We start from the raw sequence: 60948 nt of genomic DNA, 5'->3' as shown, positions 1-60948 counted from the left end.
GAAAGGATAGTGCCAAGTGCTCTTAAAAGTAACGAAAATGTCATCAGTTAGAGAGTGGGTGAACATTTGTCTGGGCTGATGAATGGAAGGTCCCTGCTTAGATATGGGCGCAAATGGATGCCCTTTGACATAATTTCCTACTCTGAGAGTCTGCCAGCCCATTTCTAGTCTCTCTCTCTCTCCAGTTAATCCCTATGATTATTCAGAGAGTTCAATAATTGTAGAATTGGGAGAACCTTGTAGATCAGCTAGTGCAATTTCTCATAGTACAGATGGATTTATCACTATGACTGATCTGCCTAGGCTAGGGGGGAAGAACTCCAGAGACAGAGGTCCTAGAGTATGTGGATCTCTCAGCTCCTTCTTGCCTCTTCCTAGACTCTAGGTTTGAAAACACAGATTCTTGGCTTCTATCTCATGCTCTTATCATGACTTTCTTGGCACAGAGACTCACAATGAATGCCAATATATTGGGTGTAGAAATGTATTTTATTTAGAAGAATAGCAATAAAGACAGGGATGATTGGGAGGGAAAGCAGCCATCAGGTTCTCATGGATGCCTAAGACCAAAGAAAATGCCCAGCCATCAATCCTGAGGGGCTTCTTGGAGGTGTGTCTAAGCACTGGAAGGATGCTGCAGTGGTTCCACCTTCAGCCACAGCCCACCCTCTGTTCTGAGGACCACATCTGCCTTCCTTTGTGGTGGAGTCTCATGAGGGAAGACACGGAATCGCAGCAGAGTGAGGGCCAGCACAACCTTCATCTCAGACATGGCGAAACTCTGGCCAATGCAGTTCCTGCTCAAAGTGGAGGGGCCCTGAAGTCAACCTGCTTCTGAGAACCCTCCTTCTCCTCCCACACCACACTGAATATGGGGCCTCCATAACCCAAAGAGGTGGGGTCTCTTTTGGAGATTTGGAGCTGCCCACACTAATCTAGAAGGGTGAGGATATCTCTCAGGGATTTAGATGGGCAAGCAGATGTTCTGGTCTCACCTGGGTCCAGCTGAGAAGGGTATAAATGCCAGGGGTGATATCTTCTGGTCATTTTGGGAGTCAAAGCGGTATGGATCAAAGACCTGGGGTACAGGGACATAGGTGGAGGTGATGTTGGGGGTTATCCCAGCGTCACCCCCACCCAAGGTCGACAGGCTTCTCTCAGAATGGGATCATACTCAGAAAAGATGGATCTTCATCAGGGTTAATAGCTATCATCTCCTGTTCACCCCAGCTCTGCCATGAAAGGTATACCTGGGGGGGTAACTTTTTGATCTTTCTGGGGCTCAGTTCCATCTCATACCATTATCCCTAACCCCTACCCTGGACCAGTCATGGGGTAAGGAGTTGGTATTGGTACCTCAGGGTTGGGCCACACAGTTGGATTGTGGTGGGTTCCAAAGATGCTGATGAAGCATATAGTCCCTAATAGATAAGAAGAGAGAAGGAATAATATGGCCCCCAAGTTCTATGCCTGAACTCATGGACACAATCATCTAACCTCTTCAATGTGATTATCCTGGCCCCTTCTCATGATAAAAACCACCATCTGCAATCTTCCATCCTCCCTTCCCCTAAACTTTTCCTTCCTTAGCCTATCACTCTCACTCCCTTTGCTATGTGGACTGGGTCAAGGCACCTTTGGGAATAATTCGACTATCAGGTAGCTTGATGTCCTTAGTGCATCGGCGGAACACAGAAGGAACTGGCGGGTGCAACCTCAGGCTCTCCTTGATACACATGGTCAGAAAGGGCATCTGGGCTAGATCATCCCTGAGGACAAAAGAGCTGTCAGTCCAGCCCCATAGCAGTAAAGAGGAGGACATACCACTCCAATTATTGTGGGAAAAGCAAGGGTGGAGGAAGGTGTTAACTTGAAGTCAGAGTTTGGGGACTTTTATGATCAGAAATTGGGGATATTACTAAAACCACGGATGAACAATCAAGGCTAGGATGTGTGTGTGTGGGGGGGGGTTGACAGAGAAAATCTCCCTGTTTTGGCCCTGGGTAGTAGCTGTGTTACTAAGTAATTAAGTAGCTAAGTTACACTGAAATCAGCTGGGTCGGGGAACTAACGTGCTTAGGGCTGCCTTCATGTCTCTCTTGCTATGGGGGAAACTGAGTAAATGGGAGCCATAAACTACTAAGGATCAGTTTCACTCAAGTTGGGGTGGGGACTGGTGGCAGTTAGACAATAGAGTGTGGACTTTAGAGTTAAGAAGTTGGGAATTTGAATCCTGCCTCTGCCTCCTGCTAGCTGTGTAATCCTGGGCAAATCACTTAATTGCTGTATCCCTCAGTTTCTTCATCTATAAAATAGAGATAAGAGTTAATGATAGCATCTACCTCCCAGGGTTGTTTTGAGGATCAAAGGAGACAAGACATGTAAAATATTTGGCCAACATTAAAGTACTATATTGTTGTTGTTTGCCCTTCATTCTTGAGTACAACCATGACAGATGTCATGATTTGTAATGAATTGGATTTAAATGAGGAAGGGTTATGCAAAGTCACTAGCCTCACTCTCTCCTCCTGGCCATCTGGGTCCAGTGATAAGGTATATATCAGGATGACTGGAGATGGCCCCAGATGTTTGAGGCAATTGGAATTAAGTAACTTGCTGGGTCACACTGCTAGTAAGTGTCTGAGACTGGATTTGAACTCACATCCTCCTGGCTCCAGGACCAGTGCTCTATCCACTGTGCCATCTACATATTATTGGGAATTGTTCGTTTGGGAATGTCCTTGATTGTGGATAGGGTAGAGAGAAGCTTAGTCCCTGACTGCATATACCTATGGGAATTCCTAGCCCTGACCCCATGGTTCCGACCACAGCCTCAGCCTGTACTGACCATTCGATCTCCTCTGATTGACGGCCTCTCAGAAGCTCTTGTATCTCCTGGCGGCAGCGTTCCTGGTGCTCCTGATGCTGGGCCAGGTGGTAGAGGATCCAAGAGAGGCCACTCGCAGTTGTATCATGCCCTGAGTGGGGAGGGAGTGGAAGAGGAAAAAGAATCCAGAGAGGTAGTGTGGTGGTTAGGGATGTCCGTTACTAGACTGTGGAGGGAGAGGAAACACATGTACCTCTTCATGATAAGTACGAGGTGGAAGAGCTAGCTACATAGATTTATTCCAGTGCTGGTCAATGAAGAGGTCAGAGGGTCTGACATTAGGGAGAAGAAATCCCATTCCAACCACAGTAACTCTAAGCCCTTGCCCCATTCTCTCCCTCTCCACCTGCCCCTTTACCTTCAAACATGAAGGTGTCAGCTTCTGCTCGGATGTCCTTATCTGACAGTGACTTCCCATCTTCATCCTGGAACAGGTCCACATTTCTGGGATTTTAGTTTCCTCTCTTCTCATGCATAACTCATACCCAAGTGGCATCTCTCCAAAACTCAGGCATTTCAAGTACACCTAGAGTCCCCTAATTTCCCTGGAACCTATTTAATTGACCCCTATAAGTTTGTCATCAACCCCAGAAACATTGGATACACCTAAAGCCATCCTCTGGACTCATGCTGCAATTATAAAACTTGGAGGTTATTATGCCTTGGAGGTCCCCTGAAGTTTGTAGAACTCTTGGAACCCACCTAGGTCCACCTAGAATCAGACTTCCAGAAGGTTCCTGAAGCACTCAGAACCATAGAGTCCTGGATCTGAAAAAAGACTTCACTGAATACATGAATATTGTAACGATTGGAATGACGCCACCTGCTGGATACTTACTGTAGAAGAGTTCTGCCCATGAAGCGAAGGTCTTTGAGGGCAAGACCAGGAGTCTTTTCTTTGGCGGGGAGGAAGTGACGCAGACTAGTGGGAGGAGGAAGGAAGAGACTGGTGCTGACTCTGGGGCTCTTTCCTGGGGACGCTGGCGGAGAAGGGAGCTAGAAATGTGCTCTCCCTTTAATAGATAGGAATCTAGGCCTTTCTCTCTCTTTACCAAATTCTTATTCTCCTTAATAAATGCTTAAAAGTCTAACTCTTGCTAAAGCTTATAATTTATTGGCGACCACTCATTAGATATTTTAGACAGTTTAGCTAGAATTTTAACCCTTAACAGATGGCTGACCACGAAGAGGAAAGCTAACCCTCAGTCTTCTTCTGATCTGCTGGTTGGGTAAGAAATTTCCCCTCCCTCTCCCTTTAACTGCTAAGTACTGGTGTACTGGCTGTATTTTCCTTTAAATTTTTTCAAATGGACCTTTTAAACTCCCTAATTATCCTATTTTTGATTTTAGTCTGTTTAACCAGACAAATGGGAGATAAGATCATGTTAATGCTTTGTTTTTGTGGATTTTCTATTTTTCTTTTTCTTTTTGTTAAAAGAGCCAGCAACTTACTCACACAAGGAAATATCTCCCCCTCTCCCAACCATGCTTTTTCAGAGAAACCTGAAGAGATTCCTACAGTTTTTCCCAGTTCTAACACTAATTGTTGCTTTAATTTTGCATGCCTGGAGGCAATGACCCACCCTCTAGAAGCTTTTAATCCCCTAGCACCTGGAGGCAAAGTGGGGGAAGAGGAATCCAGGCCTGAGTTCAAAATCAAGTCTGCTTCAAATTGCTCTGGTCCCTCCCCTCCTCTCCAGACCCCACCCTCTACTCCTCCCATGGCCAAGCCCATTGCTTCCCCGGCCTGGGAAGTCCAGAGAACTGATGCGCATGCTCGACTTTCTCTAACTACATTTGCAGCTTCAGGCTCAGCCCTTCCCCAGCCTGGCTGTGCTTCTGAGACAACCTTAGAAAACTCTTTAAATTCCAGATATGCTCGTTTTGTTCATAATTTTGCTAACCTGCTTTTGTCTTTAATTAGTAATCTTATAAAGCGTTTGTATGGTGAAAAGACTGACAGACAATATAGAGGGGTTAAAGAAGAAAAACTTAAGCTGAATAAGAATGACAATCAACATAGTTCAAGACTCTGCTTCTTTTGCCATGGAAGGGTATATATTGTACAGAAATGTAGAAGTAAGCAGCAAGGTATTGATATGAGTATTGGGGATTTTAGATACTGGAATCAAAAGTGTTCTGAATTCACTCAGATTATTAATGTCAGTTCAGAGGTTACATAGGATTTCTATGCTATTACATATACATTTTGGAATTAATGGTATAGGTTTATTTTCATAGAGATTTTAATGCTTTTGAGATTGTGTCTTATACTTAGTTTCTAAAACAAGGAGAATATTTGTAAAAGCTTTTTATAGTCATGCGATCAAGTTTATATTTTGTAATATTCTTATTAATATTAAGTTCATATTCATTTAGATTTCCCTAGTTTGAATTTCATTGTCTTTTATTATTCCACGTGTATTTTCTTCTATTCATTCATCTATCTAATTTTGAAACATGGTTTTGATTTCATAATACAATGTTAATTCTAGGAGTATTGTGCTCCCATATTCTGAGTTGTTTGTTTTTGTTATTTTTTCTCAACTGATTATTTGATCAAATTCTTTAAAGCATTTCCCTGGCAAATTGGTTGCCATGGCAAGTGTAAATTGATTCCAGAAGTATTATTTTTGATAAGCATATTCCAAAAAAAAAAAAAAAAGGGGGGAACATTTGTAAAAGTTGTCTTTGAGATTGTGTTGTGCTTTAACTTGTATTTAAATATGTTCAGATTTTTCAAAAAAGTAATTGTATACTAAGTTAAAAAAAGGGGTATTATTTGAAATTGTTGCATAATTATATATTGTGTTCTGAGTCAAGATGTATTCGCATTTTTTGCAATCATTTATTATCCTCAATTTTTAAATCCACATGAGATTTGGATTATGGGAATTTATCATTTAAGACATTAATTGCCTTTATTCTGAGTTATCAGATGCCAGTTGGCCAAGATGCCATCCAATCACAAGAGGAATACATGCAAGAGCAGACACTGAACTGTCACATGAGGGGAGACATGCATGAAGTCAAGGTATGGCCGAGGGAATGGCTTTTGACTAATGTTGAGGTTGGATTCTCTTGGTTTAATATTTTATTTTATTTTTCCCCACAATATTGTACAGATGGCTGGAAGTATTGATCCCACCCATCTCACTTCTACACCTGGCTTCTATGCTCCCTCCTATATGCCTGATGCCATGGACATCTCAATCCCATGTATCTGATTAAGTCTGACTCAGTTTCTTCAAATATGTTCGGTGGCATGGACATATATTCCATCCACCTATTTTAAGCCTGGCATACTGTATGGGCAGTACATATTGCTCAAGTGTGGGAATGCTCATATCCCATCATTTCTCTGTTCTTTTATGGTAACCCCCATAATTATCTCAGGTGTCATGATAAATAACAGTGTTGAATTTGGCCTTGACACCTGTTACCAATTATATTAGATTTTTTAATTTCTCATAATGGCATGAGGATAATTAGGCAGATGATGCAAAAAGTGATGAAACAAAGATAAAAATTATTTTTATTAATTAATATTGCAGCAATTGTCTTCTCAATTACCCTCCATAAGGGGGGACTATAGTAATATTATAATTTTAAAGAATGTTTCAATTTTTGTTTTATTATATGTTTCATGTGTAACAACTAAGATTATGAATTCCCTTAGACATGTTTTTGAGAACTTTCATTGTTTGATTTGATTATTGACAAAGCTATTTTAAAGTTGTGTTAAGCTCAATTTTGTAGGAAATTTTTCTGGCTGATTACCAGCATCCACACATCAACCCCTGAAAAGACTTCCATTCCACGACTACACCTAGAGGACATCTGAGAAAAGACTTTCAGAGACTTTAAATGAACAGTTTTGATTTGTTGTTTTTGTTGTGTTTTTTTTTCTCTTTCTGTTATAATATACACCTGTAACATGTATTCTCTGCAGAGGCCCTCCCTTTGCAAGACTAATGTCAAAGCGTCGGTTCATGAGGACAAAAAATCGCCCCTCTGGACAAAACTTTCCTCTCTTCCTTTTCTATATTGTTGTTCACATATTATTAGTTAGCAATAGTTATTATATTGTTTTTACTGTTCCGTCAAGGAAACATTTTGTTTCTTGAGGAACAACAGGGGGGACTGTAACGATTGGAATGACGCCACCTGCTGGATACTTACTGTAGAAGAGTTCTGCCCATGAAGCGAAGGTCTTTGAGGGCAAGACCAGGAGTCTTTTCTTTGGCGGGGAGGAAGTGACGCAGACTAGTGGGAGGAGGAAGGAAGAGACTGGTGCTGACTCTGGGGCTCTTTCCTGGGGACGCTGGCGGAGAAGGGAGCTAGAAATGTGCTCTCCCTTTAATAGATAGGAATCTAGGCCTTTCTCTCTCTTTACCAAATTCTTATTCTCCTTAATAAATGCTTAAAAGTCTAACTCTTGCTAAAGCTTATAATTTATTGGCGACCACTCATTAGATATTTTAGACAGTTTAGCTAGAATTTTAACCCTTAACAATATCATCTACTTTCAGAGATGTAAACCTAGGCTTGGAATGCTCCTATAGCAGAGGTTCTTAAGCTGGGGTATGTGAATTAGTTTGCTTTTTAAAAAAATCAAACTATTTTCCCAATATAATTGGTTTCCTTTGTAATTCAATGTATTTTATTTTATGCATTTAGAAACATTATTCATAGGAAGGGTCTGTAGGCTTTTATTGTTCAATCTTGCCTGACTCTTTTTAACCCTGTGGACCATAGAATCCCAGTACTCTTCTTGGGATTTGCTTGGAAAAGATACTGCTGTGGTTTGCCATTTCCTTCTCCAGTAGATTAAGGTAAACAGAAGTTAAGTGACTTGCCCAGGGTCACACAGCTAGTATGTGTCTGAGGCTGGATTTGAATTCAGATCTTCCTGACTCCAGGGACAGGGCTCTATCCACTGTGCCACCCAGCTGTCTCCAATGCTTCCATAGGCTCTGCAACACCACTAAAGTGATCTGCAATCCCCAAAGATTAAGAACTCCTGTAGAATGTCCTCTTACTCCCCTGTCTCCCTTTCCTTCACCACTTCATCAACCTTAATATATTCTTTTGTGTGCGTGTGTTTTTGTTGTTGTTGTTGTTGTTTTTTTTTTGCGGGGCAATGGGGCTCAAGTGACTTGCCCAGGGTCACACAGCTAGTAAGTGTCAAGTGTCTGAGGCCGGATTTGAACTCAGGTACTCCTGAATCCAGGGCTGGTGCTTTATCCACTGTGCCACCTAGCCACCCCTTATTCTTTATCAATCCTATCTCTCATATATGTAAACCAGAACCTTTGGTTTTTCCCAGCAGAGCTAGACTTCTTCAATATACTTAGAACTACCCACAGATACTGCTGGACATACCTAGGATCTAAGAGACTCCCCTAACAAATGTGGAATCAACCACAGAGATATTCTTAGATACCATTAGAATGCACAAGATTGTCCTGATATGCCCAGAACTGGAGCTGCTTCTAGAGACATTTAGAATCCTAGACACCCTGCTGATGTACTTGAACCACAGCAATGTTTCAAAATACACATAGACCCAGGAGACAAGAACATGCACATGGAACCGACCACAGAAACACGCCTAAATTATCTGGAACTTGATTGAGAACTGGATTTGGCAATAGGGGACCTGGGTTCAAATCACAAGTCTGCTTTTTACTATTTGTGAGATGCTGGGCAGATTGCTCATCCAATCAGGATTGCAGTTTCCTCATCTTCCGAATTAGAGCATTGGAAAAGAAAATGTTTAAAGTCCCTTCCAGCTCTATTTAAACCTACTATCCTATGTGAAAGTGCTTTGTTCACTATAAAGTGATTTGCATTAAAAAATATTAGCAAAGGAATTATTATCTATGAGAACTGTCAATAAGGATACTCCTAGAAACAAATAGAACTTGGGAAGAATTACCTTAATGAAAATACAACCAGATACAAAATACACCTATCTATTTTTAGAACCCCAAAGATACTTTTGATATACCCAGAACCAGTCATAAAGATACTCCTTGATGTATCAGGGCAGCTAGATGGCACAGTAGAGAGACCCTGGGCCTGGAGTCAGGGAGACCAGAGTTCAGATCCAGTTGTACACACGTAATAGCTTCGTGACCCTCGGCAAATTGAATAATCTCTTTTTGCCTCAGTTTATTCATAGGTAAATTTGGGTTAATAATAGCACTACCTCCCAGGGTTGTTGTGAGGATTAAATGACTTTATACTGGCAATGCACTTAGAACAGTGCCTGGGACTTAGCAAGTGGTATATAAATGTTAGCTGTTATTCTTTTTTTAAAAATTGAATAGAATTTTATTTTCCAAAATATATGTAAAAACAAATTTTGACATCAATTTTTTAAAACTCTGTGTTCCAACTTCTCTTCCTCCCTCTCTTCCCGCCCCCCACCCACAAGAACTCAAGCATGTTAGCTGTTGTTCTTTGTTTTTTTGTTTTGTTTTGTTTTTTGTGAGGCAATTGGGGTTAAGTGACTTGCCCAGGGTCACAGAGTTAGTAAGTAAGTGTTAAGTGTCTGAGGCTGGATTTGAACTTAGGTCCTCCTGAATCCTGGGCCGGTGCTCTATCCACTGTGCCACCTAGCTGCCCCGATGTTAGCTGTTATTCTTAACTATTATTGCAGACTCCTTTGTAATACCAGGAACCAACTTGGAGGACTATTCCACACCAGCAGAAGGAAAGAAACAGAATTAGTCCTTTCCCTTCTTCACACAAACCCTTTTCAATCTGATGCTGTAAATGCTACTCTGAGGAGGGGAAAAAAGCCTTTGAAGAAGATAGCAAAAGTCAAGAATGATTTTACTGGGGGCCCTCTACCCTGGTCTCCATGACTCTCTCCCCACAGACACTGAAGCCCTTTGTACACAACTAAACACTTCCCCTCCCTTCCCCAAGCCTGCCAGCCTTCACATTCTCCACTCACCTACCGCACATTTACCTTGGCCAGCAACAGCACATCTATGAAGTCCATGGTCTTGCTTTTACCCTTGTTCTTAAGGAAAGCTTCAGGACCCTGTTCAGCAAGGACCTGTTTCCGGGCCTGGATAACAGCATCTGTGAAGTCATGCACCAGGCGGCAGGCCTGGGAGAAGCGTCTCCCTTGTTTGGTGAGGAAGTACAGTCTATCCCAGTGTAGAATGACTTGTTTTAAACGAATCATTGAAAGGGCACTTAACTCCAGGATGGCAGAGATGTAGGTACTTGGCTTCCTGTTCAAAGAAGGGGGAGCAGGGTAAGGCTCTGGACCAGGTAGGAAGTTCAGACCAAGATCCTTAATGTTCTTCTGCCCCCAGAACTTCCTAGTCACTGTCACTACCTTCTTTCAGTGTCAAAACAACTCTTGGTTCTGTCCATTCTTCCTCCAAAATCTTAACAGAATGATAAAATCTCATAACTGCAAGGGACCACTGGGGCTTTTTAGAACAACCCTTAACTGGACAGGAATCAATGCTACAAGATCCCTCAAGAAGTGGTCCTTCAGCCTTTTCTTTTCTTTTCTTTTTTTTAATTTTTATTTAATTTTTTTTTTTTTTAGTGAGGCAATTGGGGTTAAGTGACCTGCCCAGGGTCACACAGCTAGTAAGTGTTAAGTGTCTGAGGCCGGACTTGAACTCAGGTCCTCCTGACTCCAGGGCCGGTGCTCTATCCACTGCACTACCTATGCTATTGGAGGAGCAGGTGCTCCTGAGTGTGTCGATCAACTCTGATCTGTTAATAATTAATGAGGGGCAGCTAGGTCTGTTAGGAAATATTTTCTTTTAACATCAACTCCAAATCTGCCTTCTGTAATTTCCATTCATCACTTCTGGTTATGCTCTCTTGTACCTCAAACAAGTCGAATCCCTCTTCATTTGTCAGCCCTTCCATCACTTGAAGACAACTACCATTAATTCCTCCATCTGCTTCTTCAGTTAATGTTCTTACAGAATTATCCGTAGTCCCTTCATCATCCTAGTTACCCTTTTCTGAACATATTATATTTCATCGGTATTTTTTCATAAAATGTGATATCCAGAACTGAACACTGTTTTGGATAGAGAAATAGTCTGCATAGAGATGTAGACCAGGGCAAGGATGGACCTCCCTTTCCATACACAGAGCCTTACAGATTTTAGATATCAAAGGACCATCTCTATTGTGCTAGAAAGTTTGTTGACTTGTTTGTACTCTTTGGACTTTGCTTGGGATTCTGGCTGAATTTTTTGGCAATTCTTGGGTAGAAGAAACCACTTCCTACCATTTTTCATTGGATTTCCTGATCATTATTCAGTTGTGTATGAGTTTTGGTGTTTATTAGAGTAAGTATGTGGGAGCTGGGTGTTCTTCTGTTTCTGTTTAGACCACAAATCTTTGCTTGTTTTCTTAGGCATGCCTATCAGGGAGGTCACAGGACTAGGAGAGGTCAGAGGTCACAGCCCATTGTAATAATAGTTTAGGCCAGTAACTGTTTGTATGGAAGCAAGAACACAGGGTTCTCATGAAAAAACCCATGGTGGTTGGAAAAACACAGCAGGCACCTTAGAAACCACCAAGAATAGCAGTGACCAATATGGTGCAACAATATTCAGGCCAGGACAGATTAGGCAACCTAATCTTAAAGAAGGAGTGGGTTAAAGAACAAATCATAGAAATAATCAATAATTTCATTAAAGAGAATGACAATATTGAGACATATCAAAACCTGTGGGATACAATAGAGAAAGAACAGACTAATGAATTGGTTATACAGTTAAAAAAACTAGAAAAAGAACGTATTAAAAATCCCCAATTAAACACTAAATTGGAAATCCTAGAAGTTGAAGGGGAGACTAATAAAATTGAGAGTAAAAAATTGAATTAATAAATAAAACTAATAAATAAATAAATAAATAAAACTAATAAAAACAAATAAAATAGATAAACAGTTGGTAAATTTGATTAAAAGAGAGAAAAAACCAAATCACTAGTATCAAAAATGAAAAGGGTTATATACCACAATCAAAGATGAAATTAAAAGAACTGTAAGGAGTTATTTTGCTCAATTATATGCCAAAAAGTTTAACAATTTAAATGAAATGGAAGAATATTTAGAAAAATATAAATTGCCTAGATTAGAAAAAAGAACATCTAAATAGACCTATTTTAGAAAAAGAAATTGAACAGGCCATAAATGAGCTTCATAAAAGAAAAGCATTAGGACCAGGTGGATATATAAGTGAATTCTATCAAACATTTAAAGATCAACTAATTCCAATATTAAATAAATTATTTGGGATAATAGGCAAAGAAGACATCCTATCAATCTCCTTTTATGAAACAAATATGATATTGATACCTAAAACAGGAAGAGTAAAAACATTTGTGTTGAATGGTAGCCATCTCAAGCTCCATTCTATTTTTTGGGGGGAGAGGGTAGGAAAAAAAGGAAAAAACCTCAAACCCCAAATACTCCCACATGTTCTCACCTACAGCTATACTCAGTTGAATGAAGCTATTACCTAGTAGCACAATGTCATTTTAAATAGACTAGTTAAGGCTATTAGGATGCTGGAAACAACTGAAGTGTTGGTCAATTTGATGATTCCTGGACTTGGAGAGGCACTATAATCAGACTTAGTAATTTTGGATAATAAGAATTCGACCATCACTATCATAGATGTTACCGTCTCCTTTTAGAATAGATATTTTGCTTTCCCATTGTCTGTATCAGGCAAAATTGACAAATAACAGGGTGGGTCAGCATGTGGCTTGGGAGGGCTATAGAGTGTATTGTAATGTTGTGATAGGTGGGAATTTTTGGCAGTTAGGTGCCACAGTGCATAGAGTACCAGGCCTAAAGTCAGGAAGATGAATCTTCCTGAGTTCAAATCTGGCCTCAGACACTTATTAGCTGTGTGACCCCGGGCAAGTCACTTAACTCTGTTTACCTCAATTCTTCATCTGTAAAATGAGCTTGAGAAAGGAATGGCAAGAAAACTTAAATGGAGTCATGAAGAGTCAGACACAACTGAAATGCATAAACAACAGAAATTGGGGATTTGGGAGGTTGGGATCTGGTCAATGACAAAGCGTCATCTAAGTATTAGCCCTAAATATACAGATATAAAGAAGAAATTAATAGGGTGGGACTACATTAGATGGAATAAGGATGCACACATTATTGTATATGAACATATATCTCTTTCTCTATTATCTATCAAACACATCAACAAGGTAAGAGTACAAAGAATAAATTTTAGAGGATAGTATTCTTTCCATTTTAGTAAGGCAGGAAATGATCTTGTTATGATCTAAATAGAAAAGTGATTGCATTTTTATTCTATATGAAACGTTACCATAAAATGCCTTATCTTGTTATACACGTGAACATATATATATGTATGTTGTTTTTGTTGTTCAATCATGTTGGAATCTTCATGACTCCGTTTGGATTTTTCTTGGCAAAGATCCTAGAGCAGTTTGCCATTTCCTTTTCTAGTTCATTTTACAGATGAGGAAACTGAGGCAAACAGGGTGAAGCGACTGACCCAGCATCACTAGTAAGTGTCTAAGGTCAGATTTGAACTAAAGAAGATGAGTCTTCTTGATTTCAGGCCCTCAGCACTCTATCTACTATACTACCTAGCTATGTGGCATATATATGTCCATGTATACATGTCTTTGTGTGTCTGTGTTTATGTATGTATGTATATGTATATATTTATTTATGTGTGTGTACACACACATACACACATACCTGCTGCCTGGTGTGCCTGTCTATCTAGCTATCTATCTAAATGTGCATATATACATATATGGATGTATATACATATCTACATGTGTGTATATATACACACAAATATATAATATAATATGTGTATACACACATATATATATGTAATATTATCACATTTTATTATCACCAGGTAATTATGTAGCATAAATTCTAAAAAGAACAGGAAATACTTATAAATCTGTATGCTTTAAACATTATTTAAACAAAAGTAAAATATCTGTTACTGAGTCCCCACTATGTGGTACTGAATGTATCCTTGGCTAAATCTGTGACTACCACACAAACCGTTGATAATGTGCCCTCCCTGCCTATTTGTTTGCACTTTTTCCTGTTTCCTCATATCAGATTACATGGTGACAACTGTCTTCCTACCTGTACTTCTTTTTGTTGCCCTTCCCCAGTCGACAGCTCTACTTCACACATCTGTCTTTTCTCTTGAGTAACCTGCCTCACCAACAAGATAGCCACTGTTAGGATAAGTAGAACTCAAAGAAAAGAACCATGAAAAGAATTGGAAAGGAATAAGAAGGTTAGTATTGAAAGGAGATGAAAAAGAGACCTGGAAGGTGGGAAACTTAGTGAAGAAGAAACAAAAAATATGACCCCCACTCGTGAACTTGAGACTTGTCACTGGGGACTTCAATAATACACAACAGTGCCACAGTTTAATACCTGTTTTGGGCTCAGCCTGTATTGGAAATTGCCTGATTTGCAAATAGTTGGTATTGAAAACTTCTCTGGTGCCTTCGCTTAAATAGACTGGTCTGGGGAAGTATAAAGAGCAGTATGTCTCCTACTAAGGAAGGGGTGTATGTGCAGGAATTGGGGCATTAAAGTCATGAGGAGTCAATCATCTATGGGAACTCTACAATTAGTCTTGAGCTGCCCCTCCTTCCTGATGGTTTCAGATCTTATCCTTGGTACTGTGTACTCCCTCCCTGGAGTTCTTCTTTCCCATGTTCACAAGGGGCTATATCATCTCCAGTTCCTGAGACCTTACAAACCAAGGCCAAAAAGGTACTCACTCTTGACAGTTGCTATCATGACTGAAGATGCATTTTTGCAGGCCATCCAGGGTCATGAGACTGACGTGTTCAAACATGTCCAGGTGGGTTTTACCCTCTGCACACAGACGCCTCCACTTCGCCTACCCAAGAGAGAGAGAGAGAGAGAGAAAATATGGGGTTGGCCTCCTCCCAGGATCTGACCTGATGATCCCAGTCTCTCCAAATACACAGGGAGGGCAAGAGAGAAACCTTTGCCATGGAGAGTACATTGTGGTTCTGGGCAGCCCTGAGAATGTGTCATGGGGATGAAGAAAGCCAGAACTAGGAATTAGCAACTGAGGTCTTGCTATTACTCTGTCCCTGATTTACTGTATGTCCTTAATGGTATTTTGGGTATTGGAAACTCATCTACCATGTGAAAGGTACCAGAGGAGGCTCATGGATAATGGTGTCTGTGGGCTCTGCCTCCCTGCCAAAGTCAAGCTATATTTGGTAGGAGAGGTTGGATGGTGTGATGTCTCAGAGCCATAACTAGACATTTTTGTGTCTGGGCAACTGTTATCAACCATGAAGCAGTAACTACACTCCCAACAGGGAAGGAAAAGAGGTCACATGACTACAATTTGAGGTCATTGCTCAGATTGATGGGGATTTGGATAACCGTGAAGCAGGGAAAGAGCTCATCCCTGCTGCCAGCTGGTAGTATTTTATTTTATTTTTTAGGGGGCAATGAGGGTTAAGTGACTTGCCCAGGGTAACAGTTAGTAAGTGTCAAGTGTCTGAGGCCAGATTTGAATTCAGCTCCTCCTGAATACAGGGCTGATACTTCATCCACTGTGCCACCTAGATGCCCCAGTTGTTTATTTTAAATGACTGTTCTTACTAACTGGATCCTAAGTATTTGTTGTTTCTAGAGGACTAAATCACTGTAGTTTCCATAGTCAGTATCTTCTAAGTTTGTTGCCCCTCAGTAAAGTCCTAGTTATGGCTCTTCTGAGTCCAACATCACATCTGTTGTAACCCAGGTTAGTCTAGGAGGGTAGGCACTCAATGAAGGCTCTGGCTGTGGTAGGTATTCCTCTCCCAACCCACTGGTGATCCCTCTGGGCTCACATGCATGATGTTTGCACACTGGTTAAATGTCTTCACATAGGGCTTGAGGATGTCAAAGTGAAAAGCTGGGGTCAGCAGGCGCCGGTGCCGGCTCCATTTGTCTCCTCCACTCAGGAGCAGCCCATCTCCTGGGGAGTAAAGGAGATAAAAGAAGCCCAGATATAGCCCCTGAGTACCTTGCCCACTTAGAGCCCCAGATTAGACTCCTACATAGAGCCCCAGACCCAACAGCATCCACCTACCCCCTATCAGCCATTTACTTAGACCTGAATCCCTCACCCATAATGCCTAGCCTCAAGCCTTGGTTCCCCACACACCAGCCCACCCTAGGTCTCCATCTCCCTATCTACAAACACCTAACTCCCAGGATTCCCAGCCCCCTAGGCAAAGGGCATTTGGGTGACTTTTCCCTAGGCCTTATCCCTGCTTCCTGGTGTTATTTCTTTTTTTTTTTTTTTTTTTTTTTGCGGGGCAATGGGGGTTAAGTGACTTGCCCAGAGTCACACAGCTAGTAAGTGTCAAGTGTCTGAAGCTGGATTTGAACTCAGGTCCTCCTGACTCCAGGGCCAGTGCTTTATCCACTGCGCCACCTAGCTTCCCCCCCTGGTGTTATTTCTGATCACACTCATTACTCACCCAGCCAGAGCTTAAAGAATCCATAGATAAGGTCATCCTTGGCTGCAATATGGGCTGTTGAGAGAGATAAATCCTTCAAAGGGGGTGAATACACACACACACATACATATATACATATACACATACAAATATGTATATATGTATGAATAGTTAGCTTTATCTATACATATATCCCTATATAGTGAGTTTCATATGGTCCAAGGACTCCACTAAGACATAACTCCAGAGTGGCCAAGACACTCTCCAGACCTGAATTAGACATTACCTCCCCACACATAGTTCAGACATTCCCAGGACATGGTCTAGACATACCCCTATTCATGACTCCAGACATGGCTTTTAAGAAATAATCTCAAATAGTGGCCACAGCTCAGATGTTTTCATCCAACTGTTACCCAAACACCCCATAGACATGGCCTTGGGCACAATCCTAGACATATATTCGGAATACAACCTTAAAATATCCTTAGTTAGTTTAGACATGGCTTTAGCCAAGACTCTGAATTTATCTAGTGTAGACATGACCTTAAAGATAGCTCTGGCACTGCCCAGTCACTTCCCAGAAGCACGCTGGGCATACTCTCAGACATATTAGCACTTAGCACAGAATCTGACACAGAGGAGACGTTTAATAAATACTTAATGGCTTGATTTAACCTGACACCAACTATGGCACTGAAGAGTCTTAGGCAGGCCCAGAAATTATACATCCTGGATACAGGTGAAATATGCCCTCAGAATCTGAAGGGGTGGGACTGGGGATTGTGATGGTAAGGAGAGTAACAGTACAGATGGGAAGGATGCCGAAATGAATGTGCCAACTTTTCCCCTCTTCTCTGATGGCTCAGCCTTACTAAGCAGTTTATAGACACCCTTTTCTCTTTGTCCTAGAGCAGCCAGGAAGGCACCAAAGGGATCTCAGAGACCACTGCATCTGGAAGGGGAAGAGTGTACCATAGCTATAACTAGGGCATCTTACATTGTGATGATTAATTGTTAGTGAAAATGATAATAATAACAATTATCACTGATATAGTTTGTTAAGGTTTGCCAAAGACATCTCATTGGATCCTCACAAAAATTCTGGGAAGGAGGTAATATTATTATTATCTTCATTTTGGCCCCCTGTATGAGGCAGGATTAGAACTAGGGTCTTCCTAACTCCAGATGCAGAACTCTACCTACTGCTCCATTAGGCTGCCTCATGAGTGCCACCAACATGCTCTCCAAGGGATGGGGATTGGGGTGGAGACTTGGTATTTTGCCCTAAAGGAATGGGAAAGAGTTCACCCCAGCCAGCTGTCAGCCTTGCATTACTCTCAATATCTGCTGTCTTCATGTACTGCTGAATGAAAATGAAGAAAATGATGAAACTATGCTTACTGTGACCATTACAAATTTATGTTACATAATCTCTCTGCCCACACTGCAGCAAGGTAATCCTTTCATACTTCCCTAAATTATTAACTATCTCACTTATCACAATGGATTTTCAAAACCTTTTCATCCCCCTGAAAACTCTCAGCTGAGAACTTGGTCTCATAGTTCATCAAAAAAAAAAAATTGAGGTCATTTGTATAGTTTCTTCTCTTTCTGTTCTCCTCATCTCAGATTATCCAGGTGTCTTCCCCCAGTATCTCCCCCTCTTCACCTTGTTTCACATGAAGAGGCAGCCCTTCTTCCCAAGACAAACTTTTCCATGTGCTCAAATGACTCTGTTTCATCCTGACTTCTCCATCAGATTGCTCCTCTATCATTCCCATTCTCACTAGTATTCAGTCTCTCTCTCTGTCTACAGACTGCTTCCCTACTGTTGTAGAAACACACACATTTATCCCCATCCTGAAACTTCTCACTTGATCTGTCCATTCAATTGGCTATCATTCTTTATCTCTCTTCCATTTTATAGCTAACCTTGTTGAGAAGGACGTCTATGTTTCCTTTTTCCTTTTAATTTTTTCTTATCTTTGCGGTCTGTCTTCTGACCTCATCATTCAATCCAAACTACTCTCCAAAGTGACCAATGATTTTTTTTTTTTTTGCTGCGAGGCAATGAGGGTTAAGTGACTTGCCCAGGGTTACATGATTTAATAAAATTAAGACTAAAAGGAAAAAATTGGCTGGGGAATTTTTTGTTTGTTTGTTTGGTGGGTCAATGAGGGTTAAGTGACTTGCTCAGGGTCACACAGTCAGTAAGTGTCAAGTATCTGAAGCCAGATTTTAACTCAGGTCCTCCTGAATCCAGGGCCAGTGCTTTATGCACTGTGCCACCTAGCTGTCTCCTCCTCAGTATATTTTGCTCGCTCTTCATCTAGCTCTACCTGCTAATTGTGGCTGTCTCCTAAGGTTTGGTCCTAGGCCCTTTTCTTTTCTTTTATACTATTTCTCTTGACGATCTCATCAGCTCTCATGGATTGAATTATCATCTTTATGTAGAAGATTCTCAGATCTAGTTGTCTAGGTCTAACTTCTCTCCTGATCTCTAGTCTCATATCTCCAAGTGACCCTTGGAATCCAGAACTGGAAGTTCTGTATACATTTTAAACTCAACATATCTAAAACTGAACTCATTATGTCTTCCCCTGCCAAGTTCTCCTTTCTTCTAAACTTCTCTATAACCATCAAGGTCATCAGTATCTTCCTAGTCACCCAGGCTTACCACCCAGGTGTCACCCTCAACTCCCTGCTCTCACCCCCTATATTCAGTCAGTTGAATAACCAATCCTATCTTTATGGTCTCATTATTTCTAGCTTTGCCATTTAACTTATATGTGCCCCCTTCTGTTGTCTGACACTGCCACAAGCCTGGTCCTGACCCTCCTCATCTCATGCTTTTATTACTGCAATAACCTTCTGCTTGGTCTCTGTGCCTCAAATGTTTCCCTACTCCGGTCCATCCCCCCTTTGCTTTCAAAATGATTTTCCTAAAGCCAAAGTCTGACCATGTCAACCCCAATTCAATAAACTCCAGTAACTCTCTGCTACTTCTAGGATCAAATATAAAATCCTCTGCCTGATATTTAAAACTTTTTCTAATGTTGTCCCTTCTGACCTTTCCAATCTTCTAATACCTCACTCCCATCAAAATAGTCTATGATTCAGTGACACTGGCCTTTCGTGCTGCTCTTCAAACATGAAACCCTAATCATGCCTGGATTGCTCCGCCCTTCTCATCCCTGCCTCCTGGCTTCCTTAAACTCAGCTAAAATCCCACTTTCTCCAAGAAGCCTTTCACAGTCCATCTTAATGCTAGTGCCTTTCCTCTGTTCATTATTCCAATTTATCCTGTATACTTCTGGCTTTCCCCCAGTTATTTACATGTTGTCTCTCCAATTAGACTAAGAGCTTTTTGAGAGAAGTGATTGTTTTTACCTTTCCTTTAATCCCTAGTGCTTAGGGATTAAAAAATTTATTTATTTCATTTTTAATTTATGGAATAAGACAGTAATTTTCATAACAGTATAATAAAAAAGATGATTGTACAAGAATCTTTTAAGTAAGCTCTTAATAAATGCATAGTAACTTGACTTGACTAGGCATAGGCATACTTAAACAGAAACCAAAAAGATTCTGAATTGGTTAACATTTTATGGGGAGGAATATTTTTCTATGAATTCCTTGTAAGTTTCTATCTTGGCCAAGGCAGAGACTTTAAGCAGCAATCAGGAAGTGTGGCATGGCTCCCTTGTCATCTCCTCCCCCAAGAGGCATTGAACCTGAATATTTTAGTCCCACATTAAAGTACATATTAGGACACCTGAGGCTTATGCAGAAATCTCAGTGGAGTCAAAAGGGCATGTCTAGTGTATGCATACAATCCTACCAGAAATGATGTTATGGGATTTTCATCTAAACTTCCTTATGTTTGGGTAAGAATTTTGCCCATGAAGATGGAAAGGAAGTAAAGACTTTTAGGGTAGAGATTAGAATACAGGGATATCCAGAAATGATTGGGATGTAAAAAACAAAAAGGCATAAAAATAATTTTAAAAACAGCAAAGGGGAAATTGCAAATAAACTGCAAGAAACAATTATAACACTTTCATCCCATATCTAGTATAATACCTTGCACATAGTAGGAGTTTTAAAAATGGATATTGAATTTAATTGAATTTATAGGGTAATTATCTAGCTGGTGAAACCTACCTTTCCCAGTTGGGTCTCCTGTTCTCTGGGACCATCTATCATCCCCATCTCTGTGCTTTATTATTGGGTGTCCCTGATGCCCAGAATGTTCTACTTCCAGTAAGACCTCAGGTCAAGTCTTATCTCAGATACTCAGACAGCTATGTGACCCTAGGTAAGTCACTTATAATATCTCAGTCTCAGTTTCCTCATATATAAAATGGGACTAATAACATCTAACTTGTATGTTGTGAGGACTGAGATCATATGCTACTTCCTTAATCACCTCTAGATTCCCTGAAATTCTCCAAATTTCAGCTAAGATCCTACCATCTACAGCAGACCTTGAAGGTTCCTTTCCCTCTGAGACTTCTGTTTACTTTTTCTTTGAAGTGATTTCCATGTTGTTTCTCCACTTAGAATAAATGCACCATGAGGGAAGTGACTATATTTGCCTTCTTTGTATCTTCAATACTTAGCACAGTGCCTGGTACATAGTAAGCTCTTGAAAATATTTCAAAGCCAATTGATATCTCCTAGCACCCTTAAATAAAAACACCAGAGAATCATAGAGTGTTAGAGTTTGAAGACTTTATGGGTTATCTAGTATAATTTCTTTGTTTTGCAGATAAAGAAACTGAGACCTAGAGAAGGCAACATGACTTGTCCAGTGTCATAAAGCCAATAAGCAGCAGTCCTAAAATTCAAACCATGGTCTTATGACTTAAAATCCACGGCTATTTCACAGTATTAGACAGGGAGATGCTAATGAAGATGGAGCCCCACATCTGCAACAGATCTTCTGACCAACACTGTGCATCCCTCAGGTTTGCAGTGCTAACATCATCTCCCTGAGGGTAAGCTCTCAATGTCTGGCCTTGTTTACAGGTATCTCTGCCCACAAGCCAATGAATTCTACCTCAAAGAAATAATCATTCCATCTCCCACTCTTTCTCTCTTGACCCTAGGAACCTTCCTCCATAACCTCCCGCCCTCATCACTACTCCTACTCCCAAGAACAGGGATCTCTTTTCTTTCATGTGTCATTAAGTTTCTCTATTCCATCATAGAAAATGCTTTGGTGAAAAAGGATCTCTAGGGCCAATGTTGCTCCTAACATTCTCCTTCAACCTCAGATGCCCCTAAATCCACATAATAAACTCCCTTCTGCCATTGGATATGGCCAGAAAGTAGCTTCAAATCTCCTCCTACAACCAGGGAAGAAAGAGACACTGGAAACAACTTCAACTCATTCCAACAGAGGAAAGTGCTCTTTCCTCTTTCTTCTGCCCTCATTTTTCTCAGCCGATGTATACCTGGGAAATTTAGTGGTCATTCAGTATTAGAGAAAAGTTGGGAATATGAGGTGGAAACAAGACGGAAGAAGGGTAAAGGAAGAAGTGAGAAAGAAGGACCTAGAGGAATTGGTGAAGGTGGGGAGGTCAGAGAATAATAGAAAGGAAGAAAATGAGTGGGGACTACTAAAGAGAAAAACAAAGCAACAGTCAGACATAGAAGACTATACAGAGAAATAGAGATGCCTACATCAGGTACTTAGTAAATAGTTTTAATTGGTTGATCCACAGAAAGAAAAGGAAGACAGAGTATTGATTTGTTTTTGTTTGTTTGTTTTTATTTTTTATTTTTGGGGGCAATGGGGGTTAAGTGATTTGCCCAGGGTCACACGGCTAGTAAGTGTCAAGTGTCTGAGGCCAGATTTGAACTCAGGTGCTCCTGAATCCAGGGCTGGTGCTTTATCCACTGTGCCACCTAGCTGCCCCCGAAGACAGAGTATTGAGAATGGAACTTCTGATTGGGAAGAGCCCAGGGGACTTACTGAAATGTGTCTCTGTGTGTATGTGTATATATATATATGTTAATATGACAGTACAGAGGACTAGAAGAAGGTAAGGTGATTGAGAGGGCCTGGATCACTGGAGAAGGCCCTATGGGGGATCCTGGATATGTGAGGAGTAGTCTGGGACAGATGTTGCCAAACTGACCTTGACCTCTAGAATTTTCATACCTGATGCAGAAGTAAGAGGCCGGATGTAGTCAGGGTGGCAGAGTGCAACCGCTGGGCGGAAAGGTCCAATCCAGAGCAGAAAGGTCTCCCTGAAAGTGCTCACAGCATTCAAAATATACTCTAATCTTTCCTCTTTGAGTTCTATCTATAAATGAAACAAAGGTAAGAGTCACTACTGTCCATCTTTTTCTCTCTACCTTCTAACTGGAAAGCCCTTTCTCCAACTCCTCTGTGCTGACCGCCACTCTCAGCATCTCTAATGTCCCTTTGTATTAACTTTCTCTCTCAGGTGAAACCTGGGGCTGGCTGTCCCCAGGACCTAGGAGTTCCCTAATTAATGAAATCATGGGTTCAATTTCTATCCTTTGTATGACCATTAGCCATTTTCAAAAAGCAAGATAAGAATAGTTTATAGAATAAACACATATAATAGCCCTACAAAAATGTTCTAAATCACTAACAAGAGTTAAAACAACTTTGAGGTTTCTCCCTGTCAACTTAGTTAATTTAGAATTTTATTTTCCCCCAATTACATGTAAAAATAATTTTAACATCCATTTAAAAAACTTTGTGTTTCAAATTCTCTTCCTTTTACCCATCAAATTAGAAAATAAGATTAAAAATGGAAGCAATAAATGTTATAGTAACTGTGAGAAGGCAAACAAACTCATAGAGTACATTGTTGGTGGAATTGTGAATTGGTTTAACTGTTCTGAGAAGCAATTTTGAATGGGTCAAGAAAACTCACTAAATTGTTCATACTCGTTTTTTTTGTTTGTTTGTTTTTTGTTTTTGCAGAGCAATGAGGGTTAAGTGACTTGCCCAGGGTCACACAGCTAGTTAAGTGTCAAGTGTCTGAGGCTGGATTTGAACTCAGGTACTCCTGAATCCAAGGCCAGTGCTTTATCTACTGCGCCACCTAGCTGCCCCCTGTTCATACTCTTTTAACCCAATGGTCCCACCACGGGGCACATACACCAAAGAGGTCAATGGCTTATAGAAAGGTCCTATTATATAACAAACTATTAGTCACAAAACTTTGTGATAGCAAAAAAATAGAAACAAAATAGGTTGTGATTGATTGGGGATCAATTCAATAAATTATGGCACAAAAATATAATGGACTATTACTGCAACAAAAGAAATTATTAAAACGAGGATTTCAGAGACACAGAATGATCCTGAAGTGATGCAGAACAAAGAAAGATAATGATAAATACAAATATGATTAAAAACAACATTAAAAGGCTAAGTCAAACTTTGATGAACTTCAAAGAACAATATCAGTTCCAAAGAGCTACAGAGGCTAGCTAACATTTATATAAAGCTTTAAGGTTTGCAAAATCCTTTACAAATATTTCATTTTATTCTTGCAAATACCCTGAGAGGAAGGAACTATTATTATCCACATTTTGCAGATGGGGAAACTGAATTAGATTTAAGTTAAGTCCAGGGTCACACAGCTAGTGAATGTCTGAGGCCAGATTTGAACTCAGGTCTTCCTCACTCCAGGCCTAGTACTCTACTCACTGTACCACCCAGATGCACTTTTTTAAAATTTTGTTTTTGAATTTTTCAATATTTTATTGAAAATTTCTCCCTGCAGGGGCAGCTAAATAGCACAGTGGATAAAGCACCGGCCCTGGACTCAGGAGAACCTGAGTTCAAATCTGGCCTAAGACACTTGACACTTACCAGCTGTGTGACCCTGGGCAAGTCACTTAATCCTCATTGCCCCCTGCTTGATACACTTTCTGGAAGATCCTGTCTTCTGTATTTCTTACTAGTTCACTTTTGTCTTGCCCATGTGCAAAAGAAAAAGGCTAGAAGGAGAGCCTATAGTGATTTTTTTTCTCATTGAGGAAATGGAGATGCAGAAGCACTATCTACAAGGTAAAACATAGTGCACAGAGGCCAGTGGAAGGAAGATATGTGATAGATGCAAAACCAAGGACAGTTTAGAGGGCTGGAACTAAGGTTCATGAGTGTGACAGTGAAGAAGAAAAAATGGAGAAGGAATCATAGGATCTGAAATTTAGAACTGGAAGATACCTTAGGAATAATCTATTACCATGAATCAAATCAGTGCTACCATTCCTGGAAGAGATCGGCCAACTACTTAAAAAAAATTTTTTTTTAGACAGGGCAATGAGGGTTAAGTGACTTGCCCAGGGTCACACAGCTAGTAAGTGTCAAGTGTCTGAAGCCAGATTTGAACTCAGGTTCTCCTGAATCCAGCGCCAGTGCTTTATCCACTGTGCCACCTAGCTGCCCCCTGCCAACTACTTTTTGTACAACTCCAACCACCATCCCTCTGAATTTCCTGTCTGAAATACTCTCTCTTGTCACTCTCATATGTGTTGTCTTCCCCAGTGAGAATGTAAGATCCTTGAAGACAAGGATAATCTTACTTGTTCATATTTGCATGTGCAGCTCTTAGCACACTGCTCAGCACATAGTAAATACTTTATAGATGTTATTTCATTTAATAATTCATTGATTCGTTTATTCAAAAAATTTCATTTTGGGGCAGCTAGGTGGTGCAGTGGATAGAGCACCGGCTCTGGATTCAGGAGGACCTGAGTTCAAATCTGGCCTCAGACACTTTACACACTTAGTAGCTGTGTGACCCTGGGCAAGTCACTTAACCACAATTGCCTTACCCCCCCCCCCAAAAAAAAAACCCAAAAAATCTCATTTTGCTGAGGAAACCAAATCTGAGAGAATTGAAGTGACTTATTCAAGTTCCTACAGGTAATAAGTGGTAAAGCCTAAATTTGAACTGTATTCCTCTCATAATAAATTAAGCATGCTTTCTACTGTGCCACATTAACTGTCATCAAACTTCTGGAAAGATCTGAGATGATGATACAGATAAAGAAGAGAGACAGTTACTGAGGTCTTGTTAATTTCTGTTTTCTAAGGGAGATTGATATTTAGACTTGTAAGGATGCGATGAAAATGGCAAATGGTGAGTTGAAATCCAAAATACTCAGTGAGTTTAAGTCTCCAGACTTAAAATAACTACAGGTCCCATGACACTGACAAGAGCTGGCAGGTAACAAAAATTTTGGATAATGACTTGCAGCCAGAAATAATCAAATGTCCTGATCTTTCAAAATGGTAAGGGAGTAAATTTTTTAAACTACAGGATTGGGAGTTTGACTTCTGTTCCAGGAAAAATTCTCTATTATATGATTAAAGCTAAGGTTTGTTAAGGGCTAAAATTCTAGCTAAACTATCTAAAATATCTAATGAGTGGTCGCCAATAAATTATAAGTTTTAGCAAGAGTTAGACTTTTAAGCATTTATTAAGGAGAATAAGAATTTGATAAAGAGAGACAGAAAGGCCTAGATTCCTATCTATTAAAGGGAGAGCGCATTTCTAGCTCCCTTCTCCACTGGAGTCCTCAGGAAAGAGAGTGAGACAGAGCGCCAGTCTCTTCCTTCTTCTTCCCACTAGCCAGCGTCACTTCCTGATGCCAAAGAAAAGACTCCTGGTCTTGCCCTCAAAGACCTTCACTTCATGGCAGAACTTTCCTACAGTCAGTCTCCAGTAGGTAGCGTCATTCTAATCGTTACAGGTTTATGTGCATTAAAGAAGGGCCAGCAGTGATCATTAAAAGCCAGCAAGTCTTACAAGGAACATGTCATGCCAAATTTACTTCATTTTCTCTATGGAAAAGGTTACAAGGTGAGTAGATTAGGGAATGCCATACTAAGGATTTATCTGGATTTCTTTCTTTGTTTTTTTAAAAAATATTTTTATTTATTTTGTTAAATATTTTCTAATCATATATAAAAATTTTGAACAATTATTTAAAAAAAATTTAAATTCCAAATTCTCCCTTCCATCTCTTACTCCTTGGGAAGGCAAGCAGTTTTATATCGACTGTACATATGAAGTCATACAAAGCATATTTTCATATTGGTCTTGTTGCAAAAGAAAACACAAACAAAACAAAACAATAAAAATGAAGTTTAAAAAAGTATGTTTCAACCTGCATTCAGAGTTTATCAGTTCTCTCTCTGGAGATGGACAGCATTTTTCATCATGGCTCCTTTGGAATTGTCTTGGATCATTGTCTTGATTAGAGTAGCTAATTCTTTCATAGTTGATCATCCTTACACTATTGCTGTTACTGTATACAATATTCTCCTGGCTCTGCTCACTTCACTTTTCATGAGTTCATATAACTCTTCCAAGGTTTTTCTGAAATCATCCTTATGATTTCTTGTGAGTCGTCCTCATGAATTTTTATAACACAATAGCATTCCATCACAACCATATATAATAACTTGTTCAGCCATTGCGCTATTGATGGATATCCCCTCAATTTCCAATTTTTTGCCATCACAAAAAAAGCTGCTATAAATATTTGGTACAAACAGGTCCTTTTCCCTTTTCTTTCATCTCTTTGGGATATTGATTTGGTAGTGGCAATGCTGGGTCAAAAGGTACGCACAGTTTTATAGCTCTTTGGCCATAGCTCCAAATTGTTTTCCAGAGTGGTTGGACTAGTTCACAGTGCATTAGAGCCCCGATTTTTCTACATCTCCTCTAGCATTTATAATTTTTCCATCATGTTAGCCAATCTTATATATGTGAGGCAGTAATTCAGAGTTGTTTAATGTGCATTTCTCTAACCAATAGTGACTTAGAGATTTTTTTCATGTGATTATTGATAACTTTGATTTCTTCTGAAAACTGCCTGTTCCTATCCTTTGACCATTTCTCAATTGGGCAATAACTCTTATTTTTTTTTGTAAATTTGGTCCTGTTGCCCATATATTTGAAAAATGAGACCTTTAGTTGAGAAGCTTGCTTTAAATCCCTCCCCCACCTCAGTTTCCTATTTTACTTCTAATTTTAGCTGCATTAGTTTTGTTTGTGCAAACCCTTTTTAATTTCACATAATTAAAATGATCAATGTTACTTCATATAATCCTCTCTAACTCTTATTTGTCATAAACTCTTCCCTTGCCCATAGATCTGACATGTACATTTTCTATGCTCCCCTAATTTACTTATTTTTAAAATAGTATTTTATTTTTCCCAATTACATGTAAAGATAATTTTCAACATTTTGTAAGATTTTGAGTTCCAAATAATGTTGGTAATGGACATCTTTGCTTTACCCTTGATCTAATAAGGAAGGCTTCAAGTTTATCCCTGTTACAGATAATGCTTACTCTTGATTTTAGATAGATACCACTTAAAATTATTATTTTAAGAAAGACTCCATCAATTCCCATGATTTCTCATGTTTTTAATAGCAATGGATGCTGTGTTTTGTCAAAATCTTTTTCTGCATTTATTGATATAATCATATGATTTTTATTGGTTTTGTTATTGATGTGGTCAATTATGCTGATAGTTTTCCTAATATTGAACCAGCTCTGCATTCCTAGTATAAATCCCACCTGGTTATAGTGTATGATCTTTGTAATGTAGTGTTGTAATCTATGATATATCTGGATTTTAATGAGGCATTAGTCAAGGACTCTCATGATGTCCTGTGAGACAGTATGCTCTAGTGAAAAAATAATGTATTTGGAGTCAGCACATCTGGTTTTGCTTCCTCCATGATCTTGGGGAAGTCATTTGACCTCTCTAAGTCTCAGCTTCCATATGTATATGTATATATATATGTATCTATAATATTATATCTATAATACACACACATATATATAAAATGAGAAATTTAGAGTTGTGATTTCTAAAGTCCCCTTCAACACTAAATCCTCTGGTCTAGTGGTATACATATGGGTAGTATATTGACTTAGAAAACCATATATTAATATTATCCATATTCTATTGTATTCCTATCAATTTATTGAATAATTCCCAATTGCATTTAGCTATTGCATTTTAGGAATGTTAGCTGAATGTTTGACACCTCTATTCTGGATTATATTGACTAGGTTCCAGTATAGTTAAATGCATTTGGAACTTGTTTGTCTGAGAAAAATATGGGGATTTTATTAGACCCACAGTCACCAGGAATTAACATTGTATCATAGTGACCAAAATAGCTGATATGCTCTCAGGCAACATAAATAAATGCCTGCTATCCACAGCAAGGGAAGTGAGATCCCTGTTGTCTCCTGCCCCTGGAGGAGCAGATTGAGAGCTCTCTCCTTCCTTGTGTCTCCACATCACACTGAGAAATCAGTCACCTTCTTTGTGTCCCTCCTAAGCATTTTCTGGGCATTAATAATTCCAGAGAGACCCTTTCTCTATCTGGATCACTCAGACTTCTGGGAGCACAGGAAACCTAGGTTACCCTTTCCTCATGAAGGTCTTTTTAGTTCCTCATCCTTTTTGTGTCCTGCTCTAATTTCTCAACTGCTCAGATTCCTTACTCACTCCCCCCACCCAATACTTTGTCCATTTAGCATCCTAGCTCATCTACCCACTGAGCTCCCCAGCTCTTGGTCCAAGTGGTCCCACTCACCATCCCCAGGTGGCCCATGTACCAGTTCTGAATGGGTGGCTGGGGGAAGCATCTAAAATACTGGCAGGTGGTATAGTATCTGTGGACAGAGGACAGGACTTGGGCCAGGATCCATGTGCTAAGTGCCAAGAAGAACAGGAACAGGCCTGAGGAAACTCCATTGCTCAGCCCTTCCAGGCCCAGCTGGTGAGACAGCCACTTAAATCCAGGCAACATCCTGCAGGGAGAGACCAAAATGAGGACTTAGTGGGGAGAAACTGGAGCGGAAGTCAACTGTGCTGGAACAAGCCAGAATGATTCTTGAGCCAATTGTTATATTTTCAGAGTAAGCCTTTACATCTTGGAAACTATCAAACTAGACAAATCAGGATTTGATTTATTATTTTGTTTGTTGTCTAGATTCAAGAAATGAATGTTAATGATGCAGATTAAACTTGAAAGTATGTCACGTGTACCCCTTCCTGCCCTCAAAAGCCAGTTGTAAAACATCTACTACCGCATCCCTCCATATAACTGACATGAGGTGAAAGACATGAAGGAAGCCAAAGGGGAAGACATATGGGGAGGGCTGTGGGGGAAGAGGCACAAGAGGAAGAGATAAAAGATGGAATATAGAAGGGAGATTTCTAGGATGGGGGTAGCAAAAGGGGGAGCAGGTTTTGAAAAGGGAGGGAGGGATATCAGGGCTGAGAAAGTCATGAGGAAGAGGCAGGGAGGGATATTAGGGCTGGCAAAGTCATGAGGAAGAGGCAGAGAGTAAGGGGACAGTTGTAGAGAAACAGGGACACTAAGTTCCTAGGCTGTGTATGCTGAGACCAGTTCTTACCCTCTCTGGATCTCATTGTCCTTCAGGACACTGCAATAAAGCAGGTGCCCTGCCCCTCTGCTCCTAAAGAGTGTGACATTTAAAATTTAATGTGTGGTTGCCTTAAATTAGAAGCTTCAGCACCAGTCTTTGGGGATTAAGAATTTATTAAAACATACTAGGTATTAGAAAAAAAAAAAGAACATGTGGAGTTAAGAGAGGGCCTATCTAGTCTAGAGTTCCAGCCTGGTCTGGCTCTTCCTCAAGTCCTCCACCACAAGCCTGATTCAACCTTGAACTCTTTTCAAACTGATTGTGGAAGCTTTTTATAGGTCTGGAGCAGAGGCGGTCCTTACACACTGCTTCAAGCTGATTGGTAGGCATCATCCAAATCCATTGGTTCACTGGACTTGAAGGTGGTCTCGAGTTGGTTCAAAGTCCTTAACTTCTGAGGACAATACCTCCTTAAGGGCTAGCCAGGTGGGGTTACAATCTAATCACCCTTAAGTAGGTACTTAGTCATTCTCACCCAATTCAAACAATACTAAATCAATCAGGTGGGACTCCTGGGCATTTGCCAAATTCCATTATTTTATCACAAGAGGAAATTGGAGAAAGGTTTGGGGTGGGGGCTTCCTTGGGTCCCTATTAAATGCATACTCAGAAGAAAGAGTCCCTAGTCTGAGGTCACTTCTATCACGATGTATATATGAGATATATAAAATGTACATTGGAAGTAATTTCAGAAAGAGGACATTAGCAGTGAGCTAGCCCAGGAAAGCAGTGGCTAGGCAGTGCAGTAGATGGAGCACCAGGCCTGGAATCAAAAAGAACTGAGTTCAAATACAACATCAGAGACTTATTAGCTGCATGATCTGGAGCAAGTCACTTAACCCCTATTTGCTTTAGTTCCATACAGTAAAATGTATAACTATAAAATGGAGATACACTGGAGAAGGAAATGGCAAACTGCTGCAGTATCTTGGTGAAGAAAACCCCATGAGTAAAGTCCATGGGGTCACATAGAGTTGGTCACCACTGAACAATAAGGCCGAGAAAGGCCTTATGAAAAAGGTGGGAATTGTGTGATGGCATAGTCTCATCTAGGCTCTGGAAGGCTTCATTCCTCATTCTAAGGTCTAAATAAGCAAAGAGAAAAAAAAGAGGTGAGGGAGTGGAGATGTGCATAGGGAGTGGTCTGGATTACCAGGGATATACCTATGTTTAAACTGCCCTTTCACAGAGGCTGCCTAGGATCCTGAGATGGCTAGGGATTGAGTGCAGCTTTTCCAATCCCTGGGGATCCTATTTGCTAAAACCACTGATATCAAGCTTCTTGCTTCCTTCTTCTGCTTCCCACTAGTCTGGAGCTCCACTCTGACCCTTTCCCAGGGTCATTTTTGCTATGCAGAGCCCAGTACTTATTGAAGTCAGGTGGGCTGGATGCATCACTCTTTTCTACCTGCAGAAAACCCTTGCTATTGTCCAGGGATCCTAGTTGGCTGCAGCTGGGACAGGAAAAAATTAACTAGCCTCTTCCCGCCCCACAACTTCTTTGGCCATTTTGTTTCCCATGGCTCAATTTGTGCTGCCTGACCCTGGGGTCAGCATAGGCAGGGAAAGTGAAAAAGTTAACATTTTATACTTCAAGATAATAGACTTTCCATCACTAGTCCTTAGGCTCCACTACTGGCCTTTCATTGAAAAGTAAGGGGTAGGGGGCAGCTAGGTGGTGCAGTGGATAAAGCACCAGCCCTGGATTCAGAAGGACCTGAGTTCAAATCCAGCCTCAAACACTTGACACTTACTAGCTGTGTGACCTTGGGCAAGTCACTTAACCCTTATTGCCCTGAAAAACGAAAAGTAAAGGTTAAAAGGAGCAGGCTTTGGTTGGAAAGATGCCCATTTAGGTAAGGGGATGAGGCTGAAAAGCTTGTTTAGTATTCTAAGGTAAGGGGAAAGTTTAAAAAAAAACCTTGCAAAGTTTGCATTTATAGAGCAATGTTTAGTTGCTCATCTAAAAACCATCTAGTTATGTTTTAGTTTTAGTTCATGTGATGAATAAAATGTCCTTTATGATCGACTAGTCAACAAATGTTTACAATTAATTTTCAAACATTTCCTGCATGCACATCCAAATTAAATATGCTAGGTGTGCTGGTGGTGAAGGGTGATGACATTTGGGAGCAGTGGGGAGGACCAGAGATCCTAAAGGAGGACCAGAGAAGCTGATCCACTTTCCACTTGCCAATAGTCACACAACAATTTAGGACAGGATTCATATTTAAGTTCTCAGGCAGCTGTTAAACATGCCCACTCTCTCCTCTGTCACTGCCCCCAGTTTGGTTTCAGTCCATATCACTTCACATCTGTATTATCACAAAAGCTTCTGGTGGGTCTGCCTGCCTCAAGTCTCTCCCTACTGCATTCTATCTTCCATTCAGCTACTAAAGTGATTTTCCTAAAGTGCAGGTCTGACCATGTCATTCCCCTACTCAACAAACTCCAGTGGCTCTCTGTTGCTTCCAGGATCAAATACAAAATACTCCGTTTGACATTCAAAGTTCTTCATAACCTACCTTCCCCCTCTCTTTCAATTCTTCTTAACACCTTACATACACTTCAATCCAGGGACACTGACCTTGCTATTCTGCAAACAAGACCATCCATCTCTTGGTTCTGGACATTTTCTCTGATTGTCCCCCATGCCTGGAATGCTCTCACTCCTCCTCTTTGCTTCCTGGATCCCCTGACTTCCTTTAAGTCCCAACTAAAATCCCATCTTCTATAGGAAGCTTTTTCTAACCTCTCTTGATTGCCTTTTGTCTTCTAATTATTTCCTACTTATCCTGTTTATAGTTTGCTTGTAGTTATCCATTTGTTGTGTCATCCATTAGGTTGTGAGCTTCTTGAGGGCAGGGACTGCCTTTGCCTCTTTTTGTATCCCTAGTGTTTAGCACAGTGCCTGAATAATAGTATTTATTAGCAGGTGCCTAAAAAATACTGAGTGACTGACATTTGGATCATCACTTGCTCTTCACACAGAAGCCAGGGTCCAAATCTCCTCATCCCCATGACTTGTTACTCATCACCATCCTTTTGTATTGTCACTCCTAGTATCTGAGATAGACAAGGGGAGCATTGAGACCTGAGGATAAGTACTAGGTACCAAGGTAATATGGGGTACCAAGGGGAGAAACTGGCCAGTTGGTCAAGGACTCAAACTTCTGGGACTTTGGGTAACAAGGGAAACACAGAATTTTGGAGTTGCAAGGGACCTCAAAAGCCATTCAGAGCTTCCACACAAAACCTCACTTTGAATTTTCTCCCTGACAGACCTGATAAATTGTTATCCAACATTGATTCAAAGATCTTGAGTTAGGGCAGTCTACTATCCTGCTAAGTCAGCCCATTCCACTTAGGGATAACTTAAATTGTCTTTCCTGACATCAAGCCTAAATCTATCTCTTTGCACCTGTCATCCATCGTTCCTAGTTCTGCTCTCAAGGGGAGAAGAAGAAGAAAAAGGAGAAGGAGGAGGGGAAGGGGAAAAGAGAGGGAGAAGAAGAAGAAGAAGAAGGAGGAGGAGGAGAAGGAGGAGAAGGAGGAGAAGGGGGAGAAGGAGGAGAAGGAGAAGGAGAAGGAGGAGAAGGATATATGGAGCAAACTGCCTCAGTTTACCCAAATAACTCGAGGAGACCACCAAGTCAAGCAGAGACAGATTTATTACATTCCCATAGGAATGGGCAAGCTCAATGCCCGAGCCGCGCCAGCTAATACACGCCTTGACCTTATATAGGAATGTTGGTCAGAGGGGAAGTCCCCACACACACTAGGTTGAGCTCACAATCTAACATCCAATCCTGTCTCACCCAGGGTACGTGTTCAGCTCGTGATCAATGTATGGAGACATGCATACGTGTTCCAGGAACAAGGGGGAAAAGGGGAGGGGGAACAAGGTCAAACCAAAGGAAGAGGAAACAGGGGAGTGACAGTCAGATGTTTCAGATCTCACAGTTCCCACTGACTCCCCTCTCCAGGCCCCTGTCTCTAAAGATATTCAACCTGAATAACAGGAAGAGTCACTCAGGTGCTTCAGCATTGTTAAGGATGACAGGGTTAAAATTTATCTTCAGCTATGTTGGGAAGTCAAAGAAATAGAATAAAGAATAAAAGAATAACACATTGTTGGGACCCTAGGGTCAAGGGGATTCTGCTCTGAGAAAAAGAGACATGTCACTTAACATCTGGTCTCAACTCAATTGCTGCATCCTGTGCTGAGCCCTGTCCTTTCTTCTTGAGTCCCGAGTATTGAATTGGTGGGCTAACTCCCTGACCCACTGACTGGGGTTCTGACACATGATGGATTGCAGACAAAACTAATATGTAGCTGACAAGTGGGGAGACTGAGCAGAAGTAAAAATACTGTTAATTGGCAATAAAACTTAAAGGAGACAGTGAGAATTTGACAAGCAATAAACTTCTAAACGAACTATACTAGGGCAGGGCTGGGTACCTTCCAGACCCCATCCTCAGAGTTTAATCTGATTCAACTCCATAATTATATCATACAAAGAGAAGGAGAAGGAGAAGGAGAAGGAGAAGGAGAAGGAGAAGGAGAAGGAGAAGGAGAAGATGAAGAAGAAGGGAGGAAGGAGGAAGAAGAAGGAGGAGGAGGGGAAGAAGAAAAAGAAGGAGGAGGAGAAGAATACTTTTTATACGTGATAGATACTCCTAAGTTTTTTCTTCTCAGGGCTATACATCCAAAGGTCTTTCAATAAGCCCTCATATGAGATGAGCTGAAGGTTCTTCAATCTGGTTGCCCTCTTTCAGACACTTGTGTTTATCACATCCTTCCTAAACTGTGGCTCCTAGAATGTAATATAATATCCAAGATGGGGACTGACAAAGGCTAACTATATTTACTTACACCTATTATTACTTTTCTATCCTTGGACCCTATGCTGGTCCTCATGAAGCCTAAGACTGGCTTAGCTTTTCTGCCTACCACATCACATTGTTGGCATATTGATAGATGAACTGCTATGTAGGCAGGAGTTGATGGGGCACCTTGGGAGATTATATGAGTGTTAATATATCAGAAATCTCTAGATAGCTAAAGGTTATTTCCTGTATTAAAGAGATGTCACCTCTCCCTCTTTTTTCTCAGCCACCTGTAGCTCAGGCCTTGGCTTTCCTGCCCACATTGGGCTCCAAAGAGAGTCCAAGGATGGGGCTGGGGGAGGGAGAAGGGAAAGGTTCTAGAAGTTGGGACTTCAGGGTATAGTGGGTTTGAGAGGCTAAGGGATCAGATCTGGGCATAAGGAAATTGGAGGCTTAGGGACAGTTTTTACTTTGGAAAAAGGGATTCTGTCTTTATCTAAGGTGACACAAGGTGACAGTCTCCTTCTCTAATAAGACATTGGATAATCATTATCAGGTTCTGTTGATAAATGTTGAACAACCAGCTCTCTGACTCATTTAAAGCTTAATCTGCATTATTAACATTTTCTCTATTACTTTCTTAAGTCTAGACAATCAATTTAAATTTAACAATCACTCCTCAGTAGGACGTGGTTTCAGCATGCCCTTGATGGGCATTATCAACCAGGAGGTGCATGCCATATGCTCAGAACAGCCAAAAACCTGAGAAGAAACAAAACCCCTGGTAGGTGGGAGTGGCTCCAACTCTTTACTGGTCTTGAGCCAACTCTTAAGATTACAGTTCTTATCATCTGTGTTGTTTTTATTTGCTTATCTCTCCCATTAGTATGTAAATTCCTTAAGGGTGGGAACTATTTTTGCTTTTTTTTTCATATTCCCAGAATTTAGCACAATGCCTGACATATAGTAAATACTTAATACATGCTTTTTGATCCATGCTTGGTCTTCTTGCCTAATTGGTCCTCCAGTTTCTCCTTTTGCTTATCCCTCTTCCATATAGTTGCTAGGTTAATATTGCTCATACAGGTCTAACCATGTCAGCTATCTACTAAAAAACAAAAACAAACAAACAAAAAAAACTCCTGTGACTTCCTTTTGGCTCTAGGAAAAAATGTGACCCTTTTAGTCTGGAACTCAAAGTCCTTTACAATCTGGCATCATACTTTAACCGCCTTGTTTCAAATAATTTTGCTTGAAGAATTTTGTATTCCAGCAAAGTTAAAATACTAATGATTTCTTGAACTTGATGCTAGATATCTTACCTCTTTGCATTTACACAAGTTGTCCTGCATTCCTGGCATGGCTTGCCTATTCACCTCTCCATCTTAGAATCCATTTCTTCCTTCCACATTCAGATCAGGTGTCACCTCCTCCATGAAACCTTTCCTGTTTCCTTTGGTTTTAGGTATTTTTTCTCCTCAGAATTTCCTAGAGTACTTTTCTTGAGATCTTCCTCAGCAACTTAACTCCCTACCTTGGATTACACCTTATTCCATCCCTAGTAGAAAGTAAGTTCCTTGAGGCTTGATATAAGCAATGATATCTCGAGAATTAGATCAAGGTCCAACCATTCTGGAGAGCAATTTGGAATTATGCCTAAAGGGCTATAAAGCTGTGCAGACCTTTTGACCTAGCAATACCACTCTTGGGTCTTTTCCCCAAAGAGATCAAAAAAAAAAAAAAAGGGAAAAGGATCCACATGTACAAAAATATTTATAGCTGCTCTTTTTGTGGTGGCAAGGAATTGGAAATTGAGGGGATGTTGATCAATTGGGGAATGGCCGAACAAGTTGTGGTATATGAATGTAATGGAATTCTATTGTGCTATAAGAAACGATGAACAGGTGGAGTTCAGAGAAACCTGGAAGGACTTGCATGAACTGATGATGAGTGAGATGAGCAGAACCAGAAGAACATTATACACAGTATCATCAACATTATGTGTTGATCAACTGTGATAGACTAGATTCTTCTCACCAATCCAATGGAACAAGAATGTTCCAAAGGATTCATGATGGAAAAGGCTCTCCAAATCCAGAAAAAAAAAAAAGGAACTGTGGAATATGGATGCTGATTGGACCAAACTATTTCTTTTGCTTTTGATGCTGGTTTTCTGATTTGAGGTTTTTCCTTTGTGCTCTGATCCTTCTTGTATAACATGACTAATGCAGAAATATGTTTAATGTTATTATGTATATATAACCTATATCAGATTGCCTGCTGTCTAGGGGAGGGGGGAGGGAGGGGAGGGAGGGAGAAAAATTTGAAATTGGAAATCTTATATAAACAAATGTTGAAAACTATTTCTACATGTAACTGGAAAATAATAAAATACTTTTATTTAAAAAAAAAAGAATTAGATCAAGGTATGGAATGGGCTGCCTCAGGAGTTGGTGAGTTCCCCCTCATTGGAAAAAAAATAAAATCTAATATGATTTCATTAGTGGAAATGACATTAAAGAAGAGGCATTACCATCTACTTTTCCCTTTGACCTAAAGACCATGAAATCTCTTCATCTGACTTGCAGCTGTAAGACTGCATGTGTGTTGTCTTCCCCATTCGAAGGTGAGTTCCTTGAGAGGGCCTATTTTACTTTTCTATTTGTACATCAAATGATTAGCACATAGTAAGTACTTAAGTATCGCTTCATTCATTTATTCATTCATTCAAGTCAAGACTGGATGACTATTGAGGATTTTGTAGAAAAAATGTTTGGTCAAGTGCAAGGTGGACTACATGGCCTTTTAGATCTCTTCAAACTCTGAGATTTTGTAATTCTGTGAAGATATTTGTGAGAGATGTTACAATTGCATCTTGAAGATACACCCTATAGCAAGTTAGACTTAGACCTTTGTAATTATTGCTTTCTCCCCATATCTCACAGCCTGTTGTTCTTTAAAGAAAATTTTAAATTCAGATGATGGCATACTTTTGTTTTTATTTACTTTATAATTTTTTTCTTTGCTCCCATATTTGTATTTCAAAATTCCTAGTCTGCTTTAGTTTTTTTCTCCATAAAAATGTTTGAAAGTTCACTCTTTCATTGAAGATCCATTTATTTTTCTTGTTGGATCATACTCGAGTTTCTGTCTAAGTTTTTCTTGGTTGTAGATCTTTTTCTTTTGCCTTTTGGAATATCTCATTCCATCTTCCTTTTAAAAATCTGTTTTATTTTTAATTTATGGAAAAAACAGGTATTTCCATAGCATAGTATAATAGAAGAGGCTTGCACATAAAACTGCAAATCTATTATGTACAATTCACTATTCCTTTTAAATATAGTTATAATAAGAATATAATAGTTATAGTAAGTAACTATTAAATATAGTTTATAGAAATATACATATATAATATGAATTTGTATGTATAAATTATAAGTACATAAATAATACATTTTGGTATAGTTTATATATAGTAAATATAGTCAAAGTTATCATGTCACTTTTTTCTTCCCCCCATGGCTACCAAATATGTTTACATATGTAAATATATTTATATATGTAAATGTTTACATATGTAAAAGCATTTTATACATACTTCTATTTATCAGTTCTTTCTTTGGATGCAGATAACACCTTCCTTCATTTGTCCTTTGTAGTTAATTTGGGCATTTATAATAGTCATCTTATTTATTTATTTAATTTTATTTACAATAGTCATTATTTACAAGGCCTATTCTAATCACACTTTGAAATCAATAGCCTTGTCCAACTTCCCTTTATACCTTAAAGCTTAAAGTTCAAACCAGGACACCTTGCCTTCTTCCACCAATACACCTTGTGGTTATGAGGAGGGCTCTGCCCTGAATTTTGGTGTCACTTTATGCTTTTCTCCCTTCCCCTATCATACTCTATTGCTAGAAGAAAACTTTGAGCCTTCTTTGCCTCAGAACCAGATTTCTATCCTTCTACTATTACACTGTGTAGAAAAAAATGTTCTATATTTTAATTCTATAACAGAAACTTCTCCAGTTGAAAGCAAAGTTATTTATAATGGTTTGGAGAACTTTTTCATGCACCCAAATTAATTTGCAATTGTAGGAAGTTATCCTCATGTGAACCTTATATATAAATTTCTTGGTTGTTGCCTGTATTCTACCACCTTGGTTTCACTCCCCCTTCCCCAAAGAGATTACTCCCCCCATACCCCAACCCCCCCGAGAGAGAGAGAGAGAGAGGTGGAAACTTCTAACTGTTGACCAATTTGCTTGATTTTGATTCCTTGAAAAATTCTTGAACATATTTTGAGGGAAGATTGATGAATTTTCAGAAAGGAAAGCAGCAATCATACATACACACGCGCATATACCAATTACCTGTAAAGACAATTTTTAACATTCATTTTAAAAATAAAATTTTGAGTTCCAAGTTTTCTCCCTTCCTTCCTCACCTCTAAGATGGTAAGCAATTTGATATAGGTTATATATGTACAATCATGTAAAATATATTTCTATATTAGTCATGTTGTAAAAGAAGAAACAGACCAAAAGGAAAAAAAAACTACAAAAAAGAAAATTTAAAATAGTATGTTTCAATCTGTTTTCAGACTCCATCAGTTCTTTCTCTGGATGTGAATAGCATTTTTCATCATGAGTCCTTTGGAATTGTGTTGGATCATTGTATTATTGAATATAGCTAAGTCATTTACAGTTGATCATCCTATAATATTACTGTTACTGTGTTCAATTCTCTGGTTTTGCTCACTTCACTTTGTAAAAGTTGATTTAAGTCTTTCCAGGTTTTTTTAAAAGTTAGCCTGCTCATCATTTCTTATAGCATAATACTATTTCATCATAATCATGTACCACAACTTGTTAGCCATTCCCCAATTGATGGGCATCACTTCAATTTCCAATTCTCTACCACGAAAAGAGCTGAAAAGCAGCAAATCTTAAAGCCAGCATGGCTTCATTAAGAATAGATCATACCAGACTAACCTTCTTTTCTTTTCTTTTTTTAAATCATGAAAGTATTTTATTATTTTCTAATTACATGTGGAGATAGTTTTCAACATTTTTTTTTTTTTTTTTTTAGTGAGGCAATTGGGGTTAAGTGACTTGCCCAGGGTCACACAGCTAGTAAGTGTTAAGTGTCTGAGGCCAGATTTGAACCCAGGTACTCCTGACTCCAGGGCCAGTGCTCTATCCACTGCGCCACCTAGCCGCCCCAACATTTGTTTTTATAAGATTTCTAGTTCCAAATTTTTCTCCCTCCCTTCCTTCCCTCCCCCCAAGACAGCAAGCAATCTGATGTAGATTATATATGTACAATCACATTAAACATATTTCTGCATTACAGACTGACCTTATTTTCATTTTTTACAGAATAACTAGAATGACAAGTCAGAAGAATGCTGCAAATATGGTATTACTGTATTTTAGCAAAGCATTTGATAAAATATCTCATGCTTTTTTGCATGTAAGATGGAGAGGTTAGGATGATTTGGAACTGGGAGAATGATTGGATCTAAAGAGGAATTGTTAAGAGTTTAATGGAAACTTAGAAGGATGGTTCTAGAAAGTACCCAGAGATCTGTCCTTTGTACTTTTCTGATCCAAGTTATTTCTATGAATGAATGGAACAGAGGAATAAGTGTCATGCCTCTCTATTTTTATGAAGCAGCCTGGGGAAGAGCAGTGATCCAAGACTGAATTTGTGGAGTAGAACCTTTGCCAGAGAGGCCCTTGCATTCAAGACCATAAATGATTTCAGAGATTGACATATCTCTTTGGGACTAATGGTTGCTGATTCAAGTATTTCCTTTTCCTTTTTAAAAAATAAAACTCTCCTTTGATTAAAATTAAAAAAGAATAACGATCTTCAATAATAAAGTTTTGTGGCCTGGTAAATACTTTACATAGACAATGAATGGTAAATGTTACCCTAGAGATCTGCACATAGATTGGGAGCGATGGGACAAAGGTACAAAAGAAGCTGTAGAATAAAGCATTAGGATTGGGGGTGTGTGTCCGTAAATGATTAGTTATAAAGAAGTATAATAGAAAAAGAGGGAATATGCCTACCCCTGGTAAGATTTGGAGACTGACTAACCTCAGTTTCTTTCTCTTTCCTTGCAGAACCCCTCCTTGAGTCTCCAAGTCTCCTTCCTTGGACTAATCCTGTATCATTACCAGAGCTGTGGCCCAAGATTCAAGCATAACTGCTTGTTTTTTCTGATTGCAGTTTTGTTTTCTGGCAGCCAATCCCTAGGGCCACAGCCTCGCCTGTCTCCATCGATCCCTCTCTTGGATGGACTCTGTACCCAGCTTACAGTTAAGCCTGCTTACAGTGACAATTCCTTGTGCTCAGATTATTCCCAACCTCCAATGTCCCTGTAACTGTATCCCCTGGTTTCTCACCACTTCCCACTTCTCTAGTGCCTCCTGAGTTTCCCCCCAACTTTTATTCTCTTCTATCCCACAGTTCCTATCAGCTTCTTCTTTTCTATCCCCATGCCCAATCCCTTTCTCATCTTGCTGCCTACAGCTTGGAGAGACTCCCTGTCCAGCCCCAATCTTTGATTTCAGCCTTTTCTTTTCAGGCAATACCTGGTGTCTCTGAGTCTCTGTCTCAGTCTCTGAGGAAGATAGCTCTGGGAGGTCAAGGTCACACTTCTGCTATCCTGGGATTCCACTTGTTCCTCACTGCCATCTAAAGTCAGAGAGAAAGGTCTGCTGTTTTTTTATAGTCTCATCTCAGACTCCACCTTTATAGGAAAGAGACTGAGGGAGGGTCATAGGGAAAGAATGGAGCTGGGTGGAGGCTGGGAGGAGGTGGCTGTAGACAGGATATAAAAGATACCAAGTTTATTTGATGAGACCAAGGGTTAGGCATTATTAGGTGAAAGGGTAAGAGAGAAAAGAGTCCAAGCTTCTAAATTAATTCTCTCCACTAACTTCTAGGCCTCCCTCCCAGATCTTCTCTTCTCTCCCACTCAGTCCTGTTCCAGCTGAGCAGGAGGAGAAGAAAACCCTCAGACAGTGTCCCCTAACTCACTTATGTCAGCCTCAGTCTGTCTCCTTTGCTGTCTCACACTCACCAGAAGCTGTTTTCTTCAGCTCTCAACTAAGCATTGATCTTTTTAAAATTAAAATTTGTTTTTCCTTAATAGTATTTTATTTTTTCCAGTTACATGTAAGGATAGTTTTCAACATTTTTTTTTTTTGGTGAGGCAATTGGGGTTAAGTGACTTGCCCAGGGTCACACAGCTAGTAAGTGTCAAGTGTCTGAGGCCAGATTTGAACTCAGGTCCTCCTGAATCCAGGGACAGTGCTCTATCCACTGTACCGCCTAGCTGCCCCCTCAACATTTGTTTTTATAAGATTTTTAGTTCCAAATTTTTCTCCCTCTCTCCCTTCCCTCCCCCTCTCTCCAAAACAGAAAGCAATCTGATATAGGTTATATATGCACAATCCCATTAAACATGTTCCCGCATTAGTCATGTTGTGAAAGAATATTCAGAACAAAAGAGAAAAACCTCAAGGAAGGGAAAAAACAAAAGAAAAAGTAAAAATAGTATGATTCAATCTGCATTCAGATTCCACAGTTCTTTTTCTGGATGTGGAGAGCATTTTCCATCATGGGTCCTTTGGAAATGTCTTGGATCATTGAATTGCTGAGAAAAGCAAAATCTATCACAGCCGATCATCACAGAACTGTGTACAATGTTCTCCTGGTTCTGCTAACTTCACTCGGCATCAGTCCATTTAAGTCTTTCCAGATTTTTCTGAAATCTGTCTGTTCATCATTTCTTATATAGTATTCCATTACATTCATATACCACAACTTATTCAGCCATTCCCCAATTGATGGGCATCCCTTCAATTTCTAGTTCTTTGCCACCACAAAGAGAGCTTAAGCATTGATTTTTCTTGCTCTCCATTATTTATTGACTCTGGAAATGACCTGGAAATCTGGTAACCATATCCATAAGAGGTACTGTGGTTCTAGATCTTTTATTTACTTCCACTATCCATTGGGAGAGATGTTCCTTCTGTGGTGGAGAGGCTACAATCCTTTCTGTCTGCTTTTCAGCCTTTTCTTAAAAACTTCTTCAGGACTTATATGAACTGATATAAACTGCAGTAAGCAGAACCAGGAGAACATTGTACACAGTAACAGCAATATTGTACAATGAAGAATTATGAATGACTTGGCTATAGGCAGCAATACATTGATCAAAGACAATCCCATAGGACACGTGATGAAAAATGCTATATGCCATCAAGAGAAAACTGATGGTATCTGACTACAGACTGAAGCATGTGATTTTTCATTTTTTCTTTTCTTTTCTTTTCTTTTCTTTTCTTTTCTTTTCTTTTCTTTTCTTTTCTTTTCTTTTCTTTTCTTTTCTTTTTAGTCTTCTTACACAAAATGCCTGGTATGAAAATGCTTTCTATGATTGCACATGTATAACCTATATCAGATTGCTTGACATCTCAGGGAGGGAAGGAAGGAAAGGGAGAGAGGGATAGAATTCCAAATCAAAACAAAAAACAACAAATGTTAAAATTTGTTTTTATGTGTAATTGAGGGAAAAGAAAATAGTATTTTAAAAATCTTCTTTGGTGCCTCATTTTGGGTGAATGAATGAATTAATGAAGCATTTATGTGCTTACTATATATGTCAGGCAAAATTTTGGAGATAAAAATATAAAAGATCAAAGTCCTTTTTCTCCCAGAGTTTACGTTTTAAGAAAGGAAGACAATTCATGGAGGGGAGTGGTGGCCAAGGGCATTTTTGGTCAGGGTAGTGACAATCGATGCATCAGTCAGCCAAATGAGGCTCCCTTTCTGGGAGAAATAGCAATGTTGACTTGATTGCCATCCTCAGAGCAAGAGGAGGAAAGCAAGGGGGGAGAAGAAAGGACATGCACATTGGTGACAGAGCAAATGGTAAGATAGTACAAATGGACAATGGAATGGCTGGATAGTATATGAAGCATGGTCTAGGAGACAGAAATAATGGACTAAGCACATCTGTAATCACATGATCATTAAACAAGATTGCTCAGTCCCAGGATGCCAGTTCCAAAGTTGAATGTATGTATGTCCCCAGCAACTGGGATATGAATTCTAGGGGTCTAGTGTAGAAGGTGCTGGTCAAGGTGGGAAGAAGTGGGGCAACAGTAGCAGAGCATATGGTTACCTTCAGAACCATGCACCATTCAATTCTTCATCTGAATTCAAATCTAGCCTCAGACATTTACTAGCTGGGTGACCCAGGGCAAGTTGTTTAACCTCTGTTTGCCTCAGCTACATGAATTGTAATATGGGGATGATAATAGCATCCACCTCATAGGATCAAATGAGATAATATTTGTAAGGTCCTTAGTACCATGCCTGACACATAGTTGGTATTTAATAAAATTGTTGTTCCCTTCCCTTCATCCCCCAAATCTACTGGGATGTGCTGATGAGTAAGTTTCTTCTCTGTAGGGAGGGCAAAAGCACTGTTAGCCAATAGGTATGGAGCTCTCTTTAGTCAGGATATACCAGAAAGTACAAAGGCCTAGGCTGAAGTAATCTTGCCTTTGGATTCCTCTTAGAGATCTTGTTAATTGATTCTTCTCTTTTATTATCTGCTAAACTCTGAACTTTGTTTCTGAACTGAAGTAAACTTTCTTTTACTTTCTCCCATGAGGCTATCAGTTCACCTCTTACCTATTATTGATTTTATTAGGGATTTGAAAAGACATAAAGTAGAAGGGGAAATGATACTTCTTATGCTCAGAATTCTAGAGTAGAATTAGTACCACTCATGGAAATAATAAGAACCATACAGCCATATACATATACATACATATATATGTGTGTATGTATACACACACACACACACATATATCATTAGAATGACTTCTGAGTGACATGACCAATAAGAGGAGGCATTTTCTCTGATCCTTATTACCTCTCAAAGCTCTCTAAAAGAGAACTGATGTGCTAAAGATAAAATAATTTCACTTGTTGCTATTGTCTAGGACATTAAGAACCAAAAGATGATTAAAAATTCCATGAACGAGTGCTGATCACATGCTCATTCCATACCTCCTCCCACATTGCACGTCAGCTTCTGACAGAAGGTTGCACTAGTTGATCCTATCCATGGGCTTGCAACAAAACACATCATGCCCTAATACCTTTTCTCTTCTAGTTACATGGAGATCCAAACTCCAAATTGCAGAAAATTTGCTAAAACCTTTATAGAAAGTGCCTTAGAAACATTCTGCACTGCAACAGAGCTCTGCAGGAGAGTGGACAAACAGAGGGAACAGAGTAGGGACTTGTAATAGAGCTTAATTCTAAATCCTCACCCTCAGTTCTTCCCAGTGCTTTGGAAATCCAAATTCCAAATGGTAGAAATTTGCCCAGCCTGCCATATCAACAGCCTAGCAATGCTCTGTATTACTGGGTCAGAGAACTAGATCAGGGTAGAATACTATGTGTGTTTGGATTTCATTATAAACCTGAGGGAAAGAGCACAACATTCAAGTGGGGCCAGTTCTTTCTCTCCAAAAGTCACTTGTGGAAAAGACCTAAGCTAATGAACTGTGAATTGCTCAGCATGAGAAGAGCCTAGGAGTTTTGAGATATAGCTCCCAGGACACTATTAGAAGGAAGGGAGTCAAAAAGGGAGCAATAGAGGTAAATAAAGAAACAGAAAAGTGAAATTACCTAAGGCCTCAGGAGGAAGAAAAATCAAAGACCTTCAGAACATGCACAGATAAACAAATAGGGAAGATATTAACAGCAGAAGAAAACATAGCCTCCAGATCTAGTAATTGAGTTCAGGCAAATACTGCACAACAAAGGAAAAGGAGAGGACATTGTGGAATTTGAGGAAAGTTTGGAATCACAACATGAAGTTCCTGAGTGGTTTAAAAGGGAACTGAGACTTGTGGGAGAAGAGTTCATAGCCTGGACAGCAGAAATAATTGATAGAATAGAAAAACCTGAATCCATGGTGGATTCACCAAAGAAACAAAAAAGAAGACAACCAATTGGGAATGTGAATACATAGAAGTAAAAGACAATTTGGAAAAAGAAAAGCAAAAAAACAATAACATTAAAAGAAAACATGCTCTTCATACAAGGCAAACATATTGTGCCAAGCAGTGTGCCAGGCGATTAGAGTCTGTAGGCACTGGGTGTGCCAAGCAGTGTGCCAAGGTATGTCAAGCAGTGTGCCAGGTGGGGGTGGTTCCCAAGAATTCAAAGGGTTCATTAGAGACTGTGTTGAAGGAACTAAGTAAGATGGAGAATGCCACCTCTGGTGATACAGAAAAAGAAGAAAGTACATCCCCAAATTCCCAAAGACAGCCCTTTGGGAGACAAATTAGAAAGCTGGGATAAACTTGAGAGGTATAGAGGAAAATGAAAAAAAGAGAATGATAAAATATTGTTGCCTAATAGGGGCTGGGGTTCCCCTCGAGGGAGGTTCAGTCCTTTGGCCTAAATTTGGGTCTAATGAAAATCAGGTATGTCAAACCTTAAATGTATATGTGGGGCAGCTATGTGGCACAGTGGATTCAGGAGCCCTGGATTCAGGAGGACCTGAGTTCAAATCTGACCTCAGACACTTGACATTAGCTGTGTGACTCTGGGCAAGTCACTTGACCCCAAGTGACCCACAAAAAATGTATATGTGAATAGTAAAACTCCCCAAAATCAAGAAGGGGAATATGACTGTCTGACACTAGCCTGTTTTCCCTAGGGAATAAAGAAACTAAGTACATGGAGGATAGCTCAAAGTGGGATCCATTAGAGTACTTGCTCCCTCCCCACTATGCTCCCTCCAGTTGTGGGAGCATCTGGAATACAAGAGGGAGAAGGGGCCTTGAGTTCTACAGCAATGGAAAATTGGGAAAGGTGCCTATGTATGGAGGTATGGACCCTGAAAGTCAGCTAGCACAAGGAATGCTTAAATTAAACTCTGTAACCAAGTCCTGGCCAGAGAGTAATAGAAATTATAAAAAGTCGAGGGGTGGAGTGACAAGCCACTGGAGGAATTATTGAGAGTAGCACAAAAGGTGTTTGTAAGGAGGGAAGATCCCCAGACTGGGAGAAAGCAGCAGCTCAGGTGGACTGTCTGGGGAGGAAAAAAAAGACCAATAGCCTTCCTGTCAAAATTATTAGATCCAGTATCAAGGGGGTGTCCTGAATGCATCCAGGCAGTAGCTGCAACCACCCTATTAGTAAAAGAGAGCAGGAAACTGACACTTGGAAGAGCCCTAGTGGTGGGCACTCCTCATCAAGTTAGAAGAACCCTCAAGTAGAAGGCAGGGAGATGGCTTATGGATTCTAGAATTTTGAAATATGAGGCAATTTTATTAGAAAAGGATGACTTGGTACTCACTGTGGAAAACTGTCTGAACCCCTCATCTTTTCTATGGCATGGTGTTAGTGATAACAATGATCCATTAGAACATGATTGTCTGAACCTTATAGATTATCAAACAAAAGTTCTGGGGGACTTACAAGAATATCCATCTACTCAAGGGAAACACTTGTTCATAGATAGGTCCTCCAGGGTGGTGGAGGGAAGGAGACATAATGGTTATGTTATAATTGATGGGAACCATGCTATGGTCATAGAGAGTGGAAGGCTGCCAAATGACTGGTCAGCACAAACTTGTGAACTATATTATTTGAATCAAGCATTAAAATGCTTGGCCAATGACTTAGGAACTATATATACTGATTCAAAGTATGTCTTTGGAATAGTACATGTGTTTGGAAAACTCAGGGAGGTGGGGGCTCAATGCACAGATAGAGGGAGATGGGTACTTCCTGTTGGGAGGGAAATGGTTAACAGAGCCATCATGAGAGAACTCATGGGCACTTGGCATCAGGGGAACCATTTGGGAGCACAGACTATGTGTGATATATTAAGATGGTATGGATCCATTGGGATCTATACTATTGCAAAGCAGATTAGTGAGGGCTGTATAGTTTGCTGAAAAATAAATAACAAAGTAAAAAGTCAATGAAATACCTGGGGTCAGGCCCCGGGACCGAGACCATTCCAGAGCATGCAGGAAGATTTTAAAGAAATGCCACCAATAAGTAAATTGAAATATCTCTTAGTCTTGGTGGATCACCTGACAGGATGGGTCGAGGCTTTCCCCACAGGAAAGGCTACTTCCCAAGTAGTAACTAAACTGACATTAGAACTGTGATGTTTAAAATCTAAATTGTGGTTGCCTTAAATCAGAAGCTTCAGTACCAGTCTTTGGGCATTAAACATTTATTAGAACATACAGATATTTACAAAGAGTTCAGAAGGTTATGAAAAAGAAGTCCTACCTAGCCTAGAGTTCCAGCTTGGTTGGGTTCTTCCTGAAGTCCTCCCCCACAAGCCTGCTTTAATCAGGAACTCCTCAACAAGCCTGTCTTAATCAGGAACTCCTCTACCAGCTTGTCTTAATCAGGAATTCCTTCACCAGCCTGTCTTAATCAGGAATTCCTTAGCAAGCTGTTTGTGGAAGCTTTTTTATAGATCTGGAACAGAGGCAGTTCTTACACACTGCTTCAAGGTGATTGGTTGGTGTCATCCAAATCCATTGTCTTTGAAGGTATTCTCAAGTTGAGTTCACAGTCTAGTTTCTGAGAACAATACCTTCTTAAGGGATAGCCAGGTGTGATTACAATCCAATTAACTTGAAGTAGGCTTAATCAGCAGTCAATTACTCTCACTTGGTTCAATCAGTCTTGATTAATCTCCAGGTGGGTCTTTGAGTATCTGCTAAATCCCATTATTTCATCACATTCCCCACTTTGTTTCTTCTAAGGAACAGGTGTTCCTTGATGAAACAGTAAAAAATAATTAAGTCTTTGGAAGTCTTTTCTCAGTTCTCTTGTCTTCTTGGAGTGGTAAGATGTCCTCAGGAGGAAGCTGGATTCTGGTCTGGAAAGCTGGATTCTTCTTCTTTAACTGTTTGAATTGCTGGATTTTTTACTAAACCTTAGCATAGCATTGTCACTGATCAAATTTAATACATTCCATTACATTCCCTCCTTTATATAATAGAGGGTTGAGGTAGTTATGAAATCTATAATACTTCTTACCACCATGTGTCTGGATCAAAGCCAAATTTAGTAATGTATTCATGATACCTGAAAATGTTATGGAAAGGTTATCATACCACATCTCATGGTTTCGAGACATCCACCTGTGGCCTAGCACAGAACAGATCATTCCTAGGTATGGACTGGTGGAGAATATAGACTCAGATAATGGGGCGCACTTTACTGCTCAAACTGCAATCAATAACGAGGGCTTTAGAAATAAGATGGGATTTTCATACTCCTTGTCAAGCTCCCTCCTCAGGGAAGGTAGAAAAAGTGAACCAGACATCAAAAAAGCAAATATCTAAATTAATGCTTGAAACCAAACTTCTCTGGACTAAATGTCTCCCATTAGCCCTAATTAGGATAAGAACCACCCCTAAGAAAGAAGTAAAAATATCCCCATATGAGATGTTATTTGGGTATCCTTACTTGGGAAGGGAAACAAAGTTCCCAAGAATAGAAATGAAAGACATGTTTCTCAGAGAACACATTTCTGGCCTCTCTGCCCCTGTTTCTTTACTCCGAGAAAAGGGACTTCTAGCCCAGACTCCTCCTCTCAAGTTTCCAGCTCACCAATTTAAGCCTGGAGACTGGGTATTGATAAGAGCCTGGAAGAGAAACAAGTTGGAACCTGATTGGGATTACTCTCAAGTAAAAGGGGCACCTTTTCCAGAAGAAAAGCCAAAGCCAAAGCATGAGCAGTGAATAAGGAATCTGATGGAGTGAGGGTGAAGTTTATAAAGACTTTAATGTACAATAAACCAAGGCTGGTACAAAAAGGGGGAAGGGAGGTAACATTTTGGGGTAGTGGTAGCTGCTCTGGCAAACAAGTACTGGAGGAGCAAAAAGGATGGGTATTATGGGGGCTGGGGGGGGGGGGAAGAAGGAGCAATGAGGACTCATCTCTGGCCTGCTAGAAGGCACATTGCACTCCTTTTTATACTAACTATTGGGACCAGAATGGTGAATGGGTACTGTTATGCCCTTGAATCCATTCCAGTGCACCACATGCAACAAAAAGGAATGTGTCAGTTCAAACAGTAGAATCTGATACTTGTAAAGTCGCCCTGTGTAACCATGATCTTGGGGTACAGCAGAGGATTAGAGATCATGAGAGACACATGTGCCCAGAACCAATTTATAACTCTAAGGGAAGTATCCAGGGAGATGAGTATCAAAAAGAACAACGTGACCCAAATAGACTGACCTTTGTAATATATGGATTTGGTATATGGGCATCTGAAGGAAGAACTGATCTTGTAGGAAGAATAGGAATATTCCTTCAAAAATCCCATGGATCCTACATCCCCCTATCCTTTTAAGACTCCAGAAATAACCTCTTCAAGTCCAGAGGGGAAATTAGGAAACCCTGAAACTCCTGAGTTACAGGCCATTGAAGTTAAGGATGTGAGACAGACAGTGGAGACAGAGACTGGGTTTGGAGATTCAAATGCTCGGATGGAATGGGTCAGTGCTTTGGGAAGACCAGCTGCCCATACTCTAAGTCCAGATTTTAGCCTGGAGTGGTTCCTGTGTCTCCTTCAATTATACCAGAATGGGTTGGCAAAGGATGAGAGTTGCAGGGATTTGGAGCTACTCTTCCCTGTAATAAAAAGGACAGCAGAAAAGATCATACACACCTTTGTTGGAGTCACAGGAAACCATCCTGCCTGTCTTTCCATATGGGTGAGAGAAGGTTTTCTGGTCTTGGGTAATATGAGTTGTGTCCAAACATGGGAAGTAACCGAGAACAACTCCGTAGATTTTTCATCCCTGATCCTTCCCCACCAGACCTATTGTGGTGGAAGATCAACCTTGCCCCCTAACTGGGCTGGGACTTGTGGGTTGGTGTGGCTGGCCACCCCCTTTACCATGGCATCTGAGCATTTCTCTGAATCTGAGTCTAAATCAAGAAAGAAACACAGCCCAGAGAGGCAAAAAGGGTCATCTGATGCTCCAATCTGCCTAGACAGCATAGGAGTCTCATGGGGTGTGCCAGAATCTCTCCTACAGTGGGTAACCATAACTAAAAATGTAGATTGGAACCAGTAGAGGTTCATCAGTTACATTAGGGATGTGGTACAAAGTATTTCTGAACAACTGGCTGCAACTAGCAAAATGGCTTGGAAAAACAGAATAGCCCTTGATATGATGTTAGCAGAAAAAGGGGGAGTGTGTGTCATGCTGGATGGCCAATGCTGCACCTTTATCCCACATAATACTGCCCCTGATGATTCAATAACTAGAGCCTTGAAAGGCTTAAGGATACTGTTAAGGGGTAAAATTCTAGCTAAACTGTCTAAACTATTTAATGAGTGGTCGCCAATAAATTATAAGCTTTAGCAAGAGTTAGACTTTTAAGCATTTATTAAGGAGAATAAGAATTTGGTAAAGAGAGAGAGAAAGGCCTAGATTCCTATCTATTAAAGGGAGAGCACATTTCTAGCTCCCTTCTCCGCCAGAGTCCAGAGGAAAGAGAGCCAGAGTCAGCGCCAGTCTCTTCCTTCCTCCTCCCACTAGCCCGCGTCACTTCCTGACTCCTGGTCTTGCCCTCAAAGACCTTCCCTTCATGGGCAGAACTCTTCTACAGTAAGTATCCAGCAGGTGGCGTTATTCCAATCGTTACAGTCCCCCCTGTTGTTCCTCAAGAAACAAAATGTTTCCTTGACGGAACAGTAAAAAGAATATAATAACTATTGCTAACTAATAATATGTGAACAACAATATAGAAAAGGAAGAGAGGAAAGTTTTGTCCAGAGGGGCGATTTTTTTTTTGTCCTCATGAACCGACGCTTTGACATTAGTCTTGCAAAGGGAGGGCTTCTGCAGAGAATACATGTTACAGATGGTGTATATTATAACAGAAAGAGAAAAAAACAACAAAAACAACAAATCAAAACTGTTCATTTAAAGTCTCTGAAAGTCTTTTCTCAGATGTCCTCTAGGTGTAGTCGTGGAATGGAAGTCTTTTCAGGGGTTGATGTGTGGATGCTGGTAATCAGCCAGGAAAATTTCCTACAAAATTGAGCTTAACACAACTTTAAAATAGCTTTGTCAATAATCAAATCAAACAATGAAAGTTCTCAAAAACATGTCTAAGGGAATTCAGAATCTTAGTTGTTACACATGAAACATATAATAAAACAAAAATTGAACCATTCTTTAAAATTATAATATTACTATAGTCCCCCCCTTATGGAGGGTAATTGAGAAGACAATTGCTGCGATATTAATTATTAAAAATAATTTTTTATCTTTGTTTCATCACTTTTTGCATCATCTGCCTAATTATCCTCATGCCATTATGAGAAATTTTAAAATCTAATATAATTAGTAACAGATGTCAAGGCCAAATTCAACACTGTTATTTATCATGACACCTGAGATAATTATGGGGGTTACCATAAAAGAACAGAGAAATGATGGGATATGAGCATTCCCACACTTGAGCAATATGTACTGCCCATACAGTATGCCAGGCTTAAAATAGATGGATGGAATATATGTCCATGCCACCGAACATATTGGAGGAAACTGAGTCAGACTTAATCAGATGCATGGGATTGAGATGTCCATGGCATCAGGCATATAGGAGGGAGCATAGAAGCCAGGTGTAGAAGTGAGATGGGTGGGATGAATACTTCCAGCCATCTGTACAATATTGTGGGGAAAAATAAAATAAAATATTAAACCAAGAGAATCCAACCTCAACATTAGTCAAAAGCCGTTCCCTCGGCCATACCTTGACTTCATGCATGTCTCCCCTCATGTGACAGTTCAGTGTCTGCTCTTGCATGTATTCCTCTTGTGATTGGATGGCATCTTGGCCAACTGGCATCTGATAACTCAGAATAAAGGCAATTAGTGTCTTAAATGATAAGTTCCCATAATCCAAGTCTCATATGGATTTAAAAATTGAGGATAATAAATGATTGCAAAAAATGTGAATACATCTTGACTCAGAATATAATATATAATTATGCAACAATTTCAAATAATACCTTTTTTTTACTTAGTATACAATTACTTTTGTGAAAAATCTGAACATATTTAAATATAAGTTAAAGCACAACAGAATCTCAAAGAAAACTTTTTTTTTGAAAAAAAGAAAACTTTTACAAATGTTCCCCTCTTTTTTTTTTTTTTTGGAATATGCTTATCAAAAATAATACTTCTAGAATCAATTTATACTTGCCATGGCAACCAATTTGCCAGGGAAATGCTTTAAAGAGTTTGATCAAATAATCAGTTGAGAAAAAATAACAAAAACAAACAACTCAGAATATGGGAGCACAATACTCCTAGAATTAACATTGTATTATGAAATCAAAACCATGTTTCAAAATTAGATAGATGAATGAATAGAAGAAGATACACGTGGAACAATAAAAGACAATGAAATTCAAACTAGGGAAATCTAAATGAATATGAACTTAATATCAATAAGAGTATTATAAAATATAAACTGGACCACATGACTATAAAAAGCTTTTACAAATATTCTCTTTGTTTTAGAAACTAAGTATAAAACACAATCTCAAATGCATGAAAATCTCTACGAAAATAAACCCATACCATTAATTTCAAAATGTATATATAATAGCATAGAAATCCTATGTAACCTCTGAACTGATACTATTACTTTGAGTGAATTCAGAACACTTTTGATTCCGATATCTAAAATCCCCAATACTCATATCAATACCTTGCTGCTTACTTCTACATTTCTGTAAAATATATACCCTTCCATGGCAAAAGAATCAGAGTCTTGAACTATGTTGATGATTGTCATTCTTATTCGGCTTAAGTTTTTCTTCTTTAACCCCTCTATATTGTCTGTCAGCCTTTTCACCATACAAATGCTTTATAAGATTACTAATTAAAGACAAAAGCAGGTTAGCAAAATTAAGAACAAAACGAGCATATCTGGAATTTAAAGGGTTTTCTAAGATTGTCTCAAAAGCACAGCCAGGCTGGGGAAGGGCTGAGCCTGAATCTGCAAATGTAGTTAGAGAAAGTTGAGCATGTGCATCAGATCTCTGGACTTCCCGGGCAGGGGAAGCAATGGGCTTGGCCATGGGAGGAGTAGAGGGTGGGGTCTGGAGAGGAGGGGAGGGACCAGGGCAATTTGAATCAGACTTGATTTTGAACTCAGGCCTGGATTCCTCTTCCCCCACTTTGCCTCCAGGTGCTAGGGGATTAAAAGCTTCTAGAGGGTGGGTCATTGCCTCTAGGCATGCAAAATTAAAGCAACAATTACTGTTAGAACTGGGAAAAGCTGCGGGAATCTCTTCAGGTTTCTCTGAAAAAGCATGGTTGGGAGAGGGAGAGATATTTCCTTGTGTGAGTAAGTTGCTGGCTCTTTTAACAAAAATAAAAAGAAAAATAGAAAATCCACAAAAACAAAGCATTAACATGATCTTATCTCCCATTTGTCTGGTTAAACAGACTAAAATCAAAAATAGGATAATTAGGGAGTTTAAAAGGTCCATTCGAAAAAATTTAAAGGGAAAACACAGCCAGTACGCCAGTACTTAGCAGTTAAAGGGAGAGTGTAGGGGAAATTTCTTACCCAACCAGAAGATCAGAAGACTGAGGTTTAGCTTTCCTCTTCGTGGTCAGCCATCTGTTAAGGGGTAAAATTCTAGCTAAACTGTCTAAACTATTTAATGAGTGGTCGCCAATAAATTATAAGCTTTAGCAAGAGTTAGACTTTTAAGCATTTATTAAGGAGAATAAGAATTTGGTAAAGAGAGAGAGAAAGGCCTAGATTCCTATCTATTAAAGGGAGAGCACATTTCTAGCTCCCTTCTCCGCCAGAGTCCAGAGGAAAGAGAGCCAGAGTCAGCGCCAGTCTCTTCCTTCCTCCTCCCACTAGCCCGCGTCACTTCCTGACTCCTGGTCTTGCCCTCAAAGACCTTCCCTTCATGGGCAGAACTCTTCTACAGTAAGTATCCAGCAGGTGGCGTTATTCCAATCGTTACAATACTGACTGAGGAATTAGCAAAAATTCAGGGATTGACACCACCTGGACTGAATGGATGGAATCCTGGTTTGGGAAATGGAAAGGTTTCACTGCCTCAATCCTCACCACTCTCATTATAGTGGCAGGAGTTTTATGTTGTATCCTTCCCTTCCTTGAAGGGTTAAAACAGAGGCTAATAGAGACTTCTCTCACAAAGGTTACTCCATTTGGGAAAGTAAGGGCAAACATTCAAATGCTAATATTCACAGATTTAGATCAAGAGGCAGAGGAGATATAAATGGAATGAGAGGAGCACAATAGTCAAAAATAAAGAGGAGGGATTGTGAGAAAATGGGTAGTTGTCTCCTTTCAATGAGGATATAACAGTCAATCATATTCCTCCTGACCTGTTTGTAGGACAAAGGTCTCAGATCCCCTCCTCCCCCTCTGGTTAACAAAATCACATGGTTCAAGGAGCCCTGGTCTCAATAAGTTTTGCTCTGGAGTTGTGTCAATATAAGGAAGAATAAGGTCCACTCCTGAGTTATACCCATATAAGGAAGAGGGGTAGGAATACTATGTTCTGGTTGGCTAGTTTTTGCGTGTATATTGTAACCCTTGAGTAATCTGACCAATGATGAAAAAGGGGAGGGTCCATTCATGTTAGGGACTAGGATATAAAACAGGGCCTGCGAGTCCCCTTTCTTGGCACCCACTAGCTGCACACTAGGGTGCCTCCTTCTCACAAGAAGGAAATAAAAGAACCTTTGTCACATGGCTGCTGAGTTCCTGAGAATTATTGAGAAAAGGATTGCTTTCCCTCACACTAATGAATAGAACAAGTTGAAGAGGAGGAGAGAATGGAGGATTCTACTTAACCTAGAAGAAAGAAAAGAGAATAAGAATAAAGAACTAGAAAAGAGTAGGAAAGAAAAAGTTACTATTAAACACACTTCAAAAGGAAAAGAGTAAGAAACAGGAATGTGGATCAGCAGTAAAGAGAAGAGAACCAGTGGGTACAGGGTCGCCTTAATAAAGATTAAGCTGAGGGGCAGCTGGGTGGCACAGTGTATAGAGCACCGGCTCTGGAGTCAGGAGGACCTGAGTTCAAATCTGGCCTCAGACACTTGACACTTACTAGCTGTGTGACCCTGGGCAAGTCATTTAACCCCAATTGCCTCACCAAAAAAAAAAAAATTAAGCTGAGATTAGTATAATGCCTGGAACGTAGTAGGTGCTTACTTTTTATTGATTGATAATTGAAGAGATGTCTTTTAGGGTTTTTTGAATCTAAATGATGCAAGCTATGGTGAAGTAATTATTCTAAATTATTTCCCCTCTGGGGTAAAAGTTACATCATGACACTGGACTATCAATGACCCTTCAATCTGATTACCTTCAGAAAGTACTTCATTCTGAGGTACATATTGGCAATGTCTCCAGGAAATAAAAAGATTCCTTCTCTTTCCTTCTACTACCATCTTGTTTATCACCAATTAACAGGATCAGAGCTCACTTTCTCAATTAGCTCTGAGTAAGTAAACATATTCTCTGAGGATGATTAATCATCCGGGTAAGACAATCTTTCCCCAAAGGGCCTGGAGTTTCTCATTTGCTGAGTAGTAGTTAGTGTGTGCCAACTGGGTTACTGTAGAGTACTCACTGTTGAGGTATGTTGTTGGACATTCTGTGAAGCTGTACATATAGCCTGTTATAGACAGTGACGTTGTACCTATATAGCTGTTTTTGCCATTTGTATTCTTGGAGAGACACATGGTTATAGACTCTTTTGGGGGAGAGACCATGGCGACATAGAAAAGACTTTGGGAAGCAGCAGACGTGTAGAAGGGCCAATGTTTCAACATATCCCTGATTTCTAGTTTGCCTCCTTAGAGACTGCGAAGAATTACCTGTAAAGAATTAATTGTTATTTGAGATTTTTATGACCACATCTTTTGGCTAGAATTAAAAAAAAAACCTTGGCGTATGCACTAGCCTGGGGCTCTGCAAACCGCACGGTGCTCTACCCACTGGTTGTAGCCATCACCATGGCTCTGGCACCTCACGTCATCACCACTCGCCAACACCTACATGGGCCTGGCAAAATTCTAATGATTAGAAGCCCAGTGAGGGCAGTTATGTGACTGTCAGAGCAGCCAGCCAATTGGCTGGGGGCTGTGTGTGGTCAACCTGGGGTCTGCTGGGAAGAAGGGAGGTTTTTTGCCATTCTAGCTTGAAGCTGGAAGGCTACAGGATGCTGATGTGTGTTCTCAGCTGATTCCTGGGCAGTGGTATTGTTCAAGTTGTATAATTTCCCTTTCCCCATTTTATTTCCTTTCCTTTAATCCTACTGATCCTGTTTGTGTGGTTTTTTTAAAGTTTGTTCTTGTTAAATAAATCCTGCTCTGTTTTGAGAGAGGCTGTCTGCCTTTTTCCTTGCCCCAATATTGTGGCTAGCCGCTTAGCTAACATTCCCCAATTAAAAATTGGTCCCTGCATACCTGTTGGATGAGACTGAGGTCTCTCTTTCTTAGTTGAATAAAATCTTATCTTATTCCTATATAAAGAACTCATTCACACATGTATTTTCTGGTATATTCTGCTCTGTAGAACTTTTCTTTCTGTTTGCTATCTACTTGAGTAAACTTTCTTTTCACTATTTGTGATGGTCTTTTGTGTAACCAGCTTCCTCTCCTCATGGTAGGAAATCTTAATCTTCTTTGGAGAGGATGTAAACTCCTTATAAATAGGGAGAGTTTCATTCTTTATATTTGTATTTCCAGTGCCTAGCACATAATACATACTTAACTAATACTTATTGATGGTTGAAAATTTGCTTCCAGAATTACCACTCGAGTGCTTGAGGATAAGTTGTATTACTGAATACTCCATGATGCAGTGTATAGTCTGAACCATGACTTGCTTCTTCCCTCTCCATGGCTTATCTGCCTTAATTACTGTTTAGCAGCTTTATAAAAGATCAGGAAAACTAAAACATGTATGGACTTTTGAACCCTGAATAAAAGAACTAAGGCGGATGAGCACACCAGCTCATGATTTGGGGGTATCCCAAATTGTTTGCTGGGTAAGCAATGGCTCCAGTTATGGAATGCTGCCCTCACTAGCTCAGAACTCATTGTTCATTATAGGTCCTAAAGGATTATAATGAATGCTGATATCCTGTCTAGTAGGTTTTATGTATCAGAAATGATTTCTATAGAGGGGATGAAATTTATGCCTGAGTCAAAGGAATTCCCCTGACATGGAAAATAGTCACAGAGAAACTTTGAGTTTCCCAGGAAAGTACGTCATGAATGGAAGCAACATAAATGGCTTTGGGCCAATTGACTATTCTAGTATAATAAGCAGTGGGCTTCACTGTAAGGGCTTTAAATTACAAACGGCAGGGGGAAGAAGAAAAATACTCACATAATTCTGCTATGCCTGAAAAAGTAAGGAGTAATGGGTACAGTATGGGAAGATAAATAGCAGAAGAGAGGACTAGTAATTTATTAGTGACAATATCTAAGAAAAAAGCTATCAAAAAGCCATGAGATTTCTATATGCAAACACAGAAGTTTGGGCCATTACACAGGGTGACTAAGAGCTTGTAAGGTAAGGAAAGACATTACACCGAGATTTGATAGACTGGGACTTATAACAGGAAGATGGCTCTGGAAGGGTAGACTACAGCTTTTCAAAAGCAACAGAATAGACAAACAATAACATTGTGCATTAGTCACATTCTGAAGATAAAAAATTTAAATGATTCTGGTGGTGGATAAAGCCCCGGTCCTGGATTCAGGAGAACCTGAGTTCAAATCTGGCCTCAGACACTTGACACATACTAGCTGTGTGACCCCGGGCAAGTCACTTAAACCTCATTGCCCTGCAAAAAAATGATTCTGGTGAAAAGTAGAGAACCACATGGAGACCAATGCACAGGGAACCCATCAACTTATTCTGATTTTTTTTTTTAGTGAGACAATTGGGGTTAAGTGACTTGCCCAGGGTCACACAGCTAGTAAGTGTCAAGTGTCTGAGGCTGGATTTGAACTCAGGTCCTTCTGAATCCAGGGCCAGGGCTCTATCCACTGTGCCACCTAGCTGCATCCTGATTCTGATTTTTAAAAGATATGCGGCTCAACTAATCAACAAGCATTTATTAAGTGCTTACTATGTGCCAGGCACCAGGAACACGACTATTAAAGTGAAACAGTCTTTGTGGTCAAAGTACTTACCTTATACTGCGGGAAATGACGTGTGTGTGTGTGTGTGTGTGGGGGGAGAGAGAGAGAGAGAGAGAGAGAGAGAGAGAGAGAGAGAGAGAGAGAGAGAGAGAGGTATATAGAAGTCACATGCAAAGCAGATATATATATATATATAGATAGATAGATAGATAGATAGATAGATATAGATATAGATAGATAGATAGACAGATAGGTATGCATGTATATATGTATGTATATAGAAGTCACATGCAAAGCAGAAGATAACCCTGGCTGGGAAGTTGCTAGAACTCAAGAGGACTCAGAAAGGCCTCTGCATGGAAGCAAGGGTAGATAGCCAAAGATAAATACCAGAGTGTGACACATAATGAGTTTTTGTTCCAAAAGCTTGGATCTTTGACTTTATCATATAATAAATTACTATAGTCATTTACTATAGTATAATTTTTTTTTGGTGGGGCAATGAGGGTCAAGTGATTTGGCCAGCTAGGGTCACACAGCTAGTAAGTGGCAAGTGTCTGAGGCCAGATTTGAACTCAGGTCCTCCTGAATCCAGGGTAGGTACTTCATCCATTGCACCACCTAGCCACCCCTATAGTGTAATTTCTATGTATTCTATTCCACTGATCCACAGATTGTTTTGATAATTACTGCTTTATAATACAGTTTGAGTTCTGGTATGGCTAGACCACCTTTTTTGTATTTTTTTATTGATTCCCATGATACTCTTGAACTTTTGTTTTTCCAGATGAATTTTATTATTTTTTCTAGCTCTATAAATAGTTTTTTATAGTTTGATTGATATAGCACTAAATAAATAAATTAACTTATATAGGATTGTCATCTTTATTATATTGGCTCTGCCTCCCATGAGCAATTAATATTTTCCCAATTATTTAGATCTGACTTTATTTCTGTGAAAAGTGTTTTGTAGTTCTGGTCATATAGTTGCTGTGTTTGTCTTTGGAGGTAGATTGCCAAGTATTGCATATTGGCCACAGTTATTTTAAATGGAATTTCTCTTTCTATCTTTATTGTTCATATATAGAAATGCTGAGGATTTATGTGGGTTTATTTTGTATCCTGTGACTTTGCTAAAGGGCCTTGATTTTTTAAATTTTTTTTTTTTTTTGGTGAGGCAATTGGGGTTAAGTGGTCAAGCCTGTTCATTTGGACAGAAATCTCTCTCATTCCAATCTTTGCTTTTGCTGTTGAAGTGGTGGGGGTGCCAGATGATGGAAGGTGGTGTATACGAGAGGTGCGACAAAGGTAAAATCAATACACCTTGACTACAGATTTGATGTTCAGGGTGAAAAAGTGACACATTGAAGATGATTCCTAGGTTGTGAGCCTGGGTGACTGGAAAGATGGTGATATCTCACACAGTAACAACAAAGATTGAAATGAGGGAGAATTCTGGGGGAAAGATAATGAGGTCAGTTCCAGACATGTTGAGTTTAAGATGCCTATGGAATGTGAGGCCGAGTAAAGATGGTGAAGTGGGAAGCAATCTACTTAGAAAGTGTGTTTTTGCAAAGAGCAACACCATTATGCCAAGACTATGTGACCAGATGTACTAAGCTAAATATAGCCCTAGGAAGAAGTGGGTTTTGTCAGTAGGCCATGGTTCAGAGCTGTTCTGAATGTTTTGATCCACAACCATCCACCCCATTGAGAGTCAACACAACATTGGAGTGGCAGAGATGCAGGATAGGAAATTGCTGACTCTGAGAATCACAGAGACTTGCACAATAGTGAGAATAGAGTGAGGAAGGCAATATACAAAAGGAATCTGAAAAGTGGGTGGAGGGCAGGTACACAGCAGCCAGGGCATAATAATGATGATAGAATGAAAACCAAATCCAACAACTCATGGCAAATGAAGAGA

The 60948-nt window shown here is 39.8% G+C and overlaps 1 protein-coding gene across 1 annotated transcript; it reads right to left on the bottom strand.

Annotated features, from left to right (window-relative positions):
- Positions 1-470: 470 nt before the first annotated feature.
- On the bottom strand, positions 471-40959 carry LOC122736621 (cytochrome P450 4F2-like). The gene is made up of 14 exons (XM_043978962.1): positions 40851-40959; positions 36062-36297; positions 29051-29267; positions 22593-22737; positions 16442-16495; positions 15806-15933; positions 14711-14832; positions 9870-10140; positions 3246-3312; positions 2849-2978; positions 1636-1769; positions 1357-1421; positions 996-1078; positions 471-797 (listed from the first exon to the last, which is right to left on the bottom strand). Exons 3-14 carry the CDS (start codon positions 29264-29266, stop codon positions 617-619), a joined length of 1596 nt encoding a protein of 531 aa, XP_043834897.1. The 5' UTR covers position 29267; positions 36062-36297; positions 40851-40959; the 3' UTR covers positions 471-616.
- Positions 40960-60948: the final 19989 nt, after the last annotated feature.

This window comes from Dromiciops gliroides, chromosome 1, assembly GCF_019393635.1.
Source record: "Dromiciops gliroides isolate mDroGli1 chromosome 1, mDroGli1.pri, whole genome shotgun sequence".
NCBI lineage: Eukaryota > Metazoa > Chordata > Mammalia > Microbiotheria > Microbiotheriidae > Dromiciops > Dromiciops gliroides.
The sequence above is the reverse complement of the archived record's forward strand: the minus strand, read 5'-3'. Positions and strand labels throughout refer to the sequence as shown.

Excerpts from the sequence above, each read along its gene's own strand:
- LOC122736621 (XM_043978962.1), bottom strand. The coding sequence starts at position 29,266 with ATGTTGCCTGGATTTAAGTGGCTGTCTCACCAGCTGGGCCTGGAAGGG. Across the intron at positions 15,934-16,441 it reads ATTCTTTAAGCTCTGGCTGG|GAGATGGGCTGCTCCTGAGT; the intron begins GTGAGTAATGAG and ends TTTACTCCCCAG. Across the intron at positions 3,313-9,869 it reads ATGTGCTGTTGCTGGCCAAG|GATGAAGATGGGAAGTCACT; the intron begins GTAAATGTGCGG and ends GACCTGTTCCAG.